Raw genomic sequence first — 58,721 nt, forward strand, 5'->3', positions numbered from 1 at the left:
CCACTTCCCTGGGCAGCCTGTGCCAGTCTTTTATAACCCTTTGAGTGCAGAAGTCCTTCCTAATATCCAACCTAAGCCTCCCCGGGTGCAACTTATCCTATTGGTTGTCACTTGTGAGAAGAGACTAAACCCCCACTTTTTACAACCTCCTTTCAGACAGTTATACAGAGCGATAAGGTCTCCCTTCGGCCTCCTTTTCTCCAGTCTGAACAGCCCCAGCTCCCTCAGCTGCTCCCCCTACGACTTGTTCTCCAGACCCTTCACCAGCTTTGCTGCCCTTCTCTGGACACCTCAATGTCTTGTCATGAGGGGTCCAACACTGAACACAGTGCTCAAGGGGCAGCCTCACCAGCACCAAGTACAGGGGTGAAATCACTTCCCCGGTCCTACTGGCCCCACAACTCCTGATACAGGCCAGGGTGCCTTTGGCTAGAAGTGTGATCGACACGCTGCGAGCTCAGCAGCACCCTGCTTTGGTACCCATCGCCACTCACCAACTCATTCCCACCCACGATGCCATGACAATTTTTGGCACAGGGCTGGCATTTTCTGGAAGGAAGAGGTGTTTGTTGTGTGCACAGGAAAGCAGATTTTTAATATCATTCAAAGCTTTTCAGCAAATATTTAAATTCCAAATGTAGGCTGAGCGGGCTAATTACCAAAAACGTACAAAATTAATGTAAGATCTGCAGTTTGATCTGAGGCAAATAAATATAAATGGTATTTATTTAATATTCTCTTGCCCTTTAAACAAGGGAAGTTTGCCATGTTCAGGCAAAATAGCTTATATTAAATAGCTGAAGCTGTGACCTATCACAGATGCTGCAGATTATACAATTAGAATATCACATCAGACAGGCCACACCAGAAGCAGAGCTTAACTGATGACTGCTTTGGAACAGGTTTGCCCTGGGGCCATGGACCACAGCCTCAGCAGGGTGCATTGCTGGGGTTGCCCTCTGCCAGCGCAGCCCAGCCCTGTCTGTTCTTCCCCCCAACCCTTTCAAATTTAGTCAGTGCGGTGGATGGGCACCACAGCCACACAGTTTGGTCAGCTCTGCGACCACAGTCCCCTTCTTGTCATGCTTTCCTCAGCTCTCCAGGACCCACTAACCTATTTCCTATTTTTTACTCAAGGAGAAAACCCTTTCACACTCTCGTACATGCCAAGAGACTGTTCCTACGGCCCCCCTCAGGCAGTCAGGACTGTGCAGAGCACATCTGAGTTACCCACACTCCAGCACGTGCTTTCACAGTTTAGTCATTTAGTTCCGAGGGCTGCAGGTCACTGCTGATGGACCTGCACTTGCCCCATCAGCCACAGAGTCCCTGTGAGCACCCCAGCATCCTCTCCCAGCACTGCCAGGGCAAGTACACAGGTCCTCGAAGCTGGATTTTAAATGATGGTTTTGACTCACCTTGATGCGTCTGGGCTGACAGGCGGTCTCCTGTTCTGCCTGGAGATGACTACACCATGTTCAGAGATCCCAAGGTGACATTCTTCTTTGCTCACCCCATTGCAGTGTGACAGCCCTGCGCCCTGGCCAAGGGGTGGTGGCTGCCCTGCACAGCCTCAACCTGCCAGAGCCTCCTCATTCACACTCCAGTTAAATCCCAAGGACTAGAGTGACTTTGATGGAAGTATTTTAATTTTAAACTGTCTTAATGAGTTAATTGAAAGTGCCACAGTATTTAGCTTGGTTGCTTTTCAGCAATTCTTCATCACCTCTAATTAGCCGCGTAACTCTTACCTGATTCCCTTCCCAATTTGTCTGTGTCTTTCTTGCACTGCGGGACAAGGATTTGTAACCATCTCCGATGTACTCAGAAATAACAAAGCTAATCAAAACTCTAAGCAGTACAATTTCTTAATATTCAGTACTTTCAAATACAGCCACCAAGACAATAGCCCTCTGTCCCAAATTCCAGATTACCGAAGGCACAGACTGACCCTCACAGAACACCACTGATCCTCAACTTTTGCTTCAAGTTCCCTTTCTCTGGATTATATTTTAAAAAAAAAAAAGCAAAACCAAATAAAACCTAATAAGCCAAATCACCAAAATATTTAGAGTAAGCCTCTGTGTTTAATAGTACTAACACATGATACAAAAAGGGTAGGGTTTTTATCATTACAGTCAGCAAATACTCTATTAGCTATAGGTTTGCTTTTGTTAATGTTGAATCTATGCCAAAAAATCTATTTCTGAACACTCATGGGAGTAAAACAAATTAATTTGCTTTGTGGCCAGAACCTGTAGGCCAAGATCATCATCTGCAATTAAAAAACTGTCAAGTTGCAACTCCTTACACGGCAGGAATTTTAAGCAGGCACACGCTCCATCTCCTCAGCCCTGTCCTCTACTTCAGTGTTCACAGTATCACGTACTTGGGCATGGCCGTAGCTCCCCCATCGCCTCTGAAAACATCCAGGCTCATCACTTCAAGCACAGACAAGGGCACAATAAACATTTTTTTAAACACAGACAGAAAACTCTCAAAGAAGAAAAAGAATTGCTATGTTGCAGTTATTTAAAGGGTTTTTATGATAACATTTTCCCCATTGTTTGTCTCATGTTTTGTGACCCACCAGTTGTTTTAACCATCAGTTAAATAATCCATGATGAAGTTTGATTAGGCTCAATACTATCAGTTTAGCACACAATGCCCCTTACACATTGTACTATTTCAAAAGTCATTACAGGCAAATTTTAAACAAACACCAATCAAGCTCCACAGCAGTACTGACTCTCGAGTCAAACCACACCACCTGCCTCAGCTTGATCCACCCATGACACAGAGACAGACTCCTGTCAGGCACCAAAGATCGCTCCTTGAAAAGAAATGACCCTCAGAAACTTGAGCTCTGTGTATATGATTTTTTTTGGAAATGGGGGAATGCAGGACAGGAAAAAACAACACAAGTGTGACCCTCTATAGAGAGCAAAACAGCATCTAAACACAGCAATTAACTTACCATTTAAAATACAACTGAAGTTTTTAAGTGACCCCGATTTCCTTTTAAAAGTTCACATAAGAATAATATTGAGCATTTAAATCTATTAAGAATCTTTCTCAGAGCAATCACAGTTATTTTATACCTTTTCTTGCAAGAAAACCTCACTCCCCAAGTTAATTTGTATAAATTTCACTAATTTGTATGAATTTTCGCAGCATTGAACCTTGCCTTCAGAAGACATGGCCAACAGAGGGCATGGATGGGAACCACTGCTGCTACAGCTGCAGTGCTGAGCAGAGGTAAGCACCGTTATGGAAAACTGGGACCAGTATGGAGCACTGGTGGCAGCTATACAAACCACAGCAGTCCAACAGGCAGAATTCATTTTCTGACTGTCAATCTGAAAGTGCACCCTTGGAAAACACAATCATCCTTTCCTGTTAGAGACAAAAACAAGAACATAGTCCTTTATGTAATAATTCCAGTATTATAAGGACTAGAATACGTTACAGTCCTGGGAGAAGTTGTACCCCCACAAAAAATGTCTTTGTTATCAAGATCACTTTATAGAACTTCAATCTTTCAAGCTACTTAGATCCCTCTTTCAAGAATCTGCTCCTTAACTTGCATGACTTCATCTTTTAAAATACTAATGCAAAGTAGAGGCACCAGGATTAGTTTTGCATTTGCTGTGCCTTTTAAAAACAGAGGAAAGCTTCACTCCAGCCACTGGGCAGTAGCTGTGACAGTTCTCACTATTTCTGCTCCCAGATCTTCTGAGCCCACACAAGGACCAAGGCTGCAATGTTTTACAGTTGTGCTAATATTTCAGACTTAACATCATGAAACAACTCCAAATGGCATCAGATCCTCTTCTCCACACCCCAACACGGTGTTATTGCCTTGATTTTGGAAAGAAAGCAGATCCTTACCAAACAGGCGAGGAGCAGAATTCAAAATTAAGAAGGAGACAGAAGGTACAGCAAACACAAAGGCTGAAAACAAATGACTATTACAATTCAACTGGTTTGGGATATAAATGGCACCAAAAGGGGAAGTTTTCTCTCCTTCTCCAGGTCACCACTCCTCCTCCTCCTCCTCCTCCTCCTCTCGTAGGAGCTGACTGCAGAGGGGGACGTAGCTGGGGTTTACAGGGAGCTGCCTGTCTCACAGGGCTTGGGGCAGACGCAGGAGCAAACACACTCAAAGTTTCCCTCAGTCCTGCGCTCGCTGCAGCAACAACTGGCTGGAGATCACCATCTCCAAACCTTCACAAGAACCCAGCTGTAATGGAAGCTCCTGCTTTTGGGTCTGTATTTAAACTATTGTACTCAGGCCAAAAAAAAAATCAGCTTCCAATTTTGCCTTTTCTTATCATCAAGGAGTGAACAATGTCTCTAGACAAGACAGAGGAATCTCCTCGAAAAACCAAAATCAGGTAGTTCTTTCACAACCCACATTTTCTAGATTCTAAGCAAACTAGTGATCGTTTCTACTGAACGAAATCCACACCTTTGGAGGGGGCCGGGGTGAAAATTAGTCATGAATGTGACCTAAAGACTTCCTGACCTGAAGATTTCTTATCCAGGTGAACATCTGAGATGGCAGCTTCACCAAAATGACCAGCCATGCCATGGCAGAGGCCAGGCAGAGTCCCTTTGTTGTCAGGCATTAAACTAAACTGGTCAAACTAAGACATTTTCAAGACACTCCAAGTCATTCTGACTATAGTAGGAAATGGGGAAAAAAGTGACATATTTTAACGAGCTTTGGATGAAGGACAAACGCCCCAAGTGAAAGATGTAAAGTTGACTGACACCCTCCCACAGTTCCAATCAATACAAAATTTTCACAACAATACATAAAGCAATAAAGTGACCACACAGAGAATGATTTACGACCCATTGAGAAAACTATTGTTTATTTAGAAAAAAGGTTACACTGGTAGAATTCAGCAGATAAAAAAATTCTTTTTTTTTTTCTTTTAAAAATGTCATTGTGAAACTTTCCAGACTAAAGTTCAGCAATACAAAGCTCCTGTAGCTGTAATTGAAACTTAGTTTATTTCATTTTTGAAGAGAGCATTTCCAATCAATCTAAAAACAACATGACAAACAAAAGGTGTGGCAAGGGACAACTGAGCACAGGTCTAGGTTTGGATGGAAGGGACAGGGTTCATTCTTTGTTTCTTTAAACAAGTCAACGTTGTACACAATATACAAATAATCCCTAAGCATCGCATGAAAACAGTGCTCCCACTTGACTTTTTTTCGTTACTGATATTAAAAACAGGCCAAGTAATAAATAAAAACTGAGTGTAAATGAGGTAAATCCAAAAAGGTTCAATAACTGTTTATTTGTGGTTTTCAAACATCTAAAAGAATGCATTTCAGATTGAAAGAATTACTAAACTCAGGCAGTATTTTTTGACAACCTAAAGTGGAACTCTGTACACGTGAAACCTCCTTTGCACTATGGCAACTGTTTGTTTGCAGCACATTGTGCTAAAATATGGAATAGGTAACACTTTCAGCCAGGTACTGAAAATAAATGTGTAAGAAACTAAGCAACAAGTTAAAAATACAGTAATGTACAACTCAACAATTAAATCCTCAGCATGGGGAAATAAAGCAGAGAACTGAATAATTTAACGAGATGCAGATGGGTCCTCTTCATTCACAAATTTCTGTGCAATCTATACTCTGGAAAATACATTTCTGGTCACAGCTGGATATCTTCCTATTTCAATCTCACCTGCAACAAAGGCATACATGATTGGAATTGGATGGTGTTCTAATGAACATCAATCTCACAACATTTTATTCCCTTCCTAATTCAAAGAATGACAATTTTCATCAGTCATTCATTCCCTAACTCTAGTTTAACCCACAGCAAGAACTATGTTAATGTAAGCACTGCATTGTAAGTAGTGAAACGTTAATTTGAAGACACAAATAAGAAACAAGCAGTTACTTATGAAGGTAAAAACTCTTTCAGAAGCACAATCCCCTCAAAATCTTACTACCTCTAACTTAGGCAAGGAATAGACGCAGTCAATCTAGGAATCCCTAGGCAGAATGTTACGGAAGATTTAACAAAGAGGAGCACAGGATTAAATTCCACTATTGTGCTTCCATAAAAAGCGGTGACACCACTATTCCAGGTCAGATGCTCCAGTTTAGCCCGTTATACAACTGGATGTGAATTTTACTGCGTGACTAACATTTACCTAAGCATTTGTTGCTTAAATCATGGTGTAGTCATAAAATCAAAGTTGTTCTTTTTTAATTGATGATAATTCTCAGTATAAATACTGAATTGCTGGTTGAAGTAAAAGTTCAAATTTTATTATTAAAGACACTGCAAGTCCTCAGCAGTAAACGTCATCTACCAAGACTTTCTTCTCCCCCCCCCCCCCCCCCCCGGAACACCCAAAAGAATCAACCCCCCCCTCAAAGTAACATTTAAGGAAATAAGGGGAAAAAAAAAAACAACCAAAAAAACTGGGATCCATCCACAGTGATCAGATAGTAATGGCTATGAATGATAAAGAGTAAAAAAATTCCATGAAATTCTTTCCAAAGAGTGCTCATAATCTTCAGTTTGGAAGCTATTCACAAACACCTCTTTGATTATTTCAAGAAGATAAAACAAGAAAGAATATGAAGGAATAACTTGAACTCCTCCCCTTTTTTCTACCGACACCTTCCCAAGAGCACACAGCATCAGCACGAGCATTGTTGCCCCAAACTGCTCCACACATTCTCACCCTCAGCTTCAGGAGCTGAACGAGCAATGCCAGCAAATTACAAACTGTTAAGAGTTTTTGACCATCCTCACAGTAAATCTTTAAATGGAATTTGCAACAAATCGTGCTTGTGAAAGGTAGCATCAATTTCTAGACCCATCAAGACGGTCATAAGAACCTGGCAAATTTTCAGTTTCATCAGTCCTTCTTCAAAAGAGACAGAAGAATTTGTGAATTTAAAAAATGCTGTCTTCTTCCTCTCCATAACAGCATCAGTTTGCCTGATAAAAAGGAAAACTCTGCCTGCCTTATATGCTGTTCGGTAGTCAGAACAATATCACTCTATGAAAACAAATAATCTCAAATTGTGAAAAATATGTGCCTGAATAAAAAAATTGTTTATACTTAATTTCTGCTTGTATTCACTTTGAGTGCTCACAGAATCTACAAAGTAAGTTTATAACAGAAACGGTTTATCAATTCTAAATAGAGAACAAACATAAGGATTATAAAGCACCTGGACAACTTGTGGACAGAGAGAAAGAAGCCTTTTCTTTGATGTTTGTTGAATACTACCACTTATTCATTCCCACGTTTACCCAGCTTATACACACGTTTTAAATTGTAAAGTTGTCCACTGCTTTCAGTAGAAAGATTGGTAGCAGTGTGTGGCTCAAGTTGGGTAGAGTTTTAAGTTCACTGGGGCACTTGAGTATCTGTAAAGTTTCAATGCTGGTGATATGGAAAGGTTTTTTTTTCCCTGGGATAGAATTAAAAAAGAAAAAAAAACAAAAACAAACAAACAAACAAACCCGTAAGACAACTACCGCCAAAAAATCCCATCCCAAACAACAAAAACCCCAGAAAAACCTATCATGGGTAATTTCGGCCCTTTCACACTCAGGCTATTTTGTTTGTATATCCTTTACAAGTCAAAAGGAGCCACAGGAGACACCATGTCAGACAGAGTAAATCACAAAAATTTTTACCTTGACTGGAACAATCTTCATTATCTGTGCTTGTCTGAAGACTTATGAGTAGATTCAACATTAAGGAAAAAAACATACCTTACTACATATATTAAAAGGAAGCTAATTTTCTGTATTTTTCTGAAATGTTAATATATAAAAGGATATTGTTTCTTTTCTTCTTTCCCTCCAGTGCTGTCTCGTTTTTCTTTCTTTTCTGTTTTTTCCTTGTCATGTCTTGATTCCTTTAAAAAACCACATATATGGGATCAATTTTATTATACAATGTACACTCTGATTACAAGGTTTATACACATTTACAGCTATAACAGGACACAGATATGAAAAAGAGAAACAAAGTCAGAAAGCCAGTTATCACCTTTTATGATTTCTGAGGTTATCTTAGAGTTTCATGACAACCACTGCCTCTAAATAGTTAGAACTGGGAACTACTGTTTCGTGTTTTACAAATATGACCACAGCATACTTACCCATTTTGAGAAAAAGCAGCTAGACTGACACATACAATTGAAAATCTGCATAGAAGTCAACTAGTTAATATGCACATTAATCCTGCTTATACATATTGCCTCACCACACCAGCCTGGAAATATTCCAAATCATTCAAAACCTGAAGTAGAAGCTCTGAATTTTCTTGGGTACTGGTAAAATGAACTATTCCTTCAATTTATCAAGCCAGAAGTGACCACTGAAATATTTAGGGCCACACAATACCAGAATTTCCAGAAGTATCTTCCTACACATTCACAGTGTATCTTATTAATTTCAGTCAAAACAGCAATAAAATTTAGGAAAAAAAAAAACCAATCTAGTTGTTCTGTGAACAACAATTTAAAAAAAAAAAAAAATCAACAAAATGACAATAGCTTATTTTACCTTTTTGCTACCAGAGGAGCTCTTCTCCATCTTTTCTGCTTTAATTGAATCACCTTTGTCTTTTCCTGATGATTTTGATTTGTTCTTCTCCTTCTCCTTTTCATTTAAGCGAGGGGAATCAGAAGGACTTTCACTTTTACTATGTTTTGAAGACCCAGCTAAAAACACAACAGAAAGCTGTAATTCACAACACGTAAAAGCCTAATATACACAACACACACTAAATAAAATACATACTTGTCCCATTTTCCTCTTTGCGTCGTTTGGTTGAATCCTGTGGTACCTCTCGGTCACTGTTTGAATGATCCTGGCACCAAATACAATTATGCAGATGTTAGCAGATTAAAACATACTCCTGAAGTAGCACCTGCTTACAATGTTATTTTGGAGAACTAATTTCTGAATGTTTAAAATGTAACTGAGTTATTACAACTTTTGCAAAGTTTCTTGAGTTTTGAAGGCAAGTTTTGAACACATTACTGTAAACCAACATTTGAAAATCTAACAGAACACAAGAAAAACAACCCTGCTACACATCACGTCTGCTTGGATAAGCTGTACAACCAATTATTACCACAAAGACTTTGAACAGAAACCTTTCCAAATATATACCAACTTTCTAAACTAGTTCATAAAAATTTCACCAACCCTTTTTCGATCCTTCCTGTCCTTTTCATCTTTCTTCTCTCTCTCTCTGGATCTTTCCCTTGACTTGTCCAAATCTTTCTTGTCCACCACTTCTCTCTCCTTACTCTTGGACAGTGCTGGAGTAGTGTGGTTAATGTAGTGCTGTTAAATTAAGGTAATATCACCGGAGATTAATATGTATTCTTAGATGTGTACATAAAAATTCCTACTCTAACGTATCTAGCTCAAAGTGCAAAATTAAACATTAATACTTTACTAGGGAAAAAAGGAGACTGAAGACACTTTCAAACTTGTCTTCTATAATTTAGCCTATAGCTTTGTTTTCTCAATACAGGAAATTGAGAAACATTTTCTCTTAACTCAATCACATTAAATAAAACACAACGTTCACCAGTGTTGTTTGATTCACCAACACAAACCAGACAGCAATACCCATGAAACAGAATATGCAGATTCCTGAACTGCCTGAACACTTGCCATCCTGCCTGGAATGAATGAATGGAATCAGTTGCTTTAACAGGTTCTATTTAAGTTTTTAAAAAAAGGTCTTAATCCATAAAGTATTTAAGTCAATACTCTGAAAATTTTCATCTAAAGTCACACAAACCCTCACCTTAAGCCTAAACTTCAAGCGATAAAAGTAGCTAAACATAAAAAACCCTATTGGTTTTGCTCCATAACATGTTCTAGATTGTTATTCCACTCTCTCTTGTAAGCAATTCTGATAAGCTCTGTAAAACATAGTAGTTTCACAAATTTGAGTATTTTTAGTATAAGCTGAGGTCACAAGGGAGAGTAGAAAGTAAGTCACAGTAATGTCAAGTCTAACAATTGATAATATATATATACTCAGTAGCATTTAAATAAGGTGGCACATGTATTATATAAATACCGATGCGTTACAGTTAAGTAATTCCATTTTTTAAAAAGAAAATTATATATAATTATATGATGAGATCTAAGAAATATTTTTCACAAAATACCAGTAAGAGCATATTTTAATTTAAAAACACCTTTCCTTGGTATTTTATATATTTAAGTTACAGCAACAGACAGATTCAAATCAGTATACTTTAATCCTTCCCCAGTTCCATAAGATAACAATTTTATTTAGGGGAGGCAGCGTAAATCTTTTGAATTAAAACGTTCTCTGTATGTCTTTTCAGAGACATGTCTTTCTTATGAGGACACCAAGGAAAGAGGTAAGTGGAAGAATAGTTTAGAACAATCTAGAAGTCACCTGAGCCAAGCCAAACATTTCGAATAATTGTATTTTTAATTAAATTAATTCTGCCCTTCTTCAGTTCTGGTAAATGCTTAACTTACCAAAAATTGATGTTACTGGTCCTATGTTAAGAGTCACACTGACCATGTCAGGTCTCCTTTCCTTTTATTACTGAACTGGAATTTTATTATCATCCTATGCCAGAGACTGAACCTTCAATATTCTCTTCACTAGATACTTTTCTTCCTGCTCTTTTCCGTTACTCCTCTTTTCTTGTTCCATTTCCGACAGTGCCATTCCACAAGTAAATTTTTCCTTCCTCCCCTTCTTGCCGTCAACTTAACTATGCTTCGCAAATACATTATTTCTGAGCAGCCCCATTCAGTTTTCTCCCAGAGATAACTTCCACGTGAGGAAGCAAACATGCAGTTCTGCTTTCTCCTATCCCATTTCTCAGGTTCATGGAGTTGCTCACGACAGACCCCACTGCTCTTCCATCAGCCCATGGCAGAGTTGTGAAAAACTTCATTCCTGCCACCCTCCTTCACAGGAAAAGGCTGGATTTAGCTCCTCAGGCTTTATTAACTTGCTTCTAGAAATGCTCCTAACTGAAATCACATTAAATTTGGGGCACCTAACTGAAGCCTGGCACCATTTATTTTATGGTCTCTGACGTAACCCAACATTTTAATGGTCTGGCCCCTGAAACTGAGGAAAGTCAAGAATAAAGCAAGGCTGCAGACATACAACAGCACTAGACGTCTGTTAACTTAAGGTGGAAGCTGAACTTCTAAGCCTTACAGGATTCTGAATACCTCATCCTTTCTCCAAATAAGTACGTAGCAGTAAAGAAAAGCATTTAACTTGTCTTATACCACATACAGGGAACATGAAAGTGCCTTAAGGCTGTAACAATGGCACTGAAGAACAAAAATTAGTTAATTAAGAAAGAATGAAAACCAGCATTTAAAAGAAGAAGGAAAGGATTGGATGTCCTCATCCCCGAGCACTCAATGTTATCCATGAAAATCCAGTAAATTATGAGTCTCACAACTGCTGTACAGGCCCACCTAAGTCTGTACAAACACGTTAGTTAACTTTGAAATTTACCTTTTCAAACTGACTAGAAAAACAAAGCTGTTTGTTGATCATTTAATTACAAATAGCTCCACTGTGGTTTTGATTACCACATCAGTGTGTTAGTGAGTAAAATAGTTTTAAATAAAAATTTAGCTTAAATAATGAAAACTTGAGTGAAGTTTCAATTAACCAGTTGAACCTTGACTAATACAGTAAGGGAGGGGAAACAGATTATACCAACTATCACACACTGCACGGATAGATGTGAGCTCAAGACAAATAATACAGTTTTCCAATTTCAAAACACTTCAATATACAAGACATCATGACAATGATTTATAAATCTTATTTGAAAGCATTTCATCAAATTGAAGAATTAAAAGACGCTTCCTACATACACTCTCCATATAAGTAGGTATGGTTGGTACTAGAAAGATTCAGTTAAAAAAAAAAAAAACCAACAAAACACATCAGCAAGTGTCCATTAAAATCAGAGCTATTCTGAATTAAATATATAAAGTGTTCTGAACACTTTTTGCACACAGAGAGCTACAAATAAAACAGCAGTGTCAATATAGAATAGGAAGTGATAGTTGTGCATTTTGAAATTAAGTGAATAAGTAACCCTAGGTAAACCACTATGTTATCCAGAAAGTTCAGATGGTCAGCATTTTCCAAGTGATGAACATTTGTGCTATTTACCTACACATTGATATTAACTGCGCAATCAAAAATTTTAATAGCAGCTTCAGAAGATTTGATTCATTTCCTACTAGTCAATCTAGTAGGGGATGTGGGAAGTTTACAGTATTTGTGACTCCTACTGTGTAAGCGGTTGGTTGTCTTCAAAAAAAAAAAAAAAGGCAACAGAATAGTTGCTGCCTAAAATACAATGTTCAAAAATGTTACTCTGCACAGCACTTGCCAGGCCACACCCGGAACACTGTGGGTTTGGTCCCTGTCTCGCAAAAAACCGTGTACAGGCTGGAGAGGGCCCCGAGAAGGGCCACAAAGATGATCCAAGCGCTGGGAAGGCTGAGAGGAGCTGGGTTTGTTCAGAGAAAAGGAGGCTTAGGGGAGACCTTAGGTCCACATTCCAGTATTTAAAAGGTGGCTGCAGAGATGGAAAAGATGAGTGGGAATGGGCACAAGTTAGTCCGGGGAATACTGAGATTGGGTACAAGAGGAAAAGTCTTCAGAGAGAACAAGCAGCCATTGGAAGAGTGTCCTTAGGAAGGGTGGATTCCCCAACAGCGACACTTCAGCTCAGCAGGGTGCTGGGCCACCTTGTCTAGGCTGTGCTTTGCTCCCCAAGAAAGGTGGGACCAGATGATCCTTGAGATCACTGTCAACCACGTACTCTGTGACTCTTTCAACTCCTGACAGCATTCTTTAGCACACATTCCTGTAAGATACTGAGTCTGAAGTGGGTTTACAGGAAGCAAAAGCACAAAGGCAGTAACGGAGGAGGTTATCTGTGGTGCTTAGCACTATGGCCCTAAAACACGAACACAGCAGTAGCAGGGGAAAGAGCACTGTTATTCCAGAGATATGTCTCCAATATTTTTGGTTTTAAACAACTACAGTTTAACTGGTATCAAACAAAGAACTAACTATTCTAAGAACTATTTTAACTATTCTATTACTATTAGTTTAATCATAAGGACATTTCCATAAATTTACTAGTTTCAGAGAGGACCAGCAAAGACACTGACCCAAAACACCTCTTAAAAATATTGACAGAATAGTAAATCCAGGGGATTTTCCTTATGTTGCTTCCACATAACTCACTCTGTCCTGTACAGAGGTTCTACAGAGTAGACTGAACACCCCCTCTGTAAATATATTGTCATTTACAAGAACAGAATTTGAATTTTCTGATGGGGTTTACGGTAAGACCAAAAGTTAAGTTCTCTCTGCAACAAAACACAAAAGTAAACTTTGGTGGTGTCTAAAAGATTCAAACCTTTGCTGAAGAGTCCTTGAGTTCGTTGAGGTTGTCCTGCAGAAAATGAACGGAGATGACACGTAAGCTGGAATAGTTTTCAGAAACCAGAGGAACTTTGGGAAGCATGGTCGTACCCTTGAAACAAAAAACAGCTACTCCTTCTGGAATAAATCTTATGTTAATACTGTACACTGAATAAAGCTAGGAACTAAAATATTTTTTATAATGAAAGAAGAAAAAATAAAAACAGAAAATGGAGACAGTCATATCTATTCTCCAGACCCAATTATGTAAACTACAAAATGTGTTTACATCTAGTTCTTCATAAAGCAGTGAAAAAATACTTTCCTGCCAAGACAAAATAAAGGAAAAATGTCTTAACTCTAAATACAGCTGAACCACAGGTGAAATAGGTTTAAAATATTTTTAAACCCATATCTTCTCCACTTTCAGTTAAATGTGGTAGAAGTCACTCTGGAATGACTTTATACTGCCGTTTACAAAAAACTGGCAAGAAAAAACTTCATCATTTTGAGTAGTTATTACTGTCACCTGCTTCCTCAAAACTAGTAACAGCTATTCAAGTTCTCCAAAACTAGCCTAAACATTTCAAGCAAACATCACATAGAAAAAGATGTACTCTTTGGAAACCCAGAAAAAAAGAAAAGGTTGTTCTAAAGTTGGTAAGATGGTGAAGTTTAAAGGCCCACACAATCCATCACAGTGCTCTCGATGAAGTATTAGTAACTTACAGTTTGAAATGTTCAACGTACTGCAAATTCAAAGATTCCATGAACATAGATGATTTAGAAATAAAATAAATATGGAGCAAGGAATGGCTACCCTGAGTCTTCAAGTAGGCTACGCCCATGGTTTTGTGCTGCGCTTGAGTGCTTGGGGTTTCTCTTTGCTGGGTAGGAGGCTTGGTTGCCACATCTGGTTTTATCGTAACGCAGGGCTCAACATGGTGGGAACCCATTGGAAATAAACAAACCTCGAAGGGAAGGTACAACAGAAGCTGCATGCGCACTGAATACACACAACTACAGGAGAACTGGTTAAAACGGAACTCCTTTCAAGACTCCTCCTTAGAAGGCACATATCGGTATGATGCTCATCAAGAAGCCTGATGAATTCAGAGGTATCGTACATCCCGTATCATCCAGGAATCTTCAGTGCTATAGATTCTTCGATAGAAGTGCAGAAAAATACGCTTCACTCTGCTGCAAAGACTCATTTGCTTGTAGCTACCATTGCACTCCAAAAAAACTGACTGCTTAAAACAATGAGGCACTTCTGTGTAAAAATTTTCTTGCCATTTCCAAACACTATTTACAAAATTTGTGCTAGGTCCTTGAAGTATTACTTTGGTTAATTAAAAAGATTTTTATAGAAAAAAAGACAGTCCGCCAATAAAGAAAAGGAATGCATTTTCTAATGCAACATAAAACCTCCAGTGGCTCCAGTGTGTACTTGGCACAAAACTTGAAGGAAGTCGGACATTGGCATCCCAAACTCGTGAGCCTAACATGGGCGCTGCCTTCCTCAGGCTATACTAACCTTTACTGTTGAGGAATGTGATGGAGAAGAATGTGTATCAACTTTGCGGCGTTTTTGTTCTGAGGAAAGAAAAAGCACATTAGCATTAGCGAAACATATTTAAAAGAGGATAATCTAATAATATGGCTTTCTCAACTACCAAAATAATTTAACCTAGTTTTTAAGTTTTACTAGCAGGCAAATTTTGGTTTTCTCTAGCTATACAGCACACCTTGACCCTCATCATGAAAGTGTGCAGGAAGTGTAATATGACCAAACTGCTGCAAAATTATACTCATTCTAAACTTCTATTTTATGTAAGCCTGTGTGTGAATTTCAGAGTTGCTATGAAGATCCTGAAGAGAAGAACCCACTGAAAAGCATTACAACCCTCCATTACTTGGTTTGCTTTAAGCAGTGTAAATAAAACTCAACATCAGCCTCAGACTATAAGCAGTTTAAGTATCAACACTAAGAATTTGTTAACCCTTAATACAAGAATGAACTGATAAATATGTTTGCTGTGTCTTCCCTAAGGACGCAAAGGCCTACATGTTCCACATCCCCCATTTTCTTCAATTCAAAGGTTATGATAAGATTCTTGAGGTTTCTGTACATTTTTGCAAAACTTCCAAGTTTTGCAAAATGTGTTATAAAAACACATTTTATTAAAAGACCATTTAGAGTTATACTTAAAACTCGTAGCTTTTATGTAAACAAGCACGCGCTGAAGACACCTGAAGCTCACACTTCACACGCACGCGGCTCGCTGTCTGGCGATACCCTGACCGCCCACTTCAGGCGCCAGCTGTATCTAAAAGCCAACGCCAAACTGTCAGCTATTGGGTACCAATTGCTCCTCACCAGCTCAGGCAGTTTTTGACATTCAGTGACTTTCCTGTGACATATTCTATTTTTCTAGACAAGAACAGAAATTAAATATGCAAACCTACCCCTTTCAGATTCTGATGTCTCTGATCGGGGAACAGGGGACTTCAAGGACCCAGCTACTGGCACCTTTTCTCCTCCTTTAGCATTTTCCTTGGATTTCATTTCCTTTGCTACATCTCTTTCTCTGGACGGCTCCTTTTCTCTCTCCTTTTCTATGGTTGACTTTGACTCAACGATGGTAACAACTGTCTTGGATTTTTCTTCTTTTGAAGCTTTTTCTTCCTTCTTGACTTTTTCCTTCTCTTTGTCAGATTTTGGCGGTTTCTCCTTGATCTCTCTTGCTTTATCATCTTTGTTTGCCCGTTCTTCCTTTGGTTTATCTTTCCCATCCTTCCCAAGTGCCTTCACCTCTGGAGCGGCAGCTGGAGTCTTGTCTTTCTTTTCTTTCTCTTTTTCCTTCCCACTTTTTTCTTTATCATCTTTCTCTTTAATAATTTTGCTGCATGAAAAATAAGGCCAATCAGTACACATACGAAACCAGCTCTAGTTTTATTACTAAAGTTCTACTTCTGATGATTTGATACAATCTCCTAAAGTAGTCACTGTCACATTTAAGATCTGCCATCTCTTTATCAGAACAGCAACAAGCAAATAGTTTCATTTGTTTAATCTTTATTTAGCTAAAATGGAATGCATTTAACAATGTCAGATCAGTACAGTTGTCTATTTTGGAAAAAATAATCTCATTTACTAAACTTTCAGGTTACATACAAACTGTTCCAATTTCTTCAAAGTAAAGAATAGGCAGGTCAATTTCGAATTATATGTTTTGGAAGGAAAATAGAGAATGTCAAATAGTAGTTTTTCCTCACCTATTAGAAGCACTGTTTCCATTGCTTGTTGTCACCTTCGGTGCAGTGTTGACAGCTTTATTAATTACTTTCACCACACCTTGAGACTTCTCCTTTAGTTTTTCTGTTGTGGTTTTTTTTTAAAAAAAAAAAAAAGGAAAAAAAAAACCTGCTTTATTTCAAAAAGTTAATATACATCCTACTGGTTAAAATAAAACAAGTACCTAAGCATATTCATGTGAGATCATGTGTAGTTAACTGTTTAAATAGAAATTACACGCAGAACACCCCCTCTCAAAACCAACTAAAAATAAAGAACACAGAGAACCTACTTAACATCACATTTAGGTTTTGTTCTTCTCCATTTAATGAAACAAATTCTGAAAGAATAGCTTGTAATGTCAAAAGAATTCTACTAATAAATAAATAATCATAGGTTTGTTTACCAGTCTCCTCAGCAGTGCCTTCTTCCAGTCTAACTGTATTGACTGTGAGAGACAGGGGCATCCCAGCACCACCTGGCCCATTCTGTACTGTTGCAGCTATGGCAAAAGTGGGTCTTTGTGGTGGAATTCATTTTCAGGTATCATGAAAGGCTTCCTACTTTTCAACTGCCCAGAATAGCTGCAAGTCGCACAGATTGTTAAAAATGCACAAACAAAGCAAAACATGGATTGAGTTTTAAGTGAGGATCTAATCTAACAGTTAATCTGTTATTTATTTCACAGTTTTTCCCAACTGATAGGCCATTTCTTCCCCCTTTATTGATGAGGTCAAAAGAAAAAGAAAAAAAAACCACACGCACACAAAAAAATCACTAGACACAGAAGAAGCTGTATCTCCACATCCTCTTCACCACGACACACACACACCTGCCAAACACACAGAAGAAGAACCTACTGACAAAATTGCTGGGGCAACCTGAACTGCCCCTCAAGCACACACTGACGATTCTGCATCCACCACGGAGATGTAAAACATGACTAGCATTTTAGTTTAGCATTTTAGAATCACATAAATGTCCAAAATCTAAGTGGTCTTGTGTCAATAACAGCCCTTGGCTTTCTTCATTTTAATCTCCTACCCATCTACCTGCTGCTATGCTATGGGGAAATCTTTACTACTTGAAGTGTTTTCCTAGAGTCTTGTAAAGGAAATTAGTCATCATCCAGAACAATATGGAAGTTTCCATTCACACTGCCAGCCCTGAGATGCAGGATAGCGAAATCTTCTGTGACAAGGTACAAATCAAATATTAGGAATGTAACAGTTCCAAGTCTTTAGAAGCTTTTCATGATCCACTTTTAATCACTTTCTTAAAGTAAGGTGTTGTTACCCCATAGCCAATGCATATAGATCAGGTCTCTTCTCTTTCTCTTCCTGACATATCTTATGGACTCTTCTTTCCAAGGCTTGGCCCAGGTTCAGCACTTTTGGATACCACGGAAGGATTTTGGTCAGCACAATCAGGATATTTCTGATATGTGTATATTCACCTGTTTCAAGGCAGTGCACAGAAGCCTAGAATACAAATTAAATCTAATCAAGTTGGTTTCTTTTTATTAAAACTTCCAAAGCCAGAAGTTTTTTGGCATCTTTACCTTAGTTAATTTATAGTGCCACTTGTGTACCACATGTCTAAAATTCTCATAATCCAATTGATCGGCTTTATTTCCACCATCAAATCCAGTTGCCCGTAATATAGTTAGGAAGCCTGGATAGTTGCCACATTCCTACATGCACATAAAAAAAGGAAAAATAAATATTTTTCAGGAAACAAAAACAATAATTCTGCTGAAGATAATACAATAACCGAGGCACTTATCCACTGATCCTGCTAAAGACTAAGACACGATCACACTTTACAAGACTTACACCCATACTTAGAAAATGTATTTGTGGGTGAGAGTACTTTAACTAACTTTTGCGAGGTGCATTATGTGAGTTTCCATATCCTCCCTAAATTATCTTCAAGAGAAGCTATGACAAAATCAGAAAGGCAACAGTCTTTTAGCCACTGTATTTTTCGACGCTGTACAAAATTACTTCTATTAAAACCACACATATTACATAAACTCAATTCTAAGATTATGCCATCAGGAAAAAAAAAAAAAAAAAATCAATCACACAGTGTTTTTAAAACTAATCCTCTAAATCGAATTTTACTGGGCCAAATTACATAACTGGCCACTACATTTTCTCATGAACACACTCGTTCTAGTAACTTCACATACCTTTTCATATATGCCTCTATCACTGTGCCATCTAGTCACAGTCTCCAGCATACAGCATAAAAATCTGCCGTATCTACTAGCTTCGTTTTCAGTGCAACTCGCAACTGTATATATTATGTCAGAGAAAACCTGTGAACAGTAGTGAAAGTTACAGTGACTTTACTGAATTACAAAAGGAACAAGAACCAACAAAAACTTCAAATTTCTCTCATCTAAACCACCATTAAACTTGTTTCTAAAGGCAAAGGAGATCTCTCACAAAAATATTCTAAGTTAGTTTTTAAAACTCTACTACCCAACTGCTTGTCCTTCACACTTAGCCCAGAATCTGAGTAGAGCATACAGCTGCTGACACAAAGTTTTCCATAGCTAAAGTGTGTCTTCAATGACCTAAAATTGTTTTGTTTTCAAATTAATAATTTATTTGAGCATGCAGAAGCAATCCCCCAGACAAGCTGATGCAAAAGGATTTTTTTCCTGGCCTACACAGGTTCATCAGACAGGTTCATGCAGTTGCCTACGTCTGTCACCTAGAACATGGACTAAGTATTTCAGTGAGAATGCTCTTTGGGACACATGAAATCAAAGCAGATACCTACTGCAAATATCTTGTCTCAAAGAAAAGCAGACAATCGTACTGAATGTTCTTACAAAAATAATCTTGACCATAACTTTTTACAATACAGCCTGATATGCATCCCTTATTGAAGCTCATTGTCAAATCAGTTACAACTGTAGAGATGATGCACGAACAATAATTTGACTTCTTAGAGCAGTAAGTGCTAGAAAGGTTTTGATATCCCAGACAAGTACTGTCAGCTGGTACTGCTGGAGCTGAATGCATCTTGCAAGATTCTTCCATTTACGTCCTCAATCTTTTTTTCTTCCACAGGAGGAAAAAACCCTAGCTGTCTGAACAGTGAAAAGTGCCTAACAAATGCCTCTTCCAGCTGCCTCCTCTGACCCAGAACTCAGGCTGCCTCTGCTGTCACAAGTACTCCCCACGTCACCATGGGAGTCCCTTCCCATGTCTCAGCAGTGATACAAATGAGTCCACTACCCGCAGCATGACCTGCCAGGGGCAGAGGGTCCTAAGGATGCTGCTTGTGGGGGGCAAGTAGAAGAAAGTTGATGCTACAGCAGTAGGGCTCAGAGAGCTAATAAAATGGAAGGGTCAGATGAGGCCACAGAAACAGCCTGGACAGTTTGCCAAACCTGAATGCTAACGACTCTGCTCTGAGCATCCCACCCGGTCAGGATAAATCAAACCCAAAATTTCTTGACAATACACCTCTGAAGCTCTAGGAAAACTTGGTTTGTAGAAACTGAGGTACGAAAGGGAACTTTTGATTGCCACAGGTTGTAGAATTAAACATGGGTAACGATTTTTTACCTCTTTTGAGATGCAGAGGAGATACTAGGTTTCCAGGCTCATAACAGTAATTAAGCATGTACATACACAGAGAAGTAGCTACTTACTCTGTCATAGCAGAGAAGTGTGGAGAAGTTGGGTGTTTTCTGCTGATGCACCAGTTCTACAAAGTGAGCACAATAAACCGCATCGATTGCCGAAAAAATGCACCGAGGAAATATACATAACTGCAAGAATTTTGTGATAGTCTCATTTTTGGTAGACTCTTCAAAAACAAAGAATTTGGGAGAAAAAAGAAACAAACAAAGTTAATGGACTAACACTCAACAACTCTCTTCCAAGAAGTTCAGTATCACACATCCATATTCTTGAGTTTGTATACTAGATCACTTTGTATTCCAGAAATGTCTTTGGCACTGCTGAGAAAAAGTCAAAAGAAGTTTAACTGCTTGAGGATGCGGGGGAGGGTGGGAGGGCAGCTGCAGACAATCTGTATTTGTTATTGGGAAAATTCTTCTATTATACAATGTGGGGGGGAAGAGGCTCAGAAAACACTTTGGTAAACTTCAACTACTCAAATTCTGCGCATCTGCAAAAAGAATACCACCTCTGTCTCTAGAACAGTTGCTTTCTCCTGTCCAGATGGGGTTGACTTTCAGCTTGGCTTCCTTTGAAATGGAAGGACACGCTTTTCATATACAGTCCCCTCACCACCATTTTTTCCTATCAACCAAACAACTAGAGGAAATAGAAGAACAGTCTTCAGTAAACCACCATCCCTCACACATATGTATTGTGAAAACTTCTTTCTATCACTGAGTAAAAGACTGCACTGTGTGCTCCACAGGCATCCCCCTCTGTTTGGCTACCTACTGGTTTGTCACTGGTTGGTGAACACAGTACCCAACATACCCAAATTTGTCTCCTCGCAGCTCTTGACCAATTAACAAGGAGCACAGAAACGAGCTGGGAGGGATGTGCAGCACAAGAGGAAGGTAAGAAGAAAACAACCATACGGATGAAAGCACCGAACTGAAGACTACAAACAGATGCCTTCAAAGGAAGACCCCTTACGATCCTCCTAAGGGCCACTGGTGGTTTTGCACTGGGATTCTTGCCCAGCTGCAGGGCACCAGATTTAAGGCTCAGGCTTTGCTTGCTTCAGTTTTGTGATGTTCAGGGAATGAAGCCTTTTCAAGAAAGGACTGCTAGCTTTTCCTTAGACAAAATTTTTATGTTGATTTTATTTAATTTTAGAACCTACCCCTGAAAGATCATAACAAGCCTTTGACAGTTTAAAAAAAAATAAATCAAGAGAATCACAGCTTACAGAACAATCAGATGTGTAAGTTTTACTTCAAAAGTGTAAAAGTAAAGCAAGCAAGCATCCAGTTTCCAACTGTTGAAACTACCAGCCTACTTATTCTGCCAAAAATTAACATATTTTTAATAACTGCTCTGTCAAAAGTATCTACACAAGAAGCTAGTCTTTTTTTAAAATAAAAAAATAGTAATACATTTGATGTGCTGTTTAATTTCCTCATATACCACTACCACAGAAAATTTCCTTCAATGGAGAACTTGCTGAAAAAGTTGAGTTTATCTGCAGATGCAATGCTGGAAAACTTCAGGCTGAAGCCTGAGCACTCAAGAGCCAACAATAAGCTATTCCCTGTACCCCACAAATGCCTGTGTTATTAAGAGTACGTGTTCAGATGCAGATCATATCACACAAACAATCTCCCACACACTTTTGAGTGCTTCCTTAAGCAAATTTATAACTCAGCTCCAGACTAAGCTTCAGTCAGGCAGTAGCTCTTCAACCAGTAATTTCATGCAGCTAATTAGCTACCTGTACCAGTACATTAAATATTTATAGGGAATAATCTTTCTTCATTTAACTGTCAATGTTTCTTCATTAAATTAGTTGGGTGTATCTTACATGAGTCAGGCAATAAAACACTTTTCCAGTGGATTATGATGGGCTCCTTGGGACAGATGAACAACTACTTCCAGTTACCAACTGAAAGTTCTTCCAGAGAAACTGATCAGAGAAAAATATTTCAGATTAACCATACTAGTAGAGTTTACCATCAATACAAAACATTGCAGAGCCTTTGTCAGAGAAAGTTTGTTCCACCTCCTGTATATCTGCCATAGGAAATGTTTGCATGCGGTTTCATTTCATGGTGCTGTTATTCTGGCACAATATTTATCTTGTCATTGCAACAGGGTGTTACCACTCAAATAGTGGCATATCGATAAAATCACAGGATGCAAACAGAGCATGCTAACTGAACCACGCACTGGGAGTCGACATGCCTATTTCTTGCAACGTAGCAATTACCCTAACTTAGCAGCATTCCAACTGCAAGCCACCTTGCAATTAAAGATTTCCACTGAACCTCTTATCTTCTATATTAGCACAATATTGACATTGCAAGAAACAGAACAACTTCCTGAAAAACCAATTACTCAGCATTTGCAGCAAAGACACATCACATTCTAATTAAAAGTTTGTATGTTGAGGTCTGTTAGCAGGTAAAGAGATCCAATTTTACAGTCAACATTGGGAGCATTACTGCAAACTGAACTTCTAGTTCTGGGAACAGTGATGGCTACAAAGACATCCAGAGTGTTTGCCCTACATACACTTACTTGCCAGAAGCCAGTTATCCTTCTCTAGTTTCAGTCTCTGTAGAACCCTCTGCACATGCTCCAACTGCTTCTTCTCCTCTTCGATGAGCTTGTCCTGAAGAGCTGTGCAACGTTCTTTCTCCTTTTTCTTTTTATTTGGAGGCTATAAAATGTCAGTGCAACTCATTTAGTATCATACTACCACTTACTACAGATCACAGAATGACAGAATGAGTTGGGCTGGAAGGGCACAGATTTTCCAGTAATTTCCACTTCGTGAAATCGCTGGTAATTTTAATGAGGGAATTTTAAGGAAGAGTCAATCCAAATTATGTCAATGTGACAAAACAGAATGGTTTCATCAGGTGACAAAACCTCCCAGAACTAAACAACTTTAATGTGAGATTTCACACCAAAAATAAAGTCTTTCGAGGTCAGAAAGTTTCAACTGAAGAAAAAAATTATATAAACATACCATTTCCTGATTGTCATCTATGGCTTTCATCTGGACTTTGAGTTTATTGACTTCTCTGTCATAGCTGCTATGTGGGACGGCAAGGTCATACATTGTCAAAGACCAGAATGTAGCATAAAACTGAGGACTGATGTCATCCCACACCTTGGGAAGGTGCAGAGAAATCACAGCATCGTGAACAGGACCCATCACCAGCTCACACGACGTAATGTATTTGTGAACTTTGTGCTGCTGTTTATTTCCCTTCTCAGCTTTTTTCAGTTCATCATACTTTGACTGTGGATTAAAAAAAAAAGTAATTTTTGTGTACAAAAATATAAACTAGCTTTTACAATATGATTTAACTTCTCAAAAATCTTCATATATAACAAACATTTAAGCATGTGAAATGTCAGTTATGTACATAAAGCACTGAAGAACACTGCACAGAACTTTCAGCATTCATCCATACTGGATCAATTTACGTTTCTTCACTGACGCTGCTATCTGCTGTTTTAGAAACGTTATACTACACAAAGTAAATATTGCTCTCAATATTAGTAAATATTGCTCTCAATCATTTAGATGCAGGGACAATTTTACTTCTAACGCTTCTGAGATACCACACCTTTTAGCAGCTGCAACGTTTTCCTCCACGGCAAAAATCCATCTAAAACATCTGAAGAAGAGTTTACACATTTGGGAGAATGGGGAGGAAGAGAACACCTACTGATCACCCAAATCATTAGAAGAGATGACTTCATTAGCTACAACTTTTGTCGTTTGTGTGAAAGCTGACACATGGGCTATATTTTCTATGAAGACAAAGAATAACCTGTTCCAGTCCGCAGCTGCTCTTTCAAGCCCTCTCATAAAGCTTCTGCAAGTTTTATTTAGCAAACAAACTTGAGCAGGAACGTATACTAATAGCATGTAACATAGCAGCACTAACAGCAGGCAAAATGAAGAGCTGTACTTACTGATATAAGGTGTGCATACATGGGTCTCGAGAGGAAAAATGCAGCATCGTGAGGCGTGTGAAACTCGTTACAGAGAACGTCAATAGAAGGCACTCGCTTAATGTAATCCTCTGTGCTCAGATTGGATGCTAAAAACCTACCAAACTGCACCAGGGTGTCATGGCACTACGTGTGAAAGATAGAGAAAGTTAGCAAACAGTATTATTTTCTTCAAAAGTGAAGGTAGGGAGAGCTTGAAAGCTCTCTTCCCCCCTCACTTTCTTTTTTTAAAATGTTAACACATAGTATGCAAGAATTTTCTCATGGAGAAGAGATGCTCAATTTTCCATGCCACAGACTTCTGTCACTTAATGGTGACTCAACTCTGTTGGCAATAAAAGAGAGCCTTACAAAAGGCAGGAGAACCAGAAAAAAATGAAACTAGTTCCTACTGCCTAAGGCAGTAAAAGCATACGGGCTGCTGCTTTTCTTAAAATTAAAAAAAATTCCTCTAACAAAGATCAGAAAAATGTAGTAATTGTCAACTTAAGAAATAACAACTTGTTTATGACAAGGGTTGTTTTAATCTTTCACTCAGAAATCACTTGAAAATGTAATACACAATACACCCAAGTTTTTCAGTAATGAATCACTGCAAGTATTTTTGAAAATTCTTACATTTGTATCTATCTGCTGAATTCTTATGTATTCTTATTTATGTGCCAAATTCTTACAGACTGTGCTGATACACTAGAACTTATCAAAGAAGAGGAGGGGTTCTTTCAAGATTGTTTTTACTTGCCTGATCATACAGTTTTCCCACTAGCTTCAGGTGTTTTTCTCCTCCCTCTTGAAAGATCACACCATTTCTCTGCTGAGCCATAAGCAGGCACAGTGGGAGAGCAAGATCATGGTCCAGTAATACTTCCTTCAATCTCTGAGAAGATTTTTTTGTATTCCTGATTTGGCCAAAGTATCCACCCTGCACAGCACAGGAAAGGTTACCCAGGTTTGGAAATAGTGCATCACAAATGGAAACTGTTCTTCTCACTGTAGAAATGCTGATGGAAGTAACATCAGTACACTTTCCTGTCCATCAATAAAACACTTTCTGGATCCTCTACTGCAACATAATATATATCAGAATCAGAAACTAACTAGTCTTGCATGTTATTAATAAATCTTTTACACAGCAAGAGTCACATTTGAGCTCAGGCATCATGGAACTGCATTTTAGACCTATGTCTGGTGTGTTCCGCTCAGAGTCTCTTCAGCTCCCTCGAGTCGAGCCTAGGTCAGATCCAACTAGATCTCTGATGACGAGGCTGCAACAGTTCTAGCTGTTAAAATGGTTTAAGCTTTTACTCCACTCAACGGGGAGCTGCTACCCTCAGAGCAGGGCTAAAACAGCAGGACTGCACAACATCGAGGCTCCCTGGCTGCTCTAACTCGCAGCTCCGTCATGTAACACGGGGTAACAAAGGCTGCCTTCGGTAATAAGATGCTGCAAAGCACAACAATTAAGGCTCACGCACGCCCTGTCTCGGCTGCTTGTCTGCTGCGAGGCTTGTGAGCTCAACAGCGGGAAGCTCCCTGATGGAAGCACTCATACCCTTCTCAGCTCCGCTGCCAGACTTCAGGAATCAGCCTTTAGAACCACCATTAATGAGCAGTAGCTATTATTAATTAAATTAAACACCAACACACCTCAGCTTTCAGTTGTTCTCCACCAGTCATGGCTTCCAACTGTTCCCTGGTCATTTCTTCTGTAATTTCGATCCCTGCCATTTTCTGCACTACCTCTTTTAAAATAAGCAAATCAAAGCTGCACAGAAAACAGAAAAGTGGAGTAAAACCAAACTTTAAGAAATGGAAGTTATTATATCCAATACACAGTACAAAGCAACACTATGATGCACATTAGAACAAATAACTTTTTTTTAAAGCAACTAGTATGCTGAGCACATGAGGATTTCTTTATTACAAGTAAAAAGCTGGTGTTTAATAGCAACACAGGCATTCAACAGCTGTATTTCAGAACCCCTTCAGAACATCCCTTCTGAAAATAAGTGAGTGCACTGCTATTAACTTTTAAGTACCAATTTAATCATCCAAGTTTATTGTCCCCTTTTGTTGTTTTACATGTTTCACACTGTATCTATACAGTTATTTCTTGAACATTGAACATTTACAATTTTTAATAACATTTCTAGAATAGTACGTGGCCTTCAAATTTACTGGCAAAATTAGTCTGGAGAGATTATTGGAATATGGAAAATATTTTTTACTTAAAACAGAGACTATAAAAAACACTCCAATAACCATCCTGCCCAGAGACTAGGCCCTACACTTGCTGCTGTGAATTCTGCAAGGGCAAAGACTTTCCCTCAAGAGAAATACAGTAAATTGTATCATGATCATTCAAATTAGCACTATTTTCCAGTAACTTCAGAAATCTGTGTGCCCAACTAGAAGAGTTGACCCATATCCCTCAAAACAAAGTTTTCTATCTAAATAATTGCTTTCCAACGAGACTATGTTTTCTGTCTAGGAACTACGCAACACTAGCACATACCCCAATTCAAACACTTGAAAGCTCCAGTCCTATGATACTGTCAAAATGCTAAATCCATTTTATTTCTACAAACCCTAATACTAAACTGAATACTAAAAATAATTTTGTATTATTTTTTTAAAAATACTTTAAAAGTCCTAATACTTAATTCTGGGGAAAGACAAGAAACATTACTCACCATTCATCTGTAGCTCAATGTAATTGTACCATCATCAGAATATAAAACAAATTGGGGATAAGGGAGCACGTGAGACTGAGTGTCTACGTTGCAGGAAAGGGAAAAAAACTAGATTTCTCCACATAAATACTCTAAAATAACATGCTGCATAATCTCAACTGGTAAGCTGTCTTTCAGTAAGCATACAGGGATTCATAATAGAAAACAACCGATACTTACCTATCTGACAAAACCAACATGTTAAAATTAAATAAATAAATGAAACAATACTACTAAGTGATCACAATGGAATGGCAAAAAGGAAGATTTGAATTGCAAGCCTCGTCTAAAAACTTTTTGAGTTACAAACAGGCATTGACATATCAAGCAGCAATTCAACTGCCAATAAATAAACTGGACAAAGTATTTGAAAAACTAAAATATTAAGATCCATCCCTACAGAGAAGACATTCAGACAGCAAAAAAACTAAATACTGTAACAGTCACACTCTTTTACATCATGAATAGTTATGTTTCAGATAATATACAGTCCAGCAAGGTTTTGTCCCCCACCTTGTCAGTTTTTAAGAAAGCTGTATTAAAATAATATACCACTGCTGCACAATTACAGGAACAATAATACACTAAAGAGGATTTTATTCTTTCTGTTATTTAAATTACTTAACCTTCCTAGTATTATGACAGGGGTTTTACCACTACTACAGTAACTACTACATCGAGTGCCCATGTTATCAGCAAACTTCTGATACATTACAAAAATTGCGTTTATAAAAGACCAGTTGTGCAAGACTTGCCTTTTCCCAGCTTTCAGTTGGTTGGTTACATATTGAAGCAGACCAGCAAGATCAATCGGGTATTTTCGGAAAACTGCACCACAAAAGCTAGCCAGACCTAAAGCAAGGAGAAACAGCTGTCACTGCACCTCATGAGATACTGATTTATTAAATAATGATTAATGAAACAATGTTAGCAATATATATATATTTGTAATATGATGGGGAAAAAAAAATTTTTTTCCTATTGATTAAGCTTGTCAGCTCTCTGTTTATTTTAAAAAATTAGCTGACAGATCCAGGTGAAATATTGATCATAATGATTAACAGTACAGTAGCAGATCATTAGGAAGAAGTATTTTAAACATTAATGAAATAAATAAAACAACAATACTAACTCTGCAGCCAGCTCGAGATTGTAGTGTCATCATGCTTCATTCTCTCCTTCTCAGGGTTTGCCAGAGCTTCAATGATACAGTCTTTATTGGAATTAAAGAGAATATTTACCCTCAATTTGTAAAACAAAAGTTATACAGACCTGTTTTTCCAGCTCCACAGTTTGTAATATGTGACCATGACATGCAAGTATAGCAAGCGTTATGTAGGGGATACACTAACATATTCATGATATAAAAAAATAAAATCATGAAAGAAATGCTAACTTGAAAAGCAGTATCATGCCTTCAAGAACAGTGTGGGAGCAGTAAAAAAAACCCTTAAAAAAAAGTATAATTTTCACATTAATACATTAATAGAGAGGGTTCTGTAACCCACTAAGAGTGCAAAAGTATTTGCAAACATCACTAAAATTTCCAGCAACAGAAAACAACAGAAGATAATATTCACTCACAGACAACAGATTTAATCTGGCCAGAAGAGCAACTTTAACGTACTGATTTACAGAAAAGGATACATGCCAAGACATCATAGCTCAGCGAAGTGAGGTATTTCAGGGAGTCAACAACCGGAGTTATTAAGTTATCATATTTTTGTATTTGTGATAAAATCTGCAAGTTACAAAAGATATTCAGCTGAATAGGAATAGTATTCCTTATCTTTCACATAATAGATCAACACTGTTAACAACTAAAACATACTTTGAACTAATTTTTTTAGAAGGTCCTAAACCACGTTCAAAATAACAGGCAATTACATTAACTTAACGAGCACCTTTGAGATTAGAAATGTTTCTAATACGTAAAAACAATTCTGCATCACTTTTCAACTATTAAAAAAGAGAATCACGGAAACATTTCACTTTTTCCCCTAAGATTTCTTAAGAAACATAAACCCTAGCAGGAAGAGTATCCATTGCTACTTACAACAAAAGACTATTAAAACCCCACGAACCTAGGCCATGAAAGAACACAGGCAAACTGCACTAACCAAATTTCAGAATCTTATCCATGGCACACGATGTGCGCACTTGTGTGTGTATTGCAGTATTAATTTCTTCAAGTAAAATCTAAGAACTGTTATGTTAATATAAGTCACATTTGTGAGTGAGGTGGAGGTCCACCAACATAACACGTCTCAAGCACTTTGTAACACCAGTCAATCTTAAAAATCCTCCCCAATTCTGTAAGTGCATTTCCAACTTCAGAGCTTTATGTTTCATCTAGATGTCCCTGACGTATCTTCATCACATGCTTACAACCACCCAGAGCAATCCAACTCAAATTCGCCCTGTGCATAACCTGGTCAGCACATCCCTGTACCTCTGAGATGTACCTCAGCTACGTCAAATTAAGTACTTTACTCCTATAAATAAAGTGGACGTAGTTTTATGTGCAGTTGTTGTTATTCAAGATTTACTGTCCTATTGAACATCTCAGACTTGTGCACTACAAATTATCGTATTTTAAAATTTGCATCAAAAGTAAAAAATAATTAAATTCTCTCACTAAGACAGCAGGTCCTTTCCTATACTTTAATATCTATTGTTAGGATGAAACAGTATTAAAAAAACATTTCACTACATACATAATCAAATAAAATCGTAGGATTGCTGTGGCTGAGCTTCCCAATTTGTCTTCCAGAGGGTTTCACATTTTCCTTAGTTAAACGTCTGTAAAAGAGAACATATTTTCTTGCAATAGACAAGCTAAAAGAATACCAAACCAACAGGTTAGTTCCAGGGAAGAAATATCATTATTAGTCACACAGATCAAATTTTCACTAGCAAGTGCGTTTCTAAAAAATCTAAGCATTAAAATATTACTCCTCCTGTAACCTGAAATTTATATTCCCCTAACACACAGAGTACAAACAAACCAGATGTGCCTAGAATACTATGTATTACAGTTTCAACTTTGAGCACACTGCATGTGCAAGCTGTCCGTGGGACCTATACCACCTATAAAATAGTATGTGATGCTGTTAATCTCTCCTGTAAATTTAATTTAGCTATAGAGAAGTCATTTTCCAGTAACTGCACTCTGATCGTTGAAAAAAATACACTAATTTCTTTGTGCTACATTTCCACAGCATCCCCTACTGAAAGGATGAGCATAACACGAAACCTGAAGCCAACGTGCAAAAGTAAATTGTGCACAGAGCAATGTGAACAAGTGACAACGCTGCAGCTCAGCTGCATGGCTGAAATCCACTGCACGAGAGAAAGTCTATAAAACTTGACATCTCATGCTAGCTGTGCAGCCAGTCAGAAGAGAATCAGAAGAACTGTTCCTAGCTTCCACAGCTGCAAGTGCAAAATCTTTTACTCAGTAACAATTACTCTGTCTTGCCTATGTAGAAAGGTTCTAATTATCCACGTTACAAAACCACAGAATTTGCTTTTCACAACAACAAATGGAGAACCCAAATCTCTGACAATGATGTCAGAGACACTAATTTGAGGTAAATCTGAAACTGTTGTGAGCCTACTTGAAGACGAGAAGAAATCATCACGTTCGATTCAACATAATGCCCTACTTTCAAACTTACAGAAACTGTGACAAGACTTTTGGGACTCCTCAGTCTCCTTACCTAGAGAAAACATGTTGCGCTCTGACATTTTCATAAGCAAAGAAATTATCAAACAATAGCATACTTATGGAAAAGGTTTTAAATGGGATTATTTTTCACAGATTAAATACTCCTGTTGGCGACAAATTTGTATCCTTACTTATGTGACAGTTTTTAATCACAGTACATTAAATACTTCATGACCACGGATTATCAGTGAAATTACTGAGTCCTTAGAAAGGGAATATACTTGTCAAGTCCCTTTTTTCTTCAGTTGGTGACAGGTAATACACTGTATCACAGTTGATAGATATTTATGGAATTAGACAACTTACTTCATAATGTATTTGGCTCGGTCTATGGTTTGAGCTTTAACTTTCACTAGAAGCGGGTGACTATTGTATGTTTCATTCTTCCATTGCCCATAAAGACGGTACCTTGAAAGATTATAAAGCAAAATTACTTTTAGTACTGACAATTCTAGGGATCACTTCCAAAGAATGGAAAAAAATTACTCTACTCACCGGTACTGGTATGGAAAAGGTTTGAACAGTGACCATAATTCTTCAGACATGCATGCATTGCAGTCCATCAGAGAAAGAGATGGAAGCAAGACCTGGTCGGTAATACTCAGCAAGCAGCTAAACAGAACCTCCTGAGATAAAGACAAAAAGCTTGAGGTAACTATCGAGTACATACATCAGAAGCAATACTATGTGTGTTGTGCAGATACGCACAAACTGCACATCTCAGTAGACTAAACATACCAGCTTGCCACAAGATTAAGACTTTCTAACCAAAAGCAACAACAGTAAAAAGGACTCTAAAATATCCCTGATCACAAATCTTTTCTTAGATAATTTATAGACCACACATACAGTCAATATTTTATTTGCCTATGTAAGATATTTCAGCAAAGCTGCTCAAGTTCTCTGCAAGTTGTACTCATATTTTTCAAATCAAATAAATAATTTTTAAAATGGATATCTTGAGAACGTGCAGTTGCCAAATTCAGTTTTCTCCTGTTGCATTTAATGCTTTCAATGTATTAAATTCTTCACAGAATCACAGAATGTCAGGGGTTGGAAGGGACCTCAGAAGATCATCTAGTTCAGCCCCCCTGCCAGAGCAGGATCACCCAGAGCAGGTCACACAGGAACGTGTCCAGGCGGGTTTTGAATGTCTCCAGAGAAGGAGACTCCACAACCTCCCTGGACAGCCTGTGCCAGGGCTCTGTCACCCTCACAGGGAAAAAGTTTTTTCTAATATTTTTGTGGAACCTCCTATGTTCCAGCTTTTGCCCATTGCCCCTTTTCCTGTCATTGGACATCGCTGAAAAGAGGCTGGCTCCGTCCTAGTCACATTTTCAAAATTCCAGATTAAAACCTGAAGCCATTATACATGTTTCCAAGGCACTGCACCAATTTTCAATATCCTATTCATCCCCTTTCTTACAGATTTCTCTTTCTCACTGACTTATGTTAGAATAACCATAGCAGCCAAAAAATCTTCCATAACCAAAGAGACTGATTTTCTCCGCAAAGATTCAAGAAGTTAGGAAATCATGACAAGTGAGAAGCAGGAGTAGTAGTAAGTAATAACCAAAATTGCACACGCTTCATACTGAAAACTTGCTTGTTGATTAAAAAACAAACAAACAAACAAACAAAAAAAAACCATAACCCACACTTGCTTTTGTAAGTTGAGATCTCAACTGGACACCTGAGTTTCATTGTGGCCAATCTTGATAATTCAATAAAATGAGAAAATTTAGAAAGAAATAAATTAGGTAATTAAGGAAAAACAGCTATTTTACTACTCAACACTGCCCCTACTTCTTATTTCTCTTCTTCCCAGCACATTCTTTAAGACACAAGGTGCCACTGTGAAAAGTGTATTTATAGAATAAATAGCTAGAGGTATTCCAGTTGATTCTGAGCAAGTACGTAGAATGCACTGGACTAAAATAACAAGATTATGTTTGAGGAATGCAGGAGAGAAAGAACAAAATAATTAAAAGAAAGGACAGAAATAGGAAAAAACCCATGTGACTGGCCCAAACTTGTCTACAAAGAATCAAGACAAGTCTATAACATACAACAGAAAAGTTTACAGAGGAAGAAGAGTTGTACTGCTCTTATACATTTGGTCTCAATTATAATCTTGCATAAAAACACCTTCCTCCAAAATAAACTCACCATTTTCTCTTTTTCTTCTCTGCTTCCATCAGACTGAAACTATAATAAAAGACAGTCATCTTAATTGTCATATAATTAACTAACAGAGTTTCAGAACCAGGTTACATCAGCAAAAAACATAAACTTGAAGTGCCACATGCCTAGTAGATGTTTAATTTTTCAGATTTGTCAACATTAAGATATTCTCAAACATATTCAAATGCAGAGATGAAATGCATCGCTTACATATATAGGAGTTCTGTACACTTTTCTTCAGAAAGAGGTAATAACTAAAACATCAAGTAAACATTATATATGAAATACATTCAGTATTACTGAATGTAATACTGAAGAAAAAACATTACCTACGCATTCACCTTCTACCTAAAAAACTGCAACGCTTTCAACACAATTATCAACAGTCACTGATTATTTCCCCATCTTTCTCTTAAAACAACACACTCTTAAGCTCTTAGTCTTTATTATTAAATTACTTTTTCTCCCTTCTTGTTCCACTCACCATGAAAAGCAGATTAAGCTATCACACCAGTAAGCGCACAATTATTTTAAAGGTACACTAGAGCATGAAAGCTGCAGTGCAATGTTAGTAGTCTAACTTTTAAACTACTGTATGAGTTAACGTACAGTCAAATCACCTCCAGTTATAAGTATTTCTACTGTGTTAAATGGAGTTTTGGAAGGAGAACATGCTGACGGCAACAGTGCATTAAAAAAAACTTTCCCTATGTTACCTTAACCACTTTGTCACTGATGAATTTCTTCACAGTTCCAACCTAGAGCAAATAGCTAAAATGTTGCTCATTCTTGTGAGAAATACATTGAACTATTAGATTTATACATTTACAGTAAAACTGCATGAGATTCCCATAGGCAAGTAATCTCCATTTGAACACAGAAATCCAAAAAGAAGGGCCTTCTCACAAACCTTCAGTGCGTGAACATAATTACAAAGTAGTCCTAATAGTCCGCTGACAGCAGTAAAATAAATTACTCCCCTGAAATTATAATTTTGGAATTAACTGCATTGTCAGTGTCACAGAGCACATCACTCAAGTATCAATCTTCTCGCAGACCAGCAAGAAATAAGCATGTTATAAAAAATAAGAGCATTAACCATTGTGGAATCTCATTATTCCAGATGAGAAGATGCTGAGAAATTATACCTCCTACAAAGACATGGAAGTAGGTAAAGATGGAAATGCTTGAAATTAGCATGATTTTATTACAAAGGCTACCTGGAACCTAAACTTTGCACCTTGGAACATGATGAGAGCAAACTCCCTGTCAAAATCTGTTAAATTAGGACATTTGAACATTCCAATATCTATTACTTTTTTGGGTTTTTAAAAAAAGAAACTTTAAAACCAGTATCATTGAGATCAACTAACATACTAACAACTTTCAGTTGTATGTTAACATAAAAAGCTAGGTAACAAATACAGTGATTTTTAAGTTTGGAGGAGGTTTTGAATACTACTACTGATAATACTGATGATGATAATAATAATGTAAAAAACCCTATGAATTCCAAAGATTCTCTGAGCTGCTATTTAAAAAAATTAAAAAGCCCCGTACTGTTGACCTGAAAATAAAACAAAACCGCTAGTCAAACGGCAAATTGGCACAAAAGAAGCAAATAAAATCACTGCCTTCAGTCTAACCTACTGAGTACATTCCAGCAGCGTTCAGAACGTGAATTCAACCAGCAGCCTTCTGACAGACGTCGTGCTGCCAATCTTCCAATAGGGATGTGGCAACAACTTGGTGAAACGACTACAACAAATCTCAAGAGGCCGTCTGATTTCTATAGGTGGCAACTTAACGCTTTACAGGGTTTTTTCAGTCTCCACATTGAACTCACCCTTAGTGGCATCCAGAGGTTTGTCACTGATACAAGTTCAAGAATAGCAGTATTTTAACTGGCAAAACAGGGGGGCACTCCACTAATTAAAAAGATACAACATTCTCTACTTTCCAAATAACCTAACAGGTGGAAAAGAAAGTACTAGTAACGTATTACATTATCATTCGCCATTGCCTACACTGTCACTCTAATAATGTAAAAGCTTCCATGCAATTAGTGCTCTATGTCTGTTTTTGGGGGTTTTTTTAATATCCATACCAAGATAGATGTTTTAAATGATGAAGACCATAATGAGAATTTAGTTATTGCTAAATATTCCTGGTTAAAAACCTAAAGTGCCTGAAGTTGTTCATAAAAGTGTTTGTTTATTCACCATAAAAATGACCAAGAATTAAAACAAGATTCTCCCAGTTTCTTAGTCAAGAAAATGTTTCATGTTTCAGTATATGAATAAATACACAATTATTAAGACTTGAGCATTTTTTGACATCAAGGGAATTGTTATTTCTCAAATTTTGACAAACTGTTGTCATACCAACCTCTTTAATAAACGCTTTTCCAAGACGCACCACTTTTACAAATAAAATGGGATCATGGGAGACATGAGGACCAAGATAACAAAGCATGCTGAACACGTCTTTCCTCAAGTCCTCAAAGCTCTCTGCTTGTTTTGGTGCTCTCTTGTTTGGTAAAGAAGCAAATGGTGTCCCTTTAGCTCCCTTTGGTAGACCAACTCTGAAAAATAACGTGCATCATTTCACACGAAACTGAAGTGAACATTTCAGAAATGTATCAATACAATTAAACTTATTAGCAAATTTATGCTTATAAATAAAGAGCAGTTTTCCCCTATGTAGCAGAATAGTACTTTTCACTTTACCTTCGGTACAGAGGTTCAATTGTCACGTGTACAAGCTGGCAAAGGGCAATTGCAATAGACTTGTGCGAAGTAGCATAAAACGGAGGCATCTGATCCATAATACTTTGTGCATGCTGCCAGTCACCAATTTTTAATAACGCTTCTAATAAACCAAGCTTTTGGTTATCAGGGGGCTGCAAGATAACAAGTAATTAATGAAAAAGCGTATTCATAAAGTCTTCTTAATATTTCTCCTTAAACAGTATGCAGCTGTGATCCACAGCTAGAAGAAACCGTAGCATTTCAACTACGTAAAAAATAAAAATAAATAAAATAGAATGCAGCTAGATATTAAGCACACCACGAAAGCAATAGTAAACCAGCCCATGTAGAAATTAACATCTAGATCAAAGAATATGTTAAAAATAAAGTTCAAAGCAGAATTTTATAAAGTTGTCTGACATATGTCCGACCATGTACTTTTCAAAATGTCACAATCAGATGCAGCTTACTTCTCTACATGACATTTTAAGAACAATGTGAGCATTTACGAATCCTTTGTATTGTATATGTAGGAAGGTTGATATTCATGTTTGATACAACAGACTTCTTCAAAGTTATAATATTACCTAAAATCAAATCATAAGCGAGTTATTAATTGGTATGAACATACTAGTTAAAGTTGGATAACATTGAATTTTCTGCGATTTGGATTTTCTGGGTGATTACCAGCTATGTTAGAATCTGTGTTTCTACTCACACAGTCTTTCCGGGCTTTACGTGTTAGCGTGCTATTTCATTGCCAAAGCAGTCACTGCTCACACACACGCACGCTGCTTGACCGAGTCTCTCTCTAGGTAAACAAGCTCTTCTGAAACACGCTCTCCAAAAGCACAAGCATGCATGGCACAGGTAAGAGTCAGTCTGGAATTGCTGTCAAATCTGGTTACACTGCTGAGTTCTGTGACCTCTCAAGTATCTCCCATCATTTGGTTATGTCAAATGCATTTTAAGAGGCAAAAGTAGATAAATGCATTTCACAATATGAAATTACTTATATTAGAATTATGAGACAATAATGAATTTTAACCACACAAGATAAGCACTCTGTGGTTTTCAAAGACAGCCAGTAGCCGGTAAATGCTATTTTCCTTATCCAGGCATTTACACCATGGTACCATATCAAAACCTGTAGGTTAAAACTGCATACTGGATACAAAGTACAAATTTAGACTGTCAACAGCTTTCACATGTAGATACTCTACTAATCGCTATGAACTGCACAGCTAATGACATACAAAAATATTAACAGAGAAACAAGCTTTTCAAGAAACAGCACGCATTGCATAACAGCGTGCAGAGAGTCACAAAAATTGTTTTTCTTAAGTACAGCTCTCCATTTTCCCATCACACAGTCTCAGGCTTCATTTTCCATTGTCATCCTTCAGAAAAACATTGCAGTTTCTGCTAAACTTAAAATTCCCTAGTTCATAATCCTAAAGCTTAGCCATAAAAACTGTCTTAATTCATCTGACATTACTTGCAGTATATACACTCTCCATGTCCCATCAAGTTTTCCACGAGAACGTGGTGACACGCACACTTCAGAGAATACCCAGCAGCTCCACCTGGCTGCAGAGAAGCTGGACCAAAGCCGGGGGTAACATTAAAGGGGATATCGAAACCAGGAGTGGGAAGGAGGCCAGAAGCTGAAAGCAGTAGCTGTAGCTGAGAGCCAGAGCGCAGCGACTACAGCAGTGGCCAGAAGAAAGTGAAATTAGGGTTTTTTCAAGCTAGACAAGAAAAAATGGAAGGAGGAAGGCTGGTTAGAAACATACAGAATCAAGGTCAGACAGAACAAATAGGAATAAGCAGACAACAGATTGATATAATGAATCCAGAACTACAGAAAATTAAGAACAGAAGCTGTAAAGACTGATGAATCGCTCCCCTCTGCAGCAGCCCATTTACAAAATCCAATTAGAAAGCTTTTATTTTACTTTCTTTCTAAGATGTTTGACCAGTATTTCAACACTCAGATGAAGTTCACAACAGAAAGGTTGCCAAGAGATTAAATAATTCTGTGGTTTAAATTAAGGCTGGGACACAATGAAACAAATTAAATTTAGGGCAACACAAAGAACACATGACATAAGCAGCACCTTAAATACAAAGGATATATAGACATATACAAAAATAGAGATCTAACGGAAAGCACAGCAGACAGTTACAACTAAAAAGGTTTAAAACCTTTTTCTACAATGCAGGATAACTATATCAGCATTTGAAGTATAGCAATCCCTTACAGCCCAATTCTTGATTGAGAGAAGGAATGAACTCTTACTAATGTCCTTAATTTTTTCAAGAAATCAACTAGGATAATACTATCATAGGTCCTAGAAAACACAGTTCTTAAAGTATATATGAATGCTGGGACATACTTGGTGGAGCTGATAGAGGAGAGAGGAAAGAAATTAGCCATTGCAGCAAGAATACTAAATCAAGAGAAATCCAGAACAACCCAAAACCACACATTCAGTAATGCAAGTGCAATCAGAGGATACACACAAACCTTCCAAGTACATACCTGTAGGTTTCAAATAAACATAAAGATGTTTTCACAACAATTACTATGTTTAGTTTAAAATAATTTTAAATTAATTTTTTTTGAAAGGAAACTATTCACATACACACCTTTTCAGATTTCTCCTCCTCTTTTTCCTTTTCCTTCTCTTTTTCCTCAGTCTTTTCAGAGGATAAAACAACAAGTGTAAGTTTTCTGACAATTTGTTTAGCTTCCACTATCTCTCGCTTGTGTTCCTCGATGATGGTATTATCCCCTGGAAGAAGCTAAAAAAACCCAAAAACCAAACAGAATGAACATTTTATCTGAAACTCAGTGACCTACTGCTACCTTTCCTTCCTACCATCACCCCAATATAACAGGCTATTCTGAAATCAAGGACTCACAAGAAATAATACTGTTCTACTTCCTCACAACCATCAGCTGTGTAAGTTCCCCTTCCCCTCTCCAATCTACCATTCAGCTGTAGCTATATGGTGATAGTTACACATATACTTTATAAATTCATCACCTTAAAAGAAAATTAATGTTCAAAAGCATAAATTTTCACTTGCTCATCTAAAGGAAAACAAAAATCATCACCTTGGAAAACCAGCTAGCCTACTTAAACACAGATTTAGATTGCACTTTATATTAAAGGAATACCATTTAAAAGTCATCACATTTTCTACTTATCAGTAACGTGGGTTAAACGTAGGTAACATCTGCTCCTTAAAAAATATTTTGCATTAAGAGATACCTAGTATGATAAAACCTCAGGACAGCTTTGCACTTGTGAACACTCAGGATGAGGAAGATAACCCAACACTCAAGAATTAGAAGGTCAAGTCATGAGTCGGAACACAAGCTCTCTTTCTGACAGAGCCAAACTTGAATCAAAACCTAACTGCAAGTATGTAATCAAAACTTAATGGACAGTCAATGACCTCTTTGATAGTGATCTTGTCAGTTTTTTTTTAAACAAGAAGACTTACTGTTTTCTCTCCTCTCAACTGACAGTAGATCACAGAATCGTAGAATGTTCAGGGTTGGAAGGGACCCCTAGAGATCATCTAGTCCAACCCCTCTGCCAGAGCAGGATTCCCCAGGGCAGGTCACACAGGAACGTGTCCAGGCGGGTTTTGAAAGTCTCCAGAGAAGGAGACTCCACAACCTGCCTGGGCAGCCTGTGCCAGGGCTCTGTCACCCTCACAGGAAAGAAGTTTCTCTTCATGTTCTAACTTAAACCCATTATTTCTTGTTCTATTGCTGGGCACCACTGAAAACAGATTGTCCCCTTCCTTTTGACACCCACCCCTCAGGTATTTATGTACGTTAATACGATCTGTGGTAACACAGAGACATTTCTGATACTGTTGAGCAGCGCTGACACAAAGTCGAGGCCTTTTTTAACCCTCACACCACTCCAGCAGTGAGCAGGCCGGGGGTGCATGAGGAGCTGTGAAAGGTCACAGCTGGGACAGTTGACCCCAACCGACCAGGGGTATCTTGGACCATATGACACCCTGCTCAGCAAATAAATCCGGAGGAAAAACAAGGAAGGCCAGGATGTTTGCAGTGATGGCGTTTGTCTTCCCAAGTCATAGAGAATCATAGAATGGCCTAGGTTGGAAGGGACAAGTCATTGATGACTAAGCTTCTGACTTCTTCAGAGAAGAGACAGTAGAATTCCTCAATTCCACAGAAATTTGAGGAAGAAAGAATCCCACTTAGAAAGATTTAAAGAGCTACACTTGTCTCATTTGAAAACATGGGTAATCTACAAAAATTCACGAAGAAATACCTAGTACAGAATTTCAAGGGGTAAATCATATATTCAGGATGCAATATATATTACGTATGGCTGTGTGCATATATACACAACTGAAAAATCAGACTTGGAAGGTGAAGGAAGGGAAGAGGGTGGGGGCAGAACTTTCATGATATCAATGGTAAACCTGACAGCTGCTACTGTAAAGGAGCTACACAAAATGTACCACTTAAGACTCAACACCTACACATTAATTATTTTCTTGAAACTCTCAGAGCAAGTTAAATTAAGCCTGAAGTCAAAGCAGGGAAAAAAAATGGCATCCCAAACATGTAAAGACTGACAGAAAGACTTGCAGAGAGATTCTGGAATCAAAGTGGATTAAAAATGAGACTGAGAATCAATGTGATGAAGGTGAACCATATAAACAAATGCAGAGATCATTCTAGCTGTGAGACTGCCAGAAAACATGCCCACACCTATACAGGTCTAGAGCTGAGACTGCACAGGCCACTGTAATTTTGAGTCTGAGCATTTGTTTTGTAAACTTATAATCACTCCTAACAAACTGCCATCATTATCATGCATTCCTCCCTCCACACTAATTATCTGAGACACGCACTCCTACTCTTGCTCCACCCAACACACTTGTAGCCAAAATACTGCTATGAAGCCAGAGATAGTTATTGACAAGTCGGATCGTGACTAATGCTATGAACTGCCACACACATGAATGGCAGGACTGCACTCCAAAATCTCCATAGCTGGAACTAGAGCTCATTTCCTTGATTTCAGTGGAGTCTTAAAATATCTGTGGATATTCCAAAATTAAAAACTGGCATATAATGTAAAATTATTTTGATAACTAGCATTCTGTTTACCATCTGCCAAACTAGTACACTGGTTGGTTGACAAGACTGTCAGACTAGAGACAATAAGTCTCTCTAATTAAATCTGAATGTGTAACTCCGTTTTCCTCTTTCAACCTAACAAATCGTCAGAATTCCTGTAGATGACAGGCCTAGGCAGGAATATGTAACTTCAAAAAAAAAAAAAAAGCCAAACAAAAACACCTACTATTAAACTAACCAAGGAATGTTAAGAACCGATTGTCCTACCAATTTCTTCAAAAATCTGTCTTATAAAGCAAGACACTGAAAGGGTCTAGTTCTTAAAGAAGGTTGCTTAGGCATTGAAAGCACACTCAGGCATTTATCTCTTATGTCCTATTCAGGCAGGAAGTGAGCAACCTGGAAGATGCTACACAGATAATTCAAAGAAAGCGTATCAGCACTCATATTTCAGTGTGTGTTTATTTTAATAGGCAGCATTACAAGGTGCTGAAATTTCTAAATACATTAAACACATAAATATACAGGTATTACACAGTCTGTCCTGAATCTGAAACTCTAGGTAAAACGTCTGACTTTCTTTTTAAAACTTTCATAGTTTTGGCATTTGACAGAGTAGCACTGCCACTTACATGAACATAAAGGTCTTCCAAATCTATGAGATTATGTTGCAAAAGGACAGCAGCAACTCTGTATAAGGAGGATGGCGTCTCACCACTTGGATCCTAAAAAGGACAAGATGGCAAATTTATGAAAAAAAAGCAAACAGGTCACTGCAGAAGGTCATGAAATAGAAACTACTCAAAGTTTAGATGAAACATAATAATCCACAGTTCTTGTTATGTTATTAACTCCTACTTACTAGACTGGACTGCAATATACAATCAGAATTAGAAACAAAAACATTCGACTATCTTCATACCTTACAGTGCTCGAACGCAATTCTTAATCACATCTCTGAAAAAAACTTGAACATTTTATCAAGTATCAACCATGATACTCTTGCAAATATGCTCTTCACTCCTGGGGACAAGTGGTTTGCTTACGAGGTACAATTTCTTCACCAATGACAGTCCTTATATAACCATACAAGTTCAAATGGGAGGTATCAGGATTGCTTTCAGCATCCTCCTCTAAAATACATTAGAGACCCCCACTCAAATAATAAAATTATTTTAATACTGAAATTTTAAAACTCAGAAATTCAGCTCTATGTAAAAAAAAAAATTCTCCACGTGAATCCCTTATCACTGACTGCCATTCAACACTCAGTAAAACCAACCACCAAAACCAACAATTAAGAATGGAAATACACTACCTGATAAAATTTGAATTTGAACCCAAGGATATGGCATAAAGTTTGAGGTTCACACATGTACATGTAAGACTCTATCAGCGGTACAAAGAAGTCATCATACTCAGGTCTGCACTCATAGACTTCTAGGATAATATCCAGAACTCTGTTAGGATCCAGGTTAAAACATCCTAGCGGAGAAGAACAGAGTGGAAAAGCTTAGCACTGCTACAGTTCATCTTCACTCTGTAACTAAAGCACAAATGTGTTAGTCCTTAGAGTTAAAATTATTATTTTTTTCAGTTAAAATTAAGCCTGAATTTATCTATGGCAAAATAATCGGTATCATCGGTATATGACACAGCATTGACCATGTTGACTCACGTTGAATACTGAACTAGGCAAAGATACCAAGCAGGACTTTCAATTCAGATTACAGAAAGACTAGAAATTACCATCTTGAGGTGAACATTTAATAAGTAGAAAAAACAATGTGACTAGTACCCTGGTGCCAGCAAAAGGCACAGGCTGCTTCCTCTCCCCTTGTGCTGGAAGCCGTAACACTAATGAGCCAGCAAGAAATTTTATAAACCAAAAACTACCTGGCCTGAGCTAGACCCTGATCCAGCTGGTTATACCATCCTGTCAATTCACTATTATTGTTAGAATCAGGGAGAACAGCAGTTTATTTTGAGGGGAGTAAGAGCAGCGATACAGATCAGCTTAAGCCAATGTTGTAATCACATCTGTATTTCACTATATAAAATTTTACACCAGAAATCCAGGAGATGGAAATATTATTTATATCAAAATAATCCACAACTAGACTCATTGTGCCATGAGAAGTTTTATCCAGGCACACCCACGAGGCAGATACACAACTGCATCAGTCTTTCCTTCCCATAGGCCTTTTCCACCACACCGGACCTACTGTAAGCCAGTACTTTAAAAGAACTGACAATTTATACGAAGTCCACTTGCAATTCCTAAAATTCCAATATAAAATATTTTGTTATAAAATTCCTCAAAAGTGAGTACATATTTTTTACTAAAATAACTTGCAAAATCACCCTCTTCTCTAGCTCTCTTCCAAAACGTGTATTATTATTACAGGAATTTGACAGTCTCAGGCAAAATTTTGTGATAACGAAACATTACCTTTCATAAAATAGTAGCATAGGCTTTTGACCATTACCACAATGGCACCATATGAAATAGGCACTGGTGCAAACATCAGTATATTGTATAAAACTATTCAAAAAGGAAGTGTAAAACATGGGGAATCATGGATATTTCCCGGTTTTAATGTATTTTGCACTTCGATAGTGACACTCTCACTAAGACTCAACCTAGAAATAGCGACAAATCACAGACAGAACTAGATAAAGGAAGAACATTTATTACTTCTTTTTCTTCCTAAGGAATCACTTGTTCAAGAATAAGAACACTCATGCATTGAACTGAGTACCTTAAAATAGCAAAAAGCATTACTTTGTTACACTTCAATCTGCCTGCAAAGAAGTGACACGCACATCCCCCCAAAATACTGCAGAATCGAATCAAAATCACAGCACATATACTCAAGGCTGTACTGTAAAAATCAGTTTAACTACATGACATTCCCAAAATTAATTTTGCCATAGAAACAGGAACTTCCAAATGTCGTAATACCATCCCAGATGATCTACCAACACGTGTTACTATCACACTACACTCCTGCATTTGCTCCACAGATGGTCTCACACAGTAGACTATAGTCACTCCAAACAGCATAAGAGCATGTGAGAAAACCAGTGCCCATACTCCTTCCACAAATTCCTTACCTATTAACGATTTGATATTTTCAAGGATTAAATCACTAGTGATGTTTCCAGACAAGTCTTGCCCCAGTTCAGCAATGAGTTTCGCATAACCTTCATTCTCCTCTCTTAACAAATTAAACTTCTGTTGCTTATAACTGCAAACAAACAGAAATTAAAAGACTATTCTGTAACACATCCCGCATGAAGCTTATATATGCTCTTATGAACATTAAATTTTTTTACACAAAACAGCAATTTTGAGCACATTAAGAACTTGTAACTTAGTTGAGCTATTGCAAAAATTACAGAATGCAACGCAATGAATACCTGCAAGGTGGTGAGCAACAAATCCAGCTCTGCTTTTATTTCAAATGCAGACCATTTAAAAGCAAGATTATGCTCACACTTAACAGTAAAGCTTGCTTACACATTAGGCAGGAGGAACTGCTCTGTACCAATCCGTACTTAAGAACCTACTCTAGTTTCAAGTGAGGTTCTTTGACACTGAAACATTGGATGCAGAGCCAAAGACAGCCACAAAAATAATGTCCTGTGTTGCTTGCTTATGAAAATAAATATCTATGCTTAACTGACGCAACAATAATAATTACTTTTCTTACACTTAGTAAGTTCATGTTTCTCGTAAAATTCAATACTAAGTATTTAATCTGCACGTATGGAACAAATGTAGCAAAAGCCATGGCAACAAGTGACAGTATAAAGGATCTTTCTCAACTCGAGAAAGAGTCTGAAAATTAAGAGAGCTAATGAGGTTTTTCTCAATGACAAGCTAAAGCATAAGAAAACACATTTTCTAAAGAGAAACGAGTTTTATTAAATGAACATATTGTTAAAACACATTGCTATGAGACTAATCACCATTGCTCCTCCCCACAAACTCCCCAAACCACCCTCGACCCAAAACTTACAATAGTTTTGTCTTTATTTTAACAGATTTCTGATTGAACTGTTGAGACTGCTTGATAAGTCCTAACGACTCCAGTGTCTCTGGGTCTAAGCGCTCCTTTAGGATCGTGTCAGATACAAGAAACTAAAAAGCACCAAAAACATACATCAGATTTGTCAATTACAAAGATTATTACTTTAGGCTACACAGGCATTTTCGATTAAAAAAACCAGCTCAAGTATTGTGATATACCATGATACTAAATGCATTCTGCTTCAAACTGTTTCTCATTTCTGTCCACCTCTATTTAACTGAAATTGGAATTTTAAAGTGGTGAATTTCATACATAAGAACACCTTGAAGAAACAAGCCCGAAAATCTAACTGCTGGTTAAAAACAATAATATCCCTAAATACTATAATGTATAATCAAGAACTGTGTGATTACAAAGCTTATACCCATTCTCTCAGATTCTGGGAGAAAAGTCTTATTTTTTATATGCTGAATTTTCTCACAAATCAAGCTTATTCCATGTGGTTAGAGAATGCCACTTCTAAGTCAGAAAAGGTTGCAACTATACTATGTTACTCTATTATAACACTTTGAAGATGCATTTTTTAATTATTTGGCAATTTGTTAAAATATTCTAACAGTATTTTCCTTAAAAAAAAACCAAACAGTAACAAAAATTCTTCAATATCAACTTTTCTTGTCAAACTTCAGCAGTATACTTTTACCAAAAGACTAAGTGTAACTTACCAAACAGGCCAATACCAGCTGGGTAAAATGATCCCTCTTACTTTTTTCTTCTAAACAACTTGTTTCGATATCTAGTATGAAGGAAGACAGAGTAAAAACAAACAAACAAAAAGAACAAAATCATTACTTGTGGAATTTGTAAGGTTTTTTCCTGTAATTACTCCAATAACTGCCAATGATAAGATAACGCACAGCAGCTTGTTTATAACCTGCTCGCTTCTTGCCACTTTCCAGCTACTCATCCACCTCAAGGAGGTCCACAGAACATTTTGATGGCCATTCTCACACATTCACAAGTCTCAGAAAAAGGTAAAACAGAAACCAAAGGAACACCATAATAACTTTTTCTGCCCTTCTCTCTGTTGCAGGAAGGTTTATGGCTAGCATTAAGTACCAATATTAAGCACAAAAGATGACAAACATGAATCACTGAAAAGAAGTGCATGATCCCAGCCTGAACTTAACATCCTGGTCTCTTTTCCTGTGTCTTTAGAGTAACTTCGATTTACTGCCTGGTCTGCAGTCTGTTACTAGCTATGATTCTGTATTTCCACTCTTTTCTTTTGCATTGTCAACTGCTGAAAGCAATTCATAAATTCATTCCCATGGGAAGACAGGCCATAAAACAATGGTTAGGGAAGCACGTCCTTCTGAAGCAGTTAAAAAAAGCACATCATTACAGGAAGCAAGGAGCTGCAAACCAAGTAGAAAATAAATAAAGAAATGCAAGGTATGCATTAAAAGAAACAGAAAAAAACACAAAAGAAGAAACACCATCCCCATCCCATATCTACAGGAAAACTAGACCCCTAGAGAAAACATCAGCAACCAAAAATCTGAGAAAGATGACCGCAAACAGTCTGAAAACCAATGATGCAGCAGCACAGCAGTGATGGCAACAGACTTGCCAGATCAGTCTTGACCCCATCAGCAAAGCCTCTCAGTCAAAGAAGGATCTCCAGAAAAAAATTAGTCCAGGGAATGTGGATGAGTGGATAAAGTGGATAAAGTGAATAAAGTGGACAAATCAAAATTCTCATGTACATGAACTATTTGCTGATGACATTGGGAAAAAAAAAACTCGAAAGTAGCAAACCTGGTTAAAGGGAAAAAGTGTTAGAGGAAACTCATTAAAAACAAGCAAGAAATTGTCAAACATTTGAAAACATTTTAAGCATAGTTCCACAGTCACATAATTTCTCTGCTACTAGTAGAGTTATGGCATTTCATTACATCCACATTCAAAGAAAAGGAGAAGAGAAAACAAACTAACTTGGGAGGGAGGGAGGAAACAAACTAACTCGGGAGGGAGGGAGGAAACAAACTAACTCGGGAGGAAACAAGGCAAATACACTAGTTTAAACTATTCTAGTAGTTCAAGAAGCAACTAATCTAAGTTTTCTAACCCAGTTTAAAAACCAAAAGAGTATCCATGTAATACTACATTATAAAAACTAATTATTGTGAAAAGATGATACAAGTACACAGAATGAAGCGTTATGAATAAAACAAAACCAAAATTCATCATTGCGATGTCACAGACCGAGGCTGTATATGCAAAGTGAATTAGATGCCTCTCTGCAAACGCAGCCGCAGCACAGAAGATGCCATACGCTCTCCTTGAGAACACAGAACAAACCAGGGTCTGTGACGAGCAGACTGTCAAAAGAATTTGCCAAAATTTGCTCAAAAAACAAGGGACACAGAACAAGGTAGAAACTGCAAGCAGTTAAAACCATGATCTCAAAAAAGAAGGTATACAAGATTAAAATTCTAAAAACATGAGAACGATAGCTCTGGATCAACATTACAACATAAAAATTTAGAAGCTATTAGCAGAATGAGAAACACGCATCTTTAAAGCCTGCTCAGTTGGCAGACAGTAACTTGGCAAATGATGTAGTTTGCCTTTAGATTTCTGAACAATTGGTAGAAGCTCCACTTCACTAAGAGCGACTGTACGCATAAAATCATTTACAGAACACATTCTGAGAACAAGGACCCACCCATCAGTAAGTCAAACTTTATTAAAAATACTTCTAGGAATGGCCACAACACGAAGTCACCGATTCCATTAGCTAACAGCTGATGTTCCTACAAGCTAGCTCCTTAAACTGTTCTTGGCAAATCAACTTCCACTGCCTTTAATAAGTAAATTTCTGGGAACGATAACAGAACAAAGCAGAATAAAAAGATGTTAACAACAGAGATAGACATACACTGAGGAAGGCTAAACACGTTTTTTGCAAAGAGAATTCATGCTTTACAAATTTAAAGAAATTTCCTGACAAAGTCAATACGCAAATGCACAAAGCAGGTATCTTTCCAAGCCAACTTACCCAATATGCAGAATACATCAGCTAGGATGGAAGGCATGTCTTCCCGAAATTCCTAAAAAGGAATCACACTTATTGAATACAGAAACTCTAATATGTACATTTAAAAAATTCTTATTCTTTTACATAAAACAATACTTCATCGTAAAGTTCAGATTAATTAATAGTGAAGATAATTACTATTAATGATATAATAAACAATAATTTAAACAATGAAGAGACTCAATTACTGCTGCACTAATTTTTGATGCATAATGAAATAACCTAACATTCTAATGCAATTCCAAAGAGTACGTAGTGGCCAGGGACAAAAGCTTCTGGTTACTATCCCCGTTTCTCTAGAACAATGGCATTCCCTGTCTGGAAATCAGCACCAGTCTGTATAGCAAATTATACTTTCTCAGGCACCAAGCAAATTACAGTAATTAAAGATCAAACATTTTCACATGCTACCCCAACATCAAGGTGCATTTTAGCTTTGACTTCTCTCAAACACAATGCAGAAGTTTAAAAACCTAAGAATGTTATCCTAGACTAATTACTGCAAAAAAATTATTTTCTTAATATTCTATACATGTCAAAACTAAGTTTAAGAAAAGAGGATAAGAAATATTAGAATATTAATATTTTTTCAGGTTTTTTTTGTTTTGTTTTTTGTTGTTGTTGTTTTTAGGAACATCAACATTTGGTAACCTTAGTTTAGGGGAAGAGAGTATTTTCCCTACTTTTTCTATTTCATAGAACCATAGAATGTCTTAGGTTGGAAGAGACCTTAGAGATCATCTAATTCAACTTTCCTGCCATGGGCAGGGACGACCTTAACTAGACCAGGTTACTCAAAGCTTCATCCAACCTGGCCGTGAATTCCTCAAGGGAGGGGGCATCCACAACTTCTCTGGGCAATTTGGAAGGCAGTTATAAGGTGCCCCCAGAGTCTTCTCTTCTCCAGGCTGAACAATCCCAGCTCCCTCAGCCCGTCCTTGCAGCAGAGGTGCTCCAGCCCCTGGATCTTCTTGGTGGCCTCTTCCAGACTCAATCCATCAGATCCATGTCCCTCTCATGGTGGGGACACCAGAACTGGACACAGTATTCAAGGTGGGGTCTCACAAGACCAGAGAAAAGGGGGAGAATCACCTCTCTTGATCTGCTGGCCACACTCCTCTTAATCCATCGCAGGATGCGGTTGGCCTTCTGGGCTGCATGAGCGCACTGCTGGCTTATACTGAGCTTCTCGTCTATCATCATCCCCAACTACTTCTCTTCAGGGCTGCTCTCAACCCACTCTGTGCCCAGTTTGTATTTGTGCCTGGGACTGGCCTGACCCAGGTGCAGGACCTTGCACTTTGACTTGTTGAAGCACATGCAGTTTGCTCTGGCCCATTTCTCAAGCCTGTCAAGGTCCCTCTGGATGGCATCTCTTCCCTCAAGTGAGTCCACAGCACCACACAGCTTGGTGTCGTTGGCAAACTTACTGAGGGTGCGCTCGATGCCTTTGTCCATGTCACTGACAAAGATGTTGAACAGCACTGGACCCAGAACAGAGCCCTGACGAGCTCCACTTGTCACTGGTCTCCATGTGGACATCGAGCCGTTGACCACAACTCTTTGAGTGTGACCTTCTAGCCAGTTCCTTATCCCTCTTCGTATCTAAAGATCTCTCAATGAGCCCCACCAGCTCATGACCCAGGATCCCTTTTTACTCTTACAGTCATTTGAATCTCATCTCGTTTCAGGGGGCCAGGTGCTGTGCAGACCTCCCATTCAAAGCATTTTAAGAATAATCTTTTTCAAACAAAAAATAAGTCAAATTTTAAAAGGCAGTCATAGGACTTAGACATCTCAGAAGTAAAATGGCAGACATGCACGTTGTTACACTGAAAGAAAGATGTAAATTATAAAATCCAGCAGGTGGCATTACAGACACGCTGCATAACAAGTGAAATCTATTTTTAGCTTTTATTAAAAACTTCAGTCTTCTTATGCCCTTAAAAAATTACTTAATTTATGCTAAAAACGATAGATCTATTCCTCACCACAAAAAGTAGGGGCTAAACCAAAACCCCAAGTATATATATTTCAAGTGCACACAAATGAAGAGAAAGGACTTGACAAGAGTAACTTTTTAGACATGAAAACAAGTCTAGTGAATATTATCCTGCGTTCAGACTTTTATAAAAAATTAGAAATTCCCCAAGTATGGAATTATTACAGAGCTATACTTACTATGACATCACTAAGAACATTAGAAGCTTGATCATGCTTTAAGTTTCCTCTGACAACATGGTATGCAAGCTCATACAGAGCCTGCTGTATATCTGTTGAGAGAAAACAAATGATTAAGGAACATATTAAGAAACCCTTGGTTTAACTTTTAAAGCAATGTTTACAATAATGCTGTAGACTTAAGACATCCTGAAAATCAAGAAGATAAGCTTCTCTTACCAATGAGGGGGATTAGTTTATTACTGCTGATACAATAAATCTGAGCATCAATATTTAAGACTTCATACAGGCAGACAGTAAGAGATGATCCACTTCCCCTAGAGTTTTTGGAATAGCAGCAAAATGGGACCTATAGTCTTGCACAGTAACACTGAGTGTTGGCAGTTGGTTTAATAATGACACCATTAACTTATAATGAACACAAAGATCATATTTTAGATATATATACAAATATGTCATCAGAGATATGCTTTAGAAAACCATTTCTCTAGGAGAAAGAAAATATTTAATTAGAGAAAAAATGCTTGACAACAATTTTTTTATTTTATTTTTAAGGAAAGTCTCCCACAACTGAAGAATGCTGTTTTACATAAGCTTATATTAAGCTGAAACACTACACAGAGGCACTGCATTTGAGAAAAATCTTGCAACGTTAAATACGTCAGTTGCAAAAACAGCTACAGTAAACTTGTAAGGAATCATTCTTAAATAGTACATCACAGTGCTGTGCTGCTCTTCCATATATGAAAAATCATAAAGGTCCACGCGTTCACTTTGCACTTGTGCCATGTGGTTTGCTCAATAAACAATACTCACCACAGGTTACAGATCTTCATGATTTAACCCAAGTACTCAGTAATTTGGTGACTACAGACCACTGCAGCTGCATTAAAAGCAGGTTTGTTTATTTTTTAAACACACAGGTTAATTTTACCCAGCACAGTGCTTTTGGCAAAGAATACCGATTGCTAAAGACCTGAATATAGCAGTATTGGTTTAGGCATCAATTCTATGTAAAACATTACTCCTTTGAAGGTGAATATAAAAGGACAATTCGGTACAAAACCCTAATAATTTATGAAGAACACAAACCAGCCACAAACACAGCCTCAGACACGCCTCTGCGAGCAGCCGCCCACACTGTGGAGAATTTCTTACACAGGTACACCACCAAATCTAACCTGCGTCAGCGAGCTTGTCATACTTGAAATACTTCAATAAATAACCTCCTAGAACCAAAAGGCAGAAATGCAAGTGCCAGGGCAGTTTTAAGGACTGGATCCAGGTCATAGGGTCCCAAACAAATTCTTACCAGTCTGTACCTCACTCCAGTCATCCGTATTTTCACAGGTTTTTTTCCATCAACAGAGGGACTTCAACTATTTCTACTGTCTATTAGTTCCTCTAGTACAGCCACTGCAAGTATCTATCTAGTCATTCCCACTGGATCTTTTAGATCCTGACAGCAAGGACAAGCAAAAAGAAAACAGCATCTAGAAATGGCCAACCTATCTAGAACAGAGAACAACTGGTGGCCTTTCTTCAAAACCTCTGGGAATACTGATTTTGCTTTGTTGAACAGTAAATTTTTCTTACTTAATAATATTACTTATAATTTACCTTGGAATGCTTTGATTTTATCTTTTCTGCTATTACAACCGCCCATTATGACTATCTTAGCAAGAACCCAAAAGACTGTCTAAACAGCATAGCACATTTATGGTCTTAGTAATATGGAAACTTTTCGTCCAATAGATTCTGCAAAGCAAACAAAAATTTGATTTTTCTTTAAAAACCAAAGCTTTCTTAAAGTGTGAGTTTTAAATCTAAAGACAGCAGTGTCTTCCATGCACAAATAAGGAAAAGTCTGTAATTCAGGTACTATTGTAAAAATTATTTTCTGCAGTATACAAACTTGCACACATTAACGCTTCTCTATTTAACTTTCAGAATAAAATCTGACTGTATGGTGAATCTACACAATGGAACTGAATTTTGTATTGTATAGACCAAATACTGGACTACAGCAGCCCCACTGACTACTGTCTGCAGAAATCTCTCACCTGGACGTCTGAAGACAAACCCGGCTGTGTGTGTCTGTACTGCCTTAGACTTTAGCAAACATTAACAGTCACCGAATGTTCAGTCTCAATGTTCAGAGCAGATATATGGTACCAGGATCAATTGTCTCCAAGCTTTTTTATTATTATTAATTAAAACAACCAAAACCCACAACACTTACCTCTGAAACCAGTATTATCATGGTTTTTGTTTTCACAGAGAGCGCGACACACTTGCACACTGAAATAGAAGAAATATAAAGAGAAAAGAAAACCAAGTTAGATATTATATACATGTACAAATGTTTTTAGCCTTCTCTGGTTTTGTTCCGGCTAAAATAACATTAAATTTGGGCAGATTAAATGGCTGACTACATTTTAATTTTCAGAGTAAACACTAATTCACAGAAGTTACACAGCAAAGAAATATAAGACTCCCAACAGACCTCACACACATATATATCATATACTTTAAAAATATTCTTAATATTACACATGCTTACACAAAGAAAAGTGAGAACACTGGCAATTTTAGTATGCGAAAAGAAACATGGAAGTACTAGCACTAACCTACTGCTGTTAACAGTGAGGAAATCCTTCTCATAGAAATACTGACTATAATTCTTTTCAAAATCTGGCCTGTAAAAAATGTATACCATTAAACTACGTGCATGATTTCCTGACGCAAAGTTTTATTAACTGTAAGACAGAATTTTACCCACTCTAGTCACTAAGAGAATCCTCTAAAGGATGCAAAGAACCTGTCACATCATGTTGTCTTTAGTCACTCCTGAGGGTCCCTGAAGCAAATTACCTGTATGTAAAAAGTGCACTAAATACTGCACAGACTGGTCCATGAAATAACAGTTCTGTGTGTTATAAAATAAATGCTTAAAGAGCAGGCTTCTCCACTACACTGACAGCTTAGAAACGGGCATGCTTCCAGGCTGTAAGGATTTTCCCTCTCCTCTGCCACTGTCATCGCTACATGAGGTTTAAAAGCAGTTTCACCTTTAAAAGCAACAGTATTTGTTTTTTAAAAAGGTAGTAATTTACCTGTAAGACACCAATGAGTATCTTAAGGGGTTTCTTCACATTTGCAAATTTTCAACCAAAAATTTTGCCTACTTTTCACTGAAAAGTCTTTCATGGGCAGGAACCGAAGGCAGTATCATAGCTACATCATATTCCTACATAAGATGGCAAGATTGCAATTTCCTGTGGGAGTGCTTTTTAAGCACATTTGCAAAGCACACAGGTACATACAGTTATTACAGAAGCTTGTAATGGAAAGTAAATAGTAAAAAAAGGATTCTGTAACACTCCAGTATTCATTCTATTTACATCCTAAACAGATTATTACCTCTTGCTTGAGGACTAAACAGATGTTGCAGCAATCAAAATATTATAATTAGCCAACGCAAGGTATATGCACCCTTTAAAGAAAACTGGATAATGGGCAGTTTCACATATAATATAGGCAGCAGAAATGTGCAAGGTCAGCAAAAAGCAAAGGTATGGCCAAGGTGTTCTAAATGCTATTTAAAAGAACATAACACATTTGGAAATAACCAGAGCAGAGACAGTAAAAGAGTGAAATAGATAATGTATTTTATTTTTCATAAAAGGCAAGTGCTTTTTCTTTTTTAAAGAAGCAATAGTGTGGTTTTTTCCCAGCGGTCCCCAAAGAGTGTATCAATTTGATGCAAGTCAAGTTTTCTTAATTTTTAATTACTACTCCTCCATAAAGAAGTTACTCTACAAGCACTCACTTCTAAGATTTGCATATATCTGATTCAAAAAACCTCACTCCGACTCCTCTGTCATAAACTGATGAGCAACAATCCTGGTTGCTTGGACTGAAGAGTTTACTTAGGTACACCTTAATAGAAAATAAGAGTTCTAACCTCTTCCAGTTCCCTTTCTAGCAATACCAAAACAGTACCATCAACTTCACATTTAAGACACAAATCTGTTCAATCAGTATAACAAGAAATACTATTTAAGATCAGTCTGTAAAATTTGTTTTATATTTGTAATAAAGCCCTCTGAATTATTAAATTGGGGGGAAGTAAAAATGTTCTTTTTTCTGAAAGTCTGCCTGGGAAAATTTTAGTAGTTGGTATTATTCTTTGGATTGAAATTAATAATTGTGCTGATATTCTTTCATACAGGTAGTCTATCTCCAAAGGTTGGCAACCTTTTCTAAAGATGCTGTCAGGCAGGACAGCTGAGCTCATTTAACGGCTTGCAGCCACAGATATGGACACATTCACCAATATTTCTTCCTTTTGTGGCCACACAGTTCTAGCTCTAATGTCAATTAAATCAGGAAAATAAACTGATAAGCCTAGCAGAAAAATGGTCAGAAAACAAGTCTTCTGTCAACTTTGCAAGTTGAAGCAGCTTACCAGGAGCTCAGATAAGCACCAGCGTAACGAGTTCCCTGGTGAACGAAGACAAGGCAAAAACCCTCCCAAGTACCAACAGGCTGTGAGCTTAGTCCATCTAGTCTCCATAGAGCTCATCAAAAATTGAAATCAAAATACTCGTGCGTTCACAAGAATAAAAATGTCAATGTTAGTCCAGTCAATTGACTCAGAAAAAAAGCTACAGTAATTTCCCACTTAGCAATGACCAGGATAAGGGAAATTTATCAGGTCCACCTTTCAGATCAACAGACCCACGCTGCCCGTTAAGAATGCATGTCACTGCAAACATTTAAGTATATGCATAATTTAGCCAATGTGGGTAATTCTCCACCTGACTTAAAGTACAGTCAGTTACATTTAGCTGTCAGGATGGCAAAACTACAACTAAACCCGGTTTTCCTGACTCTCAACCCTTTAACTCAACACTGTGACATTCCCTGTACAAGTGAAGTAACAAACATGTTGGGAGTGCTTGAAAGATTGAGTCTCAAAACTTCACATTCACAGAATGTTAAGCTTCTTCAGTTTATCCTGAGGCTTAACGTATTGCACAAACTGCCAGACAAGTACATTATTAAAGCCCTACTTTCCCACTAAAGGGTACTTGATCACAAAACAAGGTACCAATCTAATAGTAAGAGCTTGCCACTGAATGCATGTTATAAATGTCCACATGGGCTATGGTCGTTGACCAGCATTTTATTGTGGAAGACAGTATACAAAATACAATTTCACTACGAAGGACAGTACATGTACAGACAAATAGGGCTACAAGGAGCATAATAAACAGTCACACACAGATTCCAACTGAATCTCTACACAATACCTGGCAGGAGCAAAACAAATGTGTATAATTTAATAAACTGTATTTAGACAGAGAAGGGTCTGAACAAAACAGAAAATGACAGATAAGATGACCACATTCTGACCAATTTATAGTTTTGGCAGCTAAGAACACTTGATATTACCACATGATGCATATTTATGTCTTTGTATTACATATTATTGCATATCAATAGCAGGATTAATTAAATTCAAAGCATGTACAGTTCTGAAGAAAGTCTCTGAAGAATTTCTAGGAAGTGGCCACTGTTACCTAAGCTCTACAATGTTGCCTTAGTAATTAATATTATGACACTCCAAGGCACATACAAAAACCAGAAGGTAAGGATTTTGTATATAACTGTTGTATCATGACAAAACTGATCACAAGAGCAAAAACAAAGTTCATTACTTTTCGCAGCAAAAGATCAGTCTGTTTAAAACTTATTTCCTTACTGGATTTCTTTATAGTATCACTTAATTTTGTTTCCTCTATAAAATAACCAAAATTTTTCTTTTTTTTTTCCCCATTTCCCTTTCCACCCCAATAACAGTATCTTCCACAGATTACAGCAGTATTACAAATCCAGTATGTTCCCATGCATAGGCAGACCACTACTGTACTAGAAAGAAAAGATAAGAAAACAGCAATCACCTTAAGCATCCATTATCGATCACAGTAGACTTTTCTCAATAGTTTCACACTGCCCCAAAAGATAAAACTATTTTTAGTCAACTAGTAACTGTCAAAATACTATCTTGGGCTGATCTAATCAGACCATATAAGCCATTTCCTGCTCCAGCAAATAAATATTTTTTCCCCTAAGACCTAAACTTTTCTTTCTGCTAATTGTGAACAATTTTTCCCGTAAGCCTCACTTTTCAAGAAATTTTGTATTTGTCTCCCTGCAAATAAGCTCCTCATTTTGTATAAAAAACCAAAACAATCTCATCCATAAAATAGTGAATGTTCAGTAACTTCTCTCTGGGATTCATTAGACCAGGCTTCCAGAGTGGGGGACACGGTAAAGAAAGAAAAACACCACCAAAAAACTCGCAAAATATCTGCAAATCCTATACTTACTAGAAATGTCAGTTTCGTCCTTTTGCAGTATCCTTTCCCTCCCTACTTTTCTAACTTATCAGTATAATGCATTGTCTTAATTTTGAATCACAAACCCTCAGACTGGAACTGTGGTGTAGGCCAAAGACTAGACCCAATTTAGATTTCTGGACATATATTAGATGAATAATTTAATAAAAGTAAGGACTATATTTAAAGTAAAAGAGGAATAAATGTAATTAATGTGTAAATATATTTCATGTGTTTAATATTGGAAAGAGAGCATTGTAATTTTATTTTTCCGCAGTAAAATAAGATATAGGAAGATTTGGAAAAACAAAGCAAAATTACACACTGAAGAATCTTTCAGAAATGTCAATTTCATAAAAGGTTCTCTAGATAGTGGCTACTGGTACATTCTTTTGCTTCTGGATAAGTTCATACATATTCCACATGCTTGTAAAGCTTTCACTGCAAAAACTGCAACTGTTACCAGGACACAACCACGTTTCACATTTAAACAGTATTCCAAATGAAGTAAGTAAATGCCACAAATAGAGGAATTTGGCCTGTCATTTTGTTTACTGATTCCACAGCAGATTAACACTTCCTTCCCATTATGGTTAAGAAACATTGCTCTAGGGGGAGGGTAGAATCAAAAAAGCTTCATGGTCAAAAGCTAAGGTAACTTCTTACACAGCTAAAAGTTCTCAGAATTCAATGCAAACAATGCACATGCCATTACATGGTCAGCTATGGAATATCTGTCCTTGTGCAAACTCCATACAATCTCAGTAATCATATCATGGTAAATTACAAAAATCTTAATTGTCTGTAACTCCTTCAGGCAAAAATTACTCCACGACCATTACACAAAAAAGCTAGCAAGTGCATCTACATATATATAATGTTACATACGAAAAATGCAATCTTTTCATTATAGTCATGAATGTTTTCATTCTAGTCATCTGCGCATTTTTGAAAGGTATCTGTATTTTCATACGTTTTATTCTGTTATTCATATAGATGTTTCTGTACATTGAAGTTAAAAATGTTTCTGTCCTTAATGCATAAATATTGCCATGCTGCAAATTCAGCTATTGCCACAAAGTCTGAAGCAGGAGATTAAAAAAGCAAGGCAAACCTCAGCAATGTTTAGAAGCTCCTAAATGCTTTTTATTATTGTTGGAAATGCAGGTACAGAAGACATTTTCATTGGCCTTGTATCATTCACATCAAGACATTTTAAACTTACATTTTACACGATAATGGTTTTAGTACAATTCAAAGTCAAAACTGCTATGGCTGTAACGGAGGCCCCCTCCACTCCAAAATGGAGGGTCTGGGTGGAACAGTGTTTTGTGCCAGGAGCCTCTATGTCCTCTATGCTCACCCCACTACCTTTTTCTTCATGCACAGAGAAGATCATTACCATAGCTGCATAACCTTTTAAAATAGATGAAAAAAATAATAAAAAGAGTGAATATCAAGACGCATTTCTTAAAGTGATCGCCCAAACACCCACATCTGAAACAGCCGGGGATTTTTCAGTTACAAGAAGAAACAAGTGAAGAATTCAAGTAAGGGTATTTAAAAATGCAGTCAGTACACCAAACGTCCTTATCCAACATAACACGAAACAGAGAAACTGATGAATTACCCTCTGAAACGCATCAGGCAGCACAGTTAGGGAACCTCTTATGATTACTTAAAACAGATATACAGAAGGCCCTGAAAGGTCCGAGCACCCCTATATTGATTTGGGAAGCTGCAACGAGACTCCTCAGCGCACAACGGTTACCTTGCAGGATAAACAGGAACCACCCGCTGATCCTACCTCGCCTGAACCAAAGAGCACAGCACAGCGCTAGTGCTCTCGGAACAGGCAGAAAGGGGGAATGGAGGCCGAGGCCTCTGCCAGAAAAGTCAACATTGCGAAGCCGGCGAAACAAGAACGCTCCAGGCCCCCTATCACCCCGGGGGGAGCAGCCCTACACCCGACAAACCTGACCCC

General features: G+C 37.6%; 1 protein-coding gene across 1 annotated transcript; it reads right to left on the bottom strand.

Annotated features, from left to right (window-relative positions):
* Window positions 1-4,852: 4,852 nt before the first annotated feature.
* THOC2 (THO complex 2) lies at window positions 4,853-52,631 on the bottom strand (the record flags this gene model as incomplete). The annotated part of the gene is given in 39 exon segments (XM_009877793.1): window positions 4,853-5,713; window positions 7,697-7,744; window positions 7,844-7,920; window positions 8,573-8,730; window positions 8,810-8,879; window positions 9,221-9,361; window positions 13,492-13,527; window positions 15,034-15,092; window positions 15,966-16,402; window positions 16,776-16,878; window positions 17,201-17,308; window positions 17,311-17,378; window positions 18,091-18,275; window positions 18,356-18,487; window positions 18,989-19,117; window positions 20,468-20,625; window positions 23,019-23,160; window positions 23,473-23,748; window positions 24,432-24,596; window positions 25,213-25,392; window positions 26,118-26,235; window positions 27,958-28,054; window positions 28,335-28,415; window positions 28,850-28,943; window positions 29,920-30,004; window positions 31,239-31,340; window positions 31,428-31,558; window positions 33,102-33,140; window positions 35,505-35,700; window positions 35,846-36,018; window positions 38,519-38,674; window positions 41,642-41,734; window positions 42,328-42,494; window positions 44,127-44,260; window positions 45,035-45,156; window positions 45,772-45,842; window positions 48,111-48,162; window positions 50,331-50,422; window positions 52,573-52,631. Coding segments are annotated over 38 exon segments (4,714 nt in total), but the record flags the coding sequence as incomplete, so codon positions are not given.
* Window positions 52,632-58,721: the final 6,090 nt, after the last annotated feature.

Source organism: Apaloderma vittatum, unplaced genomic scaffold (assembly GCF_000703405.1).
Source record: "Apaloderma vittatum isolate BGI_N311 unplaced genomic scaffold, ASM70340v1 scaffold25731, whole genome shotgun sequence".
Taxonomy (NCBI): Eukaryota; Metazoa; Chordata; class Aves; order Trogoniformes; family Trogonidae; genus Apaloderma; species Apaloderma vittatum.